The sequence below is a fragment of the Mytilus galloprovincialis genome, chromosome 1, assembly GCF_965363235.1.
Source record: "Mytilus galloprovincialis chromosome 1, xbMytGall1.hap1.1, whole genome shotgun sequence".
Classification (NCBI taxonomy): Eukaryota; Metazoa; Mollusca; class Bivalvia; order Mytilida; family Mytilidae; genus Mytilus; species Mytilus galloprovincialis.
Window position 1 is genome coordinate 27,026,653 of NC_134838.1, and position 61,685 is coordinate 27,088,337.

A 61,685-nucleotide genomic window follows, 5' to 3' on the forward strand; every position below is an offset into this window, starting at 1 on the left:
ACATTTAAAAAAATATGACTTGTCGGTCCCAAGCCAGTATAAAAGAGGAAGGAAGTCATAAAAACAAATATTGCAAAAGCGCAAATGTCCTATGTAAAAAGCACAAATGTACATTTTTAAAAAGTGCAAATGTCCTATGATTTGAAGCGCAAGTGTCCAAAATTAAAAGCGCAAATGTCCTATGAAAAAGCGCAAACGTCCCGCGCCGTATGGTATATGGCCGTTTTCTAAGCGATACGTACATGCAGGTCATACATTAAATTAATTTGTTTAGTAAAAACAAATCTTTAACTACTAATAGGTGCCGTAGGAGGTCCACAGAATTTTTAGCAAGGATTTCTTGGCTAGATCAGACAATTTAAGAACAGAAAGCATTGCACTGATGTTTGTCCATTATTAATTTTTCAGTAGTCAAAATTCAATGTTAAGTGATGTATATTGAATAATGATATATAGTTTGTATTTCTGTTTTCAAGATAAAAAGTGAAGGTTCAATGTATGGACAACCTGAAAACCAAGACATATATATGATTCGGCGCGGGACGTTTGCGCTTTTTCATAGGACATTTGCGCTTATTTTGTTGGACACTTGCGCTTCAAATCATAGGACATTTGCGTTTTTTAAAAAAGGACATTTGTGCGCTGTTAACATAGGACATTTGCCCTTTTGCAATATTTGATTTTTATGACTATCATATCTTCCTCTTTAATACTGGCAGAATAATATTTTTTCTTTATGGTTAAAGGTTTTAAAAAATCATTTAATAGCACATTTCATAGCACATTCATTTCATAGCACATTGATATGTGTTTAAAAGTCTATATACACTGAGCTAAAGGTAAACATTCTAAAGACCTAAAAACACGTACAGTCATCACAGGTCAGTTTTCGCTTGATATATGAAGACCAAGGATTGGACAAATTTAGCTCTGTTTATCTGTCCAGACTGGCATTTCGCACACATTTCAAATATATATTCAATATTCTCTTTCCCAATTCTTGACAGGGGTGCCTGTTCATCAATATAACGAATCTAATGTGATTCACATACTGTTGTTCAATGATGCTCTTTAAAAAGATAAAACTATCAGGATGAGTCGAGTAGAACTGTTCATTATAATGTACAGGGAATTATTCTGGACCATTTGTCGTACTAATGCCAAATATAAGTTAAATTTATTTACGCAATAATTACTTCTCTTTAAAATTTCAGATAGACGACAATAGGTGCAAAAGCGCAAATGTCCGGTCAATTTAATACTGGTGAATCAAAATTTAAAGCGCAAATGTCCATAGTATTTGAAGCGCAAATGTCGTATCGTTTTACAGGTGAAAAAGCGTAAACGTCCTGTGCCCATATAATTAAGGTTATTTTTATTTATGTATTTGCTGTTATTTATCCCCTGATTATAAAACATGTCGATTGAGCCACAATGATTACTACATTGGTTACGGAGGACCTAAATACCAAAAACACGCAAGACAAGGAAGAAATGCCCAATTTTGATTATAATGGAATGGATATTTTAAGTAATGGAATGGATATTTCAAGTAATGGAATGGATATTTTAAGTAATGGAATGGACTACAACGACCCTTCAGTCACTAATTACAGATATACTTTATACCTTATTCGAAAGTTTATTTATTGAGGAACAAAAGGTACATAGTTAATGTGTTCCACAACGCATATTAGAGGAGTAACAATACCTACATATCGAAATACGCGTGAACATTAAGAAATAGCTTATTTTAAATGATGAAATGAACTGCTGCGACATTTCATCCCTTAATTCAGGAAAACTTTATGTACCATTTGAGAGTTCATTGCTGTCGCAATGACCATTAGAAGGATTACGGAGGATCTAAATGACAAAAATACGCGTGAAAAGAAAGAATTTTGAATGATAGCATGGATATTTTGAATAATGACATGATCTGTTGTGACCCTTAATCCCCTAATTTCAGAAATACCTTTAACCTCATTCGAAAGCTTATTTATAGAGGAACTAAAAGTATATAGCTAAAATGTAATGCGGGGAGTAACGAAAGACAAAAAATCGAAATACATGTGAGCATTAAGAAATACAATTGTAGCTTATTTTAAATAATGAAATGGATGAATGCGCCCCATCAGCCCATAATTAAGGAAAACGTTGTAACCATTTGAAAGTTCATTGATAGAGAAACAAAAATGGTTTAGATTATAAATAATATGTGCAGCAACGACCATTAAAGAGGTTGAGGACATAAATGCCAAGATAACAGTGAAGATTTAAAAATAGCCAATTTTGAATGATGGTATGGATTGCTGTGACCCTTCAACCCCTAATTACAGATATACATAATACCTCATTAGAAAGCCGATTAATAGCAGAACAAAATGTATGTAGTTAATATGTTCCGCAACGCATATTATAGGAGTAACGAAGGATCTTAATGTCAAAATATGCATAAACATTATGAAATATAGCTTTTTTAATAATATAATGGACTGCTGCGACTCGTCAGTAACAATATCGTTATTTAGAGGCAGTAACTCAGGCCCTAATTAGCGAAAACTTTATAGACAAAGTGAAAGCTTATTGATAGAGAAACCACAATGACGTTTAATAGGGTTACAGGGGACCAAAATGCCAAAATACGCGTGAAAATAAAATAAAAATAGCCAATTTTAGATAATGGAATTGATTGCTTCGATAATTCAGATCCTAATTACAAATAAACAAATTACCTCATTCGAAAGCCTATTAAAAGAGGAACAAAAGGTATATAGTTAATATGTTCCACAACGCATATTGGAGGAGAAATGAAGTACCAAAAAATCGAAATACGGGTGAACATTATAAAATAGCTTATTTTGAATCATGAAATGAACTTCTGCAACCCATAAGCCCTATAATTAAGGAAAACTTTATACACCATTTGCAAGGTTATGAATAGAGGAACAAAATTTTTATTGATAATATGTGCCCCAATGACAATTAGAAGGGTTACGGAGGACCTAAATACCAAAATACGCGTGAAAATTAAGAAATAGACAATTTTGAAAATTGGAATGGATATTTTGAATAATGCAATGGCCTGCTGTGAACCTTCAGCCCCTAATTACATATGAACCTTATATCTCATTCGAAAGCCTATTAATAGAGGAACAAAAGATATATAGTCAATATGTTCTGCAATGCAAATCTGAGGAGTAACGAAGGACTTAAAAATCGAAATGGGGGTGGACATTATGGAAAAGCTTACTTTGAATAATGGAATGGACTGATGCGACCTGTCAGCCCCTTATGAAGGACAACTTTATACACCACGTGAAAGCTCATTGATAGAGAAACAAAATTTATCAATAATACGTCCCTCAATGACCATAAAAGAGGTAACGGAGGACTTAAATGCGTGAAAAGAAAGAAATTGCCAATTTTGAATAATTGAATGAATATTTTGAAATAATGACATGAACTACTGTGACCCTTCAGCCCTATAATTACAGAAATAACTTCAAGCTCATTCGAAAGCTTAATCATAGAGGAACAAAAGGTATATAATATGTATATTGCTAATATGTTCCGCAACGCGGATGAGTAACGAAGTACCTAAAAATCGAAATACATGTGAACATTAAGAAGTACAAATGTAGCTTTTTTTAAATAATGAAATGGACTGCTGAGACTGTCGGCCCCTAATTAAGGAAAACGTTATAACCATTTGAAAGTTCATTGATCGAGAAACAAAATGGTTTAGGTTATAAATAATATGTGCCGCAATGACCATTAGAGAGCTCGAGATTACGGAGGACATAAATGCCAAAAATAACCGTGAAGATTAAGAAATAGCCAATTTTGAATGATGCAAGGGATTGCTGCGACCCTTCAACCCATACTTACATATTTACATGATACCTCATTCGAAAGCCTATCAATAGAAGAACAAAATATATGTAGTTAGTATGTTCCGCAACGCATATTAGAGGAGAAACGGAGGATCTAACATGTAGAAAAATACATAATGCATATTATGTGTCATTTAAAACTCTTATGGACCGTTGTCTCATTAGAAATCATACCACATCTTCTTTTTTATATAAAAATTAAGACATAGTTCTTTTTAAGAAAAGAATGAATTGCTGTGACTCGTCAGTAATAAAACTTTATTTAGAGGCAGTAACTCAGTCCCTAAATAAGAAAAACTTTAAATACACCATGTGAAAGCTATTGATAGAAAACCCACAATTACGTTCAAGACGGTTACATAGGACCAAAATACCAAAATACGCGTAAAAATTAAGAAATAGCCAATTTTGAACAATGGAATGGATATTTTGAATAATGGATTAGATTGCTGCAACACTTCTGCCCCAAATACAAATATACCTTTTACCTCATTCGAAAGCCTATTAAAAGATGATCAATAAATATGTTCCGCAACGCATATTAGAGGAGTAATGAAGTACCTAAAAATCGAAATACGGGTAAAAATTATAAAATAGCTTATTTTGAATCATGAAATGAACTTCATAATTATTTTTTTTTCTAAATGAAAACCAAATATTTGTTTAGCCCCAACATTCATTTTTTCAAGGGGGTATAGTTATATTTGCTCGGAACAAACATTTGTTTTCCAAATCGAAGGATAAAACGCCCTGGAACAAACTAACATATTCCCTTTTTTCAATATACATGGTTCCTTTTATAAATGAAAAGATGGTCGATGTTTAAAAATAGTTAAAAAAAAGACTGTTGCAATTTAAAGTATCATATTAATAATTTTTTGATTCTTTTTTATATCTAATCCTTTATCGGTGAAGCAAAATACTTTAGAATGATGTCGAGCACTGTCAGATTAATTATAAATTGCAGCGGAAACTAGAGGATGGAATGTGTACTTGTGGTAGAGATGATAAAACAACGACCTTCCCTGTATCAAATATCCGTGAGAAATGCGTAATCAGCATGTTATGTATAATAGCTTACAGTTATATTTCCCGCTTCATTCGCCCTATCATCATTTAACAATTTTGGACACTATCTAAATAAACATGTTAGTCGGGTTAACACATGCTGATTTATAATGTATAGCTTACAGTTACATTTCCCGCTCCTTCTTAGTCTCAAAACAAACCAAAGTGTTTGTACATGTATCTGAGTATTAATTTGGAGAACAATTTCGTTTTGGTGTTAAATATATGGTTTTAATAAAAGACTTTGAAATATCATTATATAGAAAGATCTTCTGATCTGCACAATTATAATATAATTAAAACAAATAGATGCATGCATTTCTTATTTCTTTTAATATTTAGACATTTGTTTTAAGGTGACTTCTAACACACATGACCTTTTAGCATATTTATATCTCTTAGATCTGAATAATAGGTGGTGTGAGTATACATCGACGAGACAGCAATCTAACAACACAAAACTTTTGGGTTTTAACTATTTGTTTATTAACAAATGGTGTGATGAGTGAAAATGGTTTAAACTTGGACTATAGATTTTATATAACTACTTACTGTAGATTCAGAAATCATTGCGTGCATTTATTATTGCGATTTTGTCATTTTAGACTTAAATGCGATTTTTAACTTTTACGAATCTTATTATTGCGTTTACAACTCTGTCGCAATTTTCGCAATAATTAAAAACCTCGCAATAATTTAAGAATTTACAGTAATATACCTGGCAGTCTTTAAAGAAATAAAGTAAAATACCACATATATAAGATCTTTAAACTTCATTATTTGCATTTGAAAAACTCAACTCTGTGTGTGTTTACGGCGCTTCACTATATATATATATATCTCGATAAGAGTGCGGGCCCGGGCCTGAAAAACCCTTCAAATCCGTGAAAATTAAGAAATAGCCAATTTTGAATAATGAAATGGATATTTTGAATAATAAAATGGACTGCTGTGACCCTTTAGTCTCTAATTATTAATATACCTTATACCTCATTCGAAAGCTTATTAAGAGAGGAACTAAAGTTATCAAGTCAATTTGATCCGCAACGCATATTAAGGGATGACATAGGAACTAAACATCGAAATACGCTTGAACATTAAGAAATAGTTATTTTGAATAAAGGAATGGACTGCTGCAAGCCTTTAGTGCCTAATCAAGGCAAAATTAATACACGACGTTAAAGCTTATTGATAGAGGAATAAATTCATAAAATTTAGAAAGGAAATGGGGAATGTGTCAAAGCGACAACAATCCGACCATAGAGCAGACAACAGCCGAAGTCCACCAATGAATCTTCAATGTAGCGAAAAACTCCCGTACCCGTAGGCGTCCTTCAGCTGGCCCCTTAAAAATATGTATACTAGTACAGTGATAATGGACGTCAAACTAAACTCCGAATTATACACAAGAAACTAAAATTAAAAAGCATATACAAGACTAATAAAGGCCAGATACTCCTGACTTGAGACAGGCGCAAAATTGATGCGGGATTAAACATGTTTGTGAGATCTCAACCCTCCCCCTATACCTCTAGCCAATGTAAAAAAGTTAACGCATAACAATACGCACATTAAAATTCAGTTCAAGAGAAGTCCGAATCCAATGTCAGAACATGAAACAAAAGAAAATAGATAAAATGACAATTATGATACATAAATAACAGCAGACTACTAGCAGTTAACTGACATGCCAGCTCCGGACCTCAATCAAACTGATTAAAAGATTATGTTTTCATCATATGAATATCAGGCATTAATGATATGTGCCGTAATGACCATTAGAGGGGTTACGGAGGACCTAATGTCCAAAATACGCGTGAAAATTAAGAAATAGCCAATCTTGAATAATGAAATGGATATTTTGAAAAATGGAATGGACTGGTGCGACCCTTTAATCCCTAATTATAGATATACATTATACTTCATTCAAAAGCTTATGAAGAGATGAACAAAAGGTATATAGTCGATATTTTCAGCAACGCATATTAGAGGAGTAACGAAGGGACTAAACATCGGAATACGCTTGAACATTAAGAAATAGCTTATTTTGAATAACGGAATGGACTGCTGCAAGCCGTTAGCCCCTTTTCAAGGAAAAATTAATACAACAAATTAAAGCTTATTGATAGAGGAATAAAATGAGTATTAATGATATGTGCCGTAATGACCATTAGAGGAGTTACGGAGGACCTAATGTCCAAAATACGCGTGCAAATTAGGAAATAGCCAATCTTGAATTATGAAATGGATATTTTGAATAATGGAATGGACTTTACGAGACTTTAGTCCCTAATCATAAATATACATTATACTACATTCGAAAGCTTATTTAGAGATGAACAAAAGGTATCTAGTCGATATGTTCAGCAACGCATATAAGAGGAGTAACGAAGGAATTAAACATCAAAATACGCTTGAACATTAAGAAATAGCTTATTTCGAATAACGGAATGGACTGCTGTAAGCCGTTAGCACCTTATTTTGGCAAAATTAATACACGGAATTGAAGCCTATAGATAGAGGAATAAATTTAGTTTAAACGATATGTGCCGTACTGACCATTAGAGTGGTACGGAGTACCTAAATGCCAAAATACGCGTGAAAATGTAGAAATCGCCAATTTTGAATAATGAAATGGATATTTTGAATAATGGAATGGACTGTTGCGAGACTTTAGCCCCTAATTATAGAAATACCTTCAACCACAATTGAAAGCTTATTAAGAGAGAAACAAAATATATATAGTTGATAAGTTCCGCAACGCATATTAGAAGAGTAACGAAGGACCTAAACATCGAAATACGCTTGAACATAAAAAAATAGTTTATTTTGAATAATGGAAAGGACTGCTGCAAGTAATAAGCCCTTAATCAAGGCAAAATTAATACACGAAATTAAAGCTTATTGAAAGAGGAATCAATTGATCAAATTTAGAAGGGAAATGGGAAATGTGTCAAAGCGACAACAACCCGACCATAGAGCAGACAACAGCCGAAATCCACCAATGGGTCTTCATTGGAGTGAGAAACTCCCTTACCCGTAGGCGTCCTCCAGCTGGCCCCTTTAAACATATGTATACTAGTACAGTGATAATGGACGTCATACAAAACTCCGAATTATACACAAGAAACTAAAATAAAAAAATCATACAAGACTAACAAAGGCCAGAGGCTCCTGACTTGAGACGGGCGCAAAATTGCGGCGGGGTTAAACATGTTTATGAGATCTCAACCCTCCCCCTATACCTCTAGCCAATGTAGAAAAGTTTACTCATAAAAATACGCACATTAAAATTCAGTTCAAGAGAAGTCCGAGTCCGATGTCAGAAGATGAAACAAAAGAAAATAAATAAAATGACAATAATACATAAATAACAGCAGACTACTAGCAGTTAACTGACATGCCAGCTCCGCACCTCAATTAAACTGATAAAAAATTAAGATTATGTTTTCATCATATAAATATCAGGCATTAATGATATGTGTCGTAATGACCATTAGAGGGGTTACGGAGGACCTAATGTCCAAAATACTCGTGAAAATTAAGAAATAGCCAATCTTGAATAATGAAATGGATATTTTGAATAATGGAATGGACTGGTGCGACCATTTAGTCCCTTCTTATAGATATACATTATACTTCATTCGAAAGCTTATTAAGAGATGAACAAAAGGTATATAGTCGATATTTTCAGCAACGCATATTAGAGGAGTAACGAAGGAACTAAACATCGGAATACGCTTGAACATTAAGAAATAGCTTATTTTGAATAACGGTATGGACTGCTGAAAGCCGTTAGCCCCTAATCTTGGCAAAATTAATACACGGAATTAAAGCTTATTGATAGAGGAATTAATTTAGTTTAAAGATAGATAGATAGATAGTTTTTTCTCATAAAACCATGCAAGTACAAAGGTTACAGAGAAGTTAAAAAAATAGTATACATAAAAATAAAAAATGCATTAAAAATGCATAAAATTCAAAATTTCGGATGAGATAACATATAAAAGAATATATATATAGACTTGTATATATATAACGATATGTGCCGTACTGACCATTAGAGTGGTTACGGAGTACCTAAATGCCAAAATACGCGTGAAAATGTAGAAATCGCCAATTTTGAATAATGAAATGGATATTTTGAATAATGGAATGGACTGTTGCGAGACTTTGGCCCTTTATTATAGAAATACCTTCAACCACAATCGAAAGCTTATTAAGAGAGAAACAAAATATATATAGTTGATAAGTTCCGCAACGCATATTAGAAGAGTAACGAAGGACCTAAACATCGAAATACGCTTGAACATAAAAAAAATAGTTTATTTTGAATAATGGAAAGGACTGCTGCAAGTCATTAGCCCTTAATCAAGGCAAAATTAATACACGAAATTAAAGCTTATTGATAGAGGAATCAATTGATAAAATTTAGAAGGGAAATGGGAAATGTGTCAAAGCGACAACAACCCGACCATAGAGCAGACAACAGCCGAAATCCACCAATGCGTCTTCATTGGAGCGAGAAACTCCCTTACCCGTAGGCGTCCTCCAGCTAGTCCCTTAAAACATATGTATACTAGTACAGTGATAATGGACGTCATACAAAACTCCGAATTATACACAAGAAACTAAAACAAAAATCATACAAGACTAACAAAGGCCAGAGGCTCCTGACTTGAGACAGGAGCAAAATTGCGGCGGGGTTAAACATGTTTATGAGATCTCAACCCTCCCCCTATACCTCTAGCCAATGTAGAAAAGTTAACGCATAAAAATACGCACACTAAAATTCAGTTCAAGAGAAGTCCGAGTCCGATGTCAGAAGATGAAACAAAAGAAAATAAATAAAATGACAATAATACATAAATAACAGCAGACTACTAGCAGTTAACTGACATGCCAGCTCCGCACCTCAATTAAACTGCTAAAAAGATTATGTTTTCATCATATAAATATTAGGCATTAATGATATTTGTCGTAATGACCATTAGAGGGGTTACGGAGGACCTAATGTCCAAAATACTCGTGAAAATTAAGAAATAGCCAATCTTGAATAATGAAATGGATATTTTGAATAATGGAATGGACTGGTGCGACCATTTAGTCCCTTCTTATAGATATACATTATACTTCATTCGAAAGCTTATTAAGAGATGAACAAAAGGTATATAGTCGATATTTTCAGCAAAGCATATTAGAGGAGTAACGAAGGAACTAAACATCGAAATACGCTTGAACATGAAGAAATAGCTTATTTTGAATAACGGTATGGACTGCTGAAAACCGTTAGCACCTAATCTTGGCAAAATTAATACACGGAATTAAAACTTATTGATAGAGGAATTAATTTAGTTTAAACGATATGTGCCGTACTGACCATTAGAGTGGTTACGGAGTACCTAAATGCCAAAATACGCGTGAAAATGTAGAAATCGCCAATTTTGAATAATGAAATGGATATTTTGAATAATGGAATAAATGGACTGTTGCAAGACTTTAGCCCCTAATTATAGAAATACCTTCAACCACAATCGAAAGCTTATTAAGAGAGAAACAAAATATATATAGTTGATAAGTTCCGCAACGCATATTAGAAGAGTAACGAAGGACCTAAACATCGAAATACGCTTGAACATAAAAAAATAGTTTATTTTGAATAGTGGAAAGGACTGCTGCAAGTCATTAGCCCTTAATCAAGGCAAAATTAATACACGAAATTAAAGCTTATTGATAGAGGAATCAATTGATCAAATTTAGAAGGGAAATGGGAAATGTGTCAAAGCGACAACAACCCGACCATAGAGCAGACAACAGCCGAAATCCACCAATGGGTCTTCATTGGAGTGAGAAACTCCCTTACCCATAGGCGTCCTCCAGCTGGCCCCTTTAAACATATGTATACTAGTACAGTGATAATGGACGTCATACAAAACTCCGAATTATACACAAGAAACTAAAATAAAAAATCATACAAGACTAACAAAGGACAGAGGCTCCTGACTTGAGACGGGCGCAAAATTGCGGCGGGGTTAAACATGTTTATGAGATCTCAACCCTCCCCCCATACCTCTAGCCAATGTAGAAAAGTTTACTCATAAAAATACGCACATCAAAATTCAGTTCAAGAGAAGTCCGAGTCCGATGTCAGAAGATGAAACAAAAGAAAATAAATAAAATGACAATAATACATAAATAACAGCAGACTACTAGCAGTTAACTGACATGCCAGCTCCGCACCTCAATTAAACTGCTAAAAAGATTATGTTTTCATCATATAAATATCAGGCATTAATGATATGTGTCGTAATGACCATTAGAGGGGTTACGGAGGACCTAATGTCCAAAATACTCGTGAAAATTAAGAAATAGCCAATCTTGAATAATGAAATGGATATTTTGAATAATGGAATGGACTGGTGCGACCATTTAGTCCCTTCTTATAGATATACATTATACTTCATTCGAAAGCTTATTAAGAGATGAACAAAAGGTATATAGTCGATATTTTCAGCAACGCATATTAGAGGAGTAACGAAGGAACTAAACATCGGAATACGCTTGAACATTAAGAAATAGCTTATTTTGAATAACGGTATGGACTGCTGAAAGCCGTTAGTCCCTAATCTTGGCAAAATTAATACACGGAATTAAAGCTTATTGATAGAGGAATTAATTTAGTTTAAAGATAGATAGATAGATAGATAGTTTATTCTCATAAAACCATGCAAGTACAAAGGTTACAGAGAAGTTAAAAAAATAGTATACATAAGAATAAAAAATGCATTAAAAATGCATAAAATTCAAAATTTCGGATGAGATAACATATAAAAGAATATATATATAGACTTGTATATATATAACGATATGTGCCGTACTGACCATTAGAGTGGTTACGGAGTACCTAAATGCCAAAATACGCGTGAAAATGTAGAAATCGCCAATTTTGAATAATGAAATGGATATTTTGAATAATGGAATGGACTGTTGCGAGACTTTGGCCCTTTATTATAGAAATACCTTCAACCACAATCGAAAGCTTATTAAGAGAGAAACAAAATATATATAGTTGATAAGTTCCGCAACGCATATTAGAAGAGTAACGAAGGACCTAAACATCGAAATACGCTTGAACATAAAAAAAATAGTTTATTTTGAATAATGGAAAGGACTGCTGCAAGTCATTAGCCCTTAATCAAGGCAAAATTAATACACGAAATTAAAGCTTATTGATAGAGGAATCAATTGATAAAATTTAGAAGGGAAATTGGAAATGTGTCAAAGCGACAACAACCCGACCATAGAGCAGACAACAGCCGAAATCCACCAATGCGTCTTCATTGGAGCGAGAAACTCCCTTACCCGTAGGCGTCCTCCAGCTAGTCCCTTTAAACATATGTATACTAGTACAGTGATAATGGACGTCATACAAAACTCCGAATTATACACAAGAAACTAAAACAAAAATCATACAAGACTAACAAAGGCCAGAGGCTCCCGACTTGAGACAGGAGCAAAATTGCGGCGGGGTTAAACATGTTTATGAGATCTCAACCCTCCCCCTATACCTCTAGCCAATGTAGAAAAGTTAACGCATAAAAATACGCACATTAAAATTCAGTTTAAGAGAAGTCCGAGTCCGATGTCAGAAGATGAAACAAAAGAAAATAAATAAAATGACAATAATACATAAATAACAGCAGACTACTAGCAGTTAACTGACATGCCAGCTCCGCACCTCAATTAAACTGCTAAAAAGATTATGTTTTCATCATATAAATATTAGGCATTAATGATATTTGTTGTAATGACCATTAGAGGGGTTACGGAGGACCTAATGTCCAAAATACGCGTGAAAATTAAGAAATAGCCAATCTTGAATAATGAAATGGATATTTTGAATAATGGAATGGACTGGTGCGACCATTTAGTCCCTTCTTATAGATATACATTATACTTCATTCGAAAGCTTATTAAGAGATGAACAAAAGGTATATAGTCGATATTTTCAGCAATGCATATTAGAGGAGTAACGAAGGAACTAAACATCGAAATACGCTTGAACATGAAGAAATAGCTTATTTTGAATAACGGTATGGACTGCTGAAAACCGTTAGCCCCTAATCTTGGCAAAATTAATACACGGAATTAAAACTTATTGATAGAGGAATTAATTTAGTTTAAACGATATGTGCCGTACTGACCATTAGAGTGGTTACGGAGTACCTAAATGCCAAAATACGCGTGAAAATGTAGAAATCGCCAATTTTGAATAATGAAATGGATATTTTGAATAATGGAATGAATGGACTGTTGCAAGACTTTAGCCCCTAATTATAGAAATACCTTCAACCACAATCGAAAGCTTATTAAGAGAGAAACAAAATATATATAGTTGATAAGTTCCGCAACGCATATTAGAAGAGTAACGAAGGACCTAAACATCGAAATACGCTTGAACATAAAAAAATAGTTTATTTTGAATAATGGAAAGGACTGCTGCAAGTCATTAGCCCTTAATCAAGGCAAAATTAATACACGAAATTAAAGCTTATTGATAGAGGAATCAATTGATAAAATTTAGAAGGGAAATGGGAAATGTGTCAAAGCGACAACAACCCGACCATAGAGCAGACAACAGCCGAAATCCACCAATGGGTCTTCATTGGAGCGAGAAACTCCCGTACCCGTAGGCATCCTCCAGCTGGCCCTTTTAAACATATGTATACTAGTACAGTGATAATGGACGTCATACAAAACTCCGAATTATACACAAGAAACTAAAATAAAAAATCATACAAGACTAACAAAGGCCAGAGGCTCCTGACTTGAGACAGGCGCAAAATTGCGGCGGGGTTAAACATGTTTATGAGATCTCAACCCTCCCCCTATACCTCTAGCCAATGTAGAAAAGTTAACTCATAAAAATACGCACATTAAAATTCAGTTCAAGAGAAGTCCGAGTCCGATGTCAGAAGATGAAACAAAAGAAAATAAATAAAATGACAATAATACATAAATAACAGCAGACTACTAGCAGTTAACTGACATGCCAGCTCCGCACCTCAATTAAACTGATAAAAAGATTATACTTTCATCATATAAATATCAGGCATTAATGATATGTGTCGTAATGACCATAAGAGGGGTTACGGAGGACCTAATGTCCAAAATACGCGTGAAAATTAAGAAATAGCCAATCTTGAATAATGAAATGGATATTTTGAATAATGGAATGGACTGGTGCGACCATTTAGTCCCTACTTATAGATGTACATTATACTTCATTCGAAAGCTTATTAAGAGATGAACAAAAGGTATATATATTCGATATTTTCAGCAACGCATATTAGAGGAGTAACGAAGGAACTAAACATCGGAATACGCTTGAACATGAAGAAATAGCTTATTTTGAATAACGGTATGGACTGCTGAAAACCGTTAGCCCCTAATCTTGGCAAAATTAATACACGGAATTAAAACTTATTGATAGTGGAATTAATTTAGTTTAAAATATATGTTCCGTACTGACAATTAGAGTGGTTTCGGAGTACCTAAATGCCAAAATACGCGTGAAAATGTAGAAATCGCCAATTTTGAAAAATGAAATGGATTTTTTGAATAATGAAATGGACTGTTGCGAGACTTTAGCCCCTAATTATAGAAATACCTTCAACCACAATCGAAAGCGTATTAAGAGAGAAACAAAATATATATAGTTGATAAGTTCCGCAACGCATATTAGAAGAGTAACGAAGGACCTAAACATCGAAATACGCTTGAACATGAAAAAATAGTTTATTTTGAAAAATGGAAAGGACTGGTGCAAGCCATTAGCCCTTAATCAAGTCAAAATTTATACACCAAATTAAAGCTTATTGGTAGAGAAATAAACGGAGTATAAACGATATGTGCGACAATGGCCATAAAAAAATCAAGAAATAGCCAATTTTGAATACGAAATGGATATTGATTTATGCAATGGACTGCTGCCACCCTTTAGCCCTTAATTATAGATATACCTTATACCTCATTCGAAAGCTTATTAAGAGAGGAAAGAAAAATATATAGTCGATATGTTTTGCAACACATATTAGAGGAGTAACGAAGGATCTCAACACCGAAATACGCTTGAACATTAAGAAATAGCTTATTTTGAATAATGAAATGGATAGCTGCAAGCCCTCAGTCTGTAATCAATGCAACAAGTATACACCAAATTAAAGCTTATTGATAGAATAATTAACTGAGTATAAACGATATGTTCTGCAACGCATATTAGAGTAGTAACGAAGGAACTAAACATCGAAATACGTTTGAACATTAAGAAATAGCTTATTTTAGATAAAGGAATTGACTGCTGCAAGCCTTTAGCCCCTTATCAAGGCAAAAATAATACACGAAATTAAAGCTTATTGATAGAGGAATCAATTGATAAAATTAAGAAAGGAAATGGGGAATGTGTCAAAGCGACAACAACCCGACCATAGAGCAGACAACAGCCGAAATCCACCAATGGGTCTTCATTGGAGCGAGAAACTCCCGTACCCGTAGGCGTCCTTCAGCTGGCCCCTTAAAACATATGTATACTGGTACAGTGATAATGGGCGTCATACTAAACTCCGAATTGTACACAAGAAACTAAAATAAAAAATCATACAAGACTAACAAAGGCAAGAGGCTCCTGACTTGAGACAGGCGCAAAATTGCGGCGGGGTTAAACATGTTTATGAGATCTCAACCCTTCCCCTATACCTCTAGCCAATGTAGAAAAGTAAACGCATAAAAATGCGCACATTAAAATTCAGTTCAAGAGAAGTCCGAGTCCGATGTCAGAAGATGAAACAAAAGAAAATAAATAAAATGACAATAATACATAAATAACAGCAGACGACTAGCAGTTAACTGACATGCCAGCTCCGGATCTCAATTAAACTGATAAAAAGATTATGTTTTCATCATATGAATATCAGGCATTAATGATATGTGTCGTAATGACCATTAGAGGGGTTACGGAGGACCTAATGTCCAAAATACGCGTGAAAATTAAGAAATAGCTAATCTTGAATAAGGAAATGGATATTTTGAATAATGGAATGGACTGGTGCGACCATTTAGTCCCTACTTATAGATATACATTATACTTCATTCGAAAGCTTATTAAGAGATGAACAAAAGGTATATAGTCGATGTTTTCAGCAACGCATATTAGAGGAGTAACGAAGGAACTAAACATCGGAATACGCTTGAACATTAAGAAATAGCTTATTTTGAATAACGGAATGGAATGTTGCAAGCCGTTAGCCCCTTATCAAGGAATAATTAATACAACAAATTAAAGCTTATTGATAGAGGAATAAAATGAGTATTAATGATATGTGCCGTAATGACCATTAGACGAGTTACGGAGGACCTAATGTCAAAAATACGCGTGCAAATTAGGAAATTGCCAATCTTGAATTATGAAATGGATATTTTGAATAATGGAATGGACTTTGCGAGACTTTAGTCCCTAATCATAAATATACATTATAATATATTCGAAAGCTTATTTAGAGATGAACAAAAGGTATATAGTCGATATGTTCAGCAACGCATATTAGAGGAGTAACGAAGGAATTAAACATCAAAATACGTTTGAACATTAAGAAATAGCTTATTTTGAATAACGGAATGGACTGCTGTAAGCCGTTAGCCCCTTATTTTGGCTAAATTAATACACGGAATTGAAGCCTATTGATAGAGGAATAAATTTAGTTTAAATAATATGTGCCGTACTGACCATTAGAGTGGTTACGGAGTACCTAAATGCCAAAATAGTCGTGAAAATGTAGAAATCGCCAATTTTGAATAATGAAATGGATATTTTGAATAATGGAATGGACTGTTGCGAGACTTTAGCCCCTAATTATAGAAATACCTTCAACCACAATCGAAACCTTATTAAGAGAGAAACAAAATATATATAATTGATAAGTTTCGCAACGCATATTAGAAGAGTAACGAAGGACCTAAACATCGAAATACGCTTGAACATAAAAAAATAGTTTATTTTGATATAATGGAAAGGATTGCTGCAAGTCATTAGCCCTTAATCAAGGCAAAATTTATACACCAAATGAAAGCTTATTGGTAGAAGAATAAGCGGAGTATAAACGATATGTGCGACAATGGCCATAAGAAAATCAAGAAATAGCCAATCTTGAATATGAAATGGATATTGCTTTATGGGATGGACTGCTGCCACCAATTAGCCTGAAGTATAGATATACCTTATACCTCATTCGAAAGCTTATTAAGAGAGGAAAGAAAGATATATAGTCGATATGTTCTGCAACACATATTAGAGGTGTAACGAAGGATCTCAACATCGAAATACGCTTGAACATTAAGAAATAGATTATTTTGAATAATGAAATGGATTGCTGCAAGCCCTCAGACTGTAATCAATGCAGCAAGTATACACCAAATTAAAGCTTATTGATAAAACAATTAACTGATTATAAACGATATGTTCTGCAACGCATATTAGAGGAGTAACGAAGGAACTAAACATCGGAATACGCTTGAACATGAAGAAATAGCTTATTTTGAATAACGGAATGGACTGCTGCAAGCCGTTAGCCCCTTATCAAGGAAAAATTAATGCAACAAATTAAAGCTTTTTGATAGAGGAATAACATGAGTATCAATGATATGTGCCGTAATGACCATTAGAGGGGTTACGGAGGACCTAATGTCCAAAATACGCGTGAAAATTAAGAAATAGCCAATCTTGAATTATGAAATGGATATTTTGAATAATGGAATGGACTGTTGCTAGACTTTGGTCCCTAATCATAGATATACATTATACTCCATTCGAAAACCTATTAAGAGATGAACAAAAGGTATATAGTCGATATTTTCAGCAACGCATATTAGAGGAGTAACGAAGGAATTAAACAGCGAAATACGCTTGAACATTAAAAAATAGCTTATTTTGAATAACGGAATGGACTGCTGAAAGCCGTTTGCCCCTAATTTCGGCAAAATTGATACACGGAATTAAAGCTTATTGATAGAGGAATTAATTTAGTTTAAACTGTATGTGCCGTACTGACAATTAGAGCGGTTACGGAGTACCTAAATGACAAAATACGCGTGAAAATGTAGAAATCGCCAATTTGAATAATGAAATGGATATCTTGAATTATGGAATGGACTGTTGCAAGACTTTAGTCCCTAATTATAGAAATACCTTCAACCACATTCGAAAGCTTATAAAGAGAGAAACAAAATATATACAGTTGATGAGTTCCGCAACGCATATTAGAAGAGTAACGAAGGACCTAAACATCGAAATACGCTTGAACATACAAAAAATTAGCTTTTTTTGAATAACGGAATGGACTGTTGCAAGTCGTTAGCCTATAATCAAGGCAAAACAAATACACCAAATGAGAACTTATTGGTAATGGAATAAACTGAGTATAAACTATATGTGCAGCATTGACTATTAAAGGGGTTGTGGGGGACCTAAATGCTAAAATACGCCTGAAAATTAAGACAAATAAGAAATTTTAAATAACAAAATGAATGATTGCAATAATGGAACGGACTGGTGCGATCTTTTAGCTCTAATTATAGATATACATTATATCTCATTCGAAAGCTTTAGAATATTTTAGAATAACGGAATAGATTGCTATAAGCAGTCAGAGCCTATTCAAGGCAAAAAAAAAAATACCCCAAATTAAAGATAATTGATAATTGAATAAACTGAGGATAAATGATATGTGCAGCAATGACCATTACAGGGGTTATGGAGGACCTAAATGCCAAAATATGCTTGAAAACTAAGAATTAGCGAATTTTGTATAATGAATGGATATTTTAAATAATGAAATACACTGCTGCGACTATTTAGTACCTTATGATAGATATACCTTATTTCTCATTCGAAAGCTTATTAAGAGAGGAAAAAAAATATATAGTGGATATGTTCTGCAACGTATATAAGAGGAATAACGAAGAACCTTAAAACGGCAAAATACGTTTGAACATTAAGAAATAGCTTATTTTGAATAATGGAATGGACTGCTGCAAGCCGTTAGCCCCTTATCAAGGCAAAGTTAATACACCAAATTAAAGCTTATTGATAGAGGAATAAATTCAGTTTAAACAATATGTGCTGTAATGACCATTAGAGAGGTTACGGAGGACCTAATTTCAAAAATACGCGTGAAAATTAAGAAATAGCCAATCTTGATTAACGAAATGGATATTTTGAATAATGGAATGGACTGGTGCAACCCTTTAGTCCCTTATTATAGATATACATTATACTTCATTCAAAAGCTTATGAAGAGATGAAAAAAATATATAGTAGATATGTTCAGTAACGCATATTAGAGGAGTAACGAAGGAATTAAACATCGAAATACGCTTGAACATTAAGAAATAGCTTATTTTGAATAACGGAATGAACTGCTGCAAGCCGTTAGTCCCTAATGTAGGCAAAACTAATACACTAAATTAAAGCTTATTGATAGATGAATAATTTTAGTTGAAACGATATGTGCCGTATTGACCATAAGGGGTTACGGAGTACCTAAATGCCAAAATACGCGTGAAAATTTAGAAATAGCCAATTTTGAATAATAAAATGAATATTTTGAATAATGGAATGGACTATTGCGAGACTTTAGCCCCTAATTATAGATATACCTTCAACCTCATTCGAAAGCTTATTAAGAGAGAAACAAAATATATATAGTTGATAAGTTCCGCAACGCATTTTAGAAGAGTAACGAAGGACCTAAACATCGAAATACACTTGATTTATGGAATGGACTGCTGCCACCATTTAGCCCCTAATTATTGATATACCTTATACCTCATTTGAAAGCTTATTAAGAGAGGAAAACAAGATAAATAGTCGATATGTTCAGCAACACATATTAGAGGTATAATGAAGGATCTAAACATCGAAATACGCTCGAACATTAAGAAATAGCTTATTTCAAATAATGAAATGGACTGATGCAAGGCCTAGGCCTTTAATCAAGGCAAACTGTATACAGATTAAAGCTTATTGATAGAGGAATAAACTGAGGATAAACGATATGTTCTGCAACGCATATTAGAGGAGTACAGAAGGAACAAAACATCGAAATACGTTTGAACATTAAGAAATAGCTTATTTTGAATAACGGAATGGATTGTTGCAAGCCGTTTGCCCCTAATCAAGACAAAATTAATACACCAAATGAGAGCTTATTGGTAATGGAATAAACTGAGTATAAACGATATGTGCAGCATTGACTATTAGAGGGGTTACGGAGGACCTAAATGCCAAAATACGCGTGAAAATTAAGAAAAATAAGAAATTTTGAATAATGAAATGAATAATTTGAAAAATGGAATGAACTGCTGCGACCTTTTAGCTCTAATTATAGATATACCCTATATCTCATTCGAAAGCTTTTTAACAGAGGAACAAAAGGTATACAGTCGATATAGTCCGCAACGCATATAAGAGGAATCCTGAAATTACTCCCAACACTTGAAACTTTAGTTATAAAATCAAAATCATTGTCTCTAATTTCACAAAATCGACATCGTTGAAACACGGACCGCGAAGAGGACCCCAAAATGAACTGGTTTGGAAACAGAAATGTTCATATTACTGCTTGCTCAACGTGGAATTGGGGTAACAGGACAAGTACAAAAAAGCAAACATTTATTTGTATGTACCTGTTATTTATACAATAGTTGGCTAATTGCAGGATTCATTTTTATACCCCACGCAACGAAGTTGCGGATGGTATAATGTTTTTGACCCGTCCGTCCGTCCGTCAGTCCTGTTTCTTGTCATCGCAACTCCTCTCAAACCAAACAACAGAATGTCATGAAACCTTTTTAGATGAAAAGGGCATATTATGCAGTTGTGCATATCGTCAACAAATTACGATTCAACTTTTTTCTAGGAGTTACGCCCCTTTGAACTTATTTGCTTCAATGTACTACTGCAACAGTTTGTCATCGCAACTCCTCTAAAACTACACTACAGAATTTCATGAAACCTTTTTAGATAATAAGGACATACTATTAGATGTGCATATCGTCAGGAAATTACGATTCAATTTTTTTTCTAGGAGTTACGCCCCTTTGAACTTATTTACTTAAATGTACTACTGCAACAGTTTGTCATCGCAATTCCTCTGAAACTACAAAACAGAATTTCATGAAACCTTTTTAGATAATAAGTACATACTATGTAGATGTGCATATCGACAGGAAATTGTGATTCAATTTTTTTTTATAGGAGTTAGGCCTCTTTGAATTTTTTTGCTTTAAGGTACTACTTCAACAATTTGTCATCTCAACTCCTCTGAAACCACACAACAAAATTTCATGAAACTTTGTAGATAATAAGGACATACTACGTAGATGTGCATATTGACAGGAAATTACGATTCATTTTTTTTTCTAGGAGTTAGGCCCCTTTGAACTTATTTGTTTCAATGTACTTCTGCAACAGTTTGTCATCTCAACTCCTCTGAAACCACACAACAGTATTTCATGAAATTTTGTAGATAATAAGGACATACTACATTGTGACACAACAGCCGACAGTTTATTTTTGTGTTGATTTAGATGTAAATGTGAAAATAAAAGAAGATAAAAGATAGACGTTTTGCTATATAATATTTTGATATGAGCGTCACTGATGAGTCTTATGTAGACGAAACGCGCGTCTGGCGTACAAAATTATAATCCTGGTACCTTTGGTAACTATTGCTACATTTTTGTTGATAAACAAACGCCACTCCGTCAATCACGCTCGTCGTTGGGAGATGTCCGACGTGGAGCGATTTTGCTTTTTATAATAATTTTCTCATCCGTTAATTCACTGACCAATTCAGATTCACTGTCATATGACGATTCCGTAGTTGAATCGGGAATGTCATTGTACACACGAGTTATCGGACTAAACTGGTCACCCGCTGATTGATACTTCGGCACACGATAACAGTGAAACAACAGCAGGGGTCCAGTTTATTCTCGGACTTTATCGTTGCTAAATAACTAACGGAAGTCTTCGGGAGCATTCGAATCAAATATATAGGGCCTCTAATGGGAATCCAGCAATCGAAATCCATTGACCTTGTTGTGTTGCACGACTTCTTAATCCGGTGAAAGGCTTTCAAACTATTATTTAATTAAACAGTTTAGCTACAGAATGGCAGTTTCGATTTTGTGGCCGTAATTATTTGAGTAAGGTTCATTTAATTGATCTGAGGGAAAGTTCCTTTCTTGTCATTATCGGCGATGGGGGTAACTGACCAGTTTAACGTTTCTTTACGAAAAAATCACTTTATACATGCACACAGACATGCTAATTAGTTTGTAATAACAACTCACAAGTTCATTAAACCTCAAATACCTTCGGGGATACTCTGCCACCCTGTGTTTGTTTAATTAAATCATGCAAATAACTAATTATATTTTATTGTTTTGATTGGTATTGATCGATTTTGACAGGTAATTTTTAGATACAAATTTACTAACGAGCCTTCAAAAAGCGTTCGGAATTCGGTGTTGACAGGGTTCGGTTTTCTCAGGTTAGATTAACGTTAATTAATAGGGAAATTGTGTGGGACTTTGAAAATTGTTCGGTTTAAACTGAAATTCGGTTTTATCAGGGTTCGGTTTACCCAGGTTTCACTGTATGTAGATGTGCATATTGACAGGAAATTATTAGTCATTATTTTTTCTTATACAATTTTTTTTTCTTACACTTATTCAATTTCTCCAGTGACAATGTGGGGACGTGGGGTATGTGAGCGTGCTCACTAAGGTTCTTTAATTTTATATGCTAAGACTTCATAAAGTTATCCTTAAAGTGAAAATGTCCTTAAGACCTTAGTAGTACTCCTAAAGTTGGGACCACCATTAGGACATCTCTTAAAATAAGATCGTTTCAATAACATGGCTAAGAGCAAAAGAATCTCCTACGATGGTCTTGGGACATGTCTTAGTCCTAAGACACCTTCGATGACACGACCCCAGGTCACTACAATTTAATTTATTTATCTACAATGTATGCTTGCGTTAAACAATGGAAATTAACACTGTATATTATAATTCTGTTGACTGGTAAAGAAGAATTTTGCAAGCATGTCGAAAGAAATTGTACAAGCCAATTCCGTAGAAATTATTGTATAGCGTGAAGATTGTATGTTTTTCTTGTATATGTTTCGACATTTTACAGATCGTTTTCAAAACTCCATTTCATTACTCTGTAATATTTTCCACTGAACATACACAAAACACTTTTAAGGATAATTATATAAAAACCGCGCCCAATAGTCAATAGTGTCCTGGTTTTGATTCCAAAATATGTAGTCATACTTGAATGCAAATGTTTTAGCTCACCTGACACCAGGGCTAGGTGAATAATTCTCATCATTTGTCGTGCGTTAACTTTTACAAACATAAAAAAGAAAATGTGGTATGATTGCCATGCAATGAGACAACTCTCCACAAGAAACCAAAATGACACTGAAATTAACAACTTTAGGTCACCGTACGGCCTTCAACAATTAGCAAAGCCCATAACGCATAGTCAGCTAAGAAAGGCACCAAAATGACAATGTAAAACAATGAAACACTTAAACAAAAGACACCGGTACATCTAAACACCGCTCAGGACGTCCTGAGTGCACGCAGGACATACAAACTGCACTCAGGACATGAAATATATGTTTTAGTGTGTTGTGAAGGTATGCATTCGATAGATAATATAACTCTTCATCTAATAATTTTTGTTTTGATAAAATCATTTTAACATTTTAACATTTAAGGAGTTATGGAAGTTTTCATCGGCCGTTTTGTGAAATATGTCAGGCATGACCTAGGATTATATATATTGAATACCAATTATCAGGTTTATTTTGCCTAGCCAGTCAAGGTCGTTAAAAACTTCCATTTGTTGTTGTTTATTAGGTCATTTGGTCTTTAATAGTTAGGAGTTATTAGTGATGGTACTATCCGCATACAAGTAAGCTTGGCAAACAAACAAAATAAGATGTCTTTTGAAATATCAAAAAACAATGAAGATATATTGTTTTAGAAAAAACCCGCTAAATAAACATTTTTCTTTTTGTTTGTAATAATTGAAGACAGTCGAGAAATATGAGAAATCTACATATATAGTTTGGAAATTTTAATTCAATAGACCACTTTCGAGTTCATCCGTCACCGGAAAAAAACTCGTCAATTATACGCGCCTTTATGACGTCATTTACCAGATAGAGGGGATCGCCTGTATCCCTGCACTATTAACGTTCATCAAGCGTCTTAGTGATCGTCATTATGCAGGATAAACTAGAAATAATGCTTGTTATATAGGTACTTAATGACAATTCCGAATGACAGTAGTGCTGATTGTCAATTTTGAGAATTCAATTTGCCGAATAATTCGTACAATATAGAAGTATAGTTTTCCAACCACTCGTTCAATATTGGAATGGAAGTGACGACGCCCCTAAACGCACAAATGACGTTCACTAAAACTAGAGTTTTGGACGGAAATGCATCGAACTCGAAAGTTGTCTATTCATTTAATTTCATTAACTTAATAGAAACAAAACATATCGTTATCTAATATTTTATTTGTTTGTTTCGTACACTATATTTTATTTCAATTTCGTGCGATGGAAATTTTAGTTTTATTCTTGCTTCAAAATTAGGAATTTTTATTATTAGATGTATTAACGACTAACTTCTTTCGATGACAGAAACCAACCCGCGTCAGCATACACTCCAAAATTCATTTTTGATGGGGGAGTGTTATGACGACAAACGCTCGAGAGCTGTAACCGAGGTGTTGAATAATGGACATTCATTTAACTGTCTCACGACTTTGGTACTGATTATGCTACCTGTCATCGTTATTACTACGTCAGAAACTCGTAGACTAGTACGCCATCATCGTTGTTAGCGGGCTATCAAGCTAACCAACCTGGGCCTGAAAGTAGCCGTTGTGAAGTACAAAAGAAACATCAAAAGAGTAAACAAACCAAAAATAACTCAGCATAACCAAGATGGCCGCGCACCAAAATAGCGGCCTTCAACCTGTTGCTGATTACCAAGGATTTGTATAGTAAGTCTTACTATACAAATCCTTGTGATACCAACTGCAGAAAATATCTAAAGCTCACCAATTGCCCGCGGGATGTATATCCAGTCAATGTCGTTAAACACTTCCATCATCATCATGTTAAAGCACGTACAACAAGATCAAAGCCACAAACATGATAAGCAGAAAAAAAGCATTATTATAGTCCATTTGCCAATTCCCGACCCTGTAATTAGATACCTTTTTTTTTAGTTGTCTCCATTATGAGGGACATTCATTTTTTTTATTACAATGGAGAGCTAGCAGGAACAGCAAATTTACCTGTGCGTAATCTTAGATTTTGAAATCTTTTAATTACATTAATTTGTTGTTTAGATACATACTTACGACATCAGAAATTATTGTTAAAAACTTCCAAGTGCTCAACGAAACCTCTTTCTAAATTATTAACATCTACTTTATCAGCAATCAAAGATGGGCTTCAAAGTTATTGTGAAACTGCCTATTCTAGAGGTGGCGTGAATCAGATGTGGATACTTAAAAATTCCAAAGATCTTTTAGAGTACATACAATCTAACTCTCTTTCATCTTGTAACAGTGTTAAAACATTTGACTTTTCTACTCTTTACACAAGTATTCCACATTCCAAACTAAAAGACGAAAGAGTTGGTATTACTTTGCTTCATAAAAAAGAATGGCCAACGTAGATACAAGTATCTTGTCTTAGGGAGGGATAAATCATACTTTGTAAAGAATCACTCTGATTCAGACAAAAAATTCTCTGAAACCGATATTATCAAGATGCTTGATTTCTTGATTGACAACATATTTGTAACGTTTGGAGGACGTGTTTTTCAACAGACTGTCGGCATCCCAATGGGAACAAACTGTGTCCCTCTACTTGCCGACTTGTTTCTTTATTATTATGAAGCTGACTTCATGCAGGAACTTCTTAGGAAGAAAGATAAGAAGTTAGCAATATCCTTAAACTCTACTTTCCGCTTTATAGATGACGTTCTTTCACTAAACAATTCAAAATTTGGTGACTATGTGGAACGCATCTATCCCATCAAATTGGAGATAAAGGATACTACAGATACAGTTAAGTCGGCTTCATATCTTGACTTACATCTAGAAATTGACAATGAGGGTCGGTTGAAAACAAAACTTTACGACAAAAGAGATGATTTCAGCTTTCCAATTGTGAACTTTCCATTTCTAAGTAGCAACATTCCAGCAGCACCTGCATACGGGGTATATATCTCCCAATTGAAACGATATTCCCGTGCTTGCATTTCCTATCATGATTTTCTTGATAGAGGGTTACTGCTCACAAGGAAGCTATTAAACCAAGAGTTCCAAATGGTGAAGTTGAAATCACCCCTTCGTAAATTTTACGGACGCCATCACGAGTTGGTTGACCGTTATGGAATAACCCTTTCATGAATGTGACCTACCGAATTAGACTATTTACCGGATTTGTAATCACATAAGCAACACAACGGGTGCCACATGTGGAGCAGGATCTGCTTACCCTTCCGGAGCACCTGAGATCACCCCTAGTTTTTGGTGGGGTTCGTGTTGTTTATTCTTTAGTTTTCTATGTTGTGTCATGTGTACTATTGTTTTTCTGTTTGTCTTTTTCATTTTTAGCCATGGCGTTGTCAGTTTGTTTTAGATTTATGAGTTTGACTGTCCCTTTGGTATCTTTCGTCCCTCTTGTTGTTTAGATAAATACTTACGACATCAGAAATTATTTTTCATACAAAATTAGTTTAACCGCCGATACATCATTTCCAATCCATCATACTTTGCATTGGCAAAAGCCAAATTGTCCGGTATGGAACCAGTCTCAGATTAACAAAGGGAAGTAATTTGTTTAAAAAGTTTGTAATAACAGAATCAAATCGGACCAAACATTTTGCCTTATTTTGCATTAGAAATGCACAGAAGACTAAGTTGATGATATACATGCATTGGTTTAAGAATTGGATAAACATTACTTTTAACGAGTGACTCACTTTAAATATTGGTTTTATCGTGCAAAAAACCAAAAAAGAAGACAATTTTCATTCCAAATGTAATTAAGATTAATTGTATCGATGTATACCACCAGGACCAGTGCATCTATCCATTTTCAATGATTTTAATCTGAGGAATCTGCTCTAATTTCTGCATGATGACATTTTCAACCTTTCAAGCAACTGTGAAGTGCTGCAATATATTTTTAAGCAGCACATAAACAGTTATTAGAGAGGTACTTTCAGCTGAAACGAGAAAATATATTAGTTTTGAAAAAACACTTTATACACTAAATAAAACATTTCAGTATCTCTTTTTATAAATCTTTTTTAGTGTTATAATATTTTTTTTGAATTTTACATTTGTTAGAGATACATGAAGTACCGATACCTTATCCCGGCCTCGTGTTTCTTGTTTGTACACCTGATTTCTCTCACAGTCTATTAAAAAATAAACAGGGACTAAATTTAAAGTCAGTCCGGAGATTTTAAAAAAAAATATGTGTTCCAGGGTTCACGTTCCCCTTTTCTTGCCCACTCTTCATGTTCTTTGTATGTACTTCATGTCCAGGTAAATGAAATGTGAGGTGAATATCAACTAAGGTGTGATCAAATATAGATAAGTATAAAAAATCAAATGACACTCCCTCTAAAAGAACAGATATTATGAAACCATATAACATTTTAGTTCCAGGAAAATATCTTAAGAAGGTGGAAATAAAATTATGTTATGTTTGTTCCAAAGAACTTATTACCATTCAAAGACTTGTTCCAGGGGGAACAAGTATTATGGGAACAACAATCATGTTCACACCACTATGAGAATAAAAAGTTTTCTGGCTTTTGGCTTCAGTTGGAAAAGTTTTAAGATCTGTCATACACTAGATGTGTAAAAGTTAAATGCATTTTGTGTTTCAGAAAGATAATTTCTACAGAGGCTGATTCAGCCATATACATTATTAGATAAAGAACTTGTGTTATGATGAATCTTGAAAAATAAGTGATGAAAACTGCATTAATATGACCTCAATTGGAGATATAACCCAGAGCCCAGAGGTGGATTTAAGGGGGAGCAGGGTGTTATTTCTGAACAATTGGTGGAATATAAAGGGAACACAGACGGATCAACCCATTTTAAAAAGGGGTTCCTAACCCGGGACAAAAAGGGGGGATTATATAGGGAACACAAAATCTTACCGCTTTTGAATCCGCCACTGTGGAATCACTGAAGAATGACTAGAGAGGGCCCCTACTTTATGAAAATTTCTAGATCCAACCGGGTCTGTGATAAATTTAAATCTAAATAAGCTATTGTTATTTATTACATTAAGTAGGTCAACAGCTCATCTAGCTAATAAATATATTGTTGTGCCTTTTTATGTATATGGCTCGTTGTAGATTAACATCTAAGAAATAGTTAAATTCATGTTTATGATTTGTGTCATTATTGTTTCATTATTGTAACAATTATAAAAATCATTGTAATAACGTATTTAAGCACGTGAGATTCATTGCTATAAAAAAAAAATAGCTTACGCCCGACGTCTTGTGTGGAAGTTTTATGCAATAATCATAAATAGTTTCTGAGGAAGTTTTAAGCAATAACCATTTATTGTTTTTGAGACACGGCGGGACATGTGAACCCCCCTTCCCACCCTGTTTTATTTTACAAATATCACTAAAATAAAATTTTGAATCAAACCAAAAAGTATACAGATCTTTAGATTAATATAACAAAGAAGTGTGTAAAGTTTTAAGCAATAATCATAAATCGTTTTTGAGATACGGCGCGACATGTAAAAAAACCCTCCCCCTTTTAACAAAATACTCAAAAACTCAAAAAGGAAATTTTGAATCATCACCAAAAAATATACAGATATTAAGATTAATATAACTAAGAAGTGTGTAAAGTTTTAAGCAATAATCAAGAAACGTTTTTGAGATACGGTGCGACATGTGAAAAAAAAGCACACCCCTGTTTTAGTTACAAAGTGCCGTAACTCAAAAAGTTTAAATCTGATTTTCACCAAAAAGTATACAGATCATTTGACCATCATAAGAAACAACTATATTAAGTTTCATGAAATTTGGATAAGTCGTTCTCAAGTTACGGTGCGACATGTTTACGCCGGACAGACGGACAGACGGACGAACAGACGGACGGACACCAGACATTTGTATACCATAATACGTCCCGTCAAAATTTTGACGGGCGTATAAAAAAACCTTTTAACGAGGCGTATATCGGTTTATTAAATATATCTTTTTAAACTAAGAAAGTTGGTTTTACTTAATTTAAACAAAACATTAAGGTATCTTACACTTTATCTATTTCATAAATAAAAAGCAATATATATATAATTATATATCGTTACAGTTTATGTATAGAGGGGAAATGCATACTTAAACCCCGTGCCTACTTTGGTGTTTGTACACCTGATTTCTCTAATATGACCTCAATTGGAGATATAACCCAGAGCCCAGAGGTAGATTTAAGGGGGTGCAGGGAACTATTTCTGAAAAATTGGTTGAATATAAAGGGAACACAGGCGGATCAAGCCATTTTAAAAAGGGGTTCCTAACCCAGGACAAAAAAGGGGGGATTATATAGGGAACACACAATCTTACCGCTTTTGAATCCGCCACTGTGGAATCACTGAATAATGACTAGAGAGGGCCCCTACTTTATGAAAATTTCTAGATCCGCCAGGGTCTGTGATAAATTTAAATCTAAATAAGCTATTGTTATTTATTACGTTAAGTAGGTCAACAGCTCATCTAGCTAATAAATATATTGTTTTGCCTTTTTATGTATATGGCTCTGATCTGGTTGTAGATTAACATCTAAGAAATAGTTAAATTCATGTTTATGATTTGTGTCATTATTGTTTCATTATTGTAACAACTATAAAAATCATTGTAATAACGTATTTAATCACGTGAGATTCATTGCTATAAAAAAAACCTTTTAACGAGGCGTATATCGATTTATTAAATATATCTTTTTAAACTAAGAAAGTTGGTTTTACTTAATTTAAACAAAACATTAAGGTATCTTACACTTTATCTATTTCATAAATAAAAAGCAATACATATATAAAAATATATCGTTACAGGTTATGTATAGAGGGAAATGCATACTTAAACCCCGTGCCTACTTTGGTGTTTGTACACCTGATTTCTCTAATATGACCTCAATTGGAGATATAACCCAGAGCCCAGAGGTAGATTTAAGGGGGCGCAGGGTTCTATTTCTGAAAAGTGGTTAAATATTAAGAGAACACAGGCGGATCAAACCATTTTTAAAAGGGGTTCCCAACTCAGGACAAAAAAGGGGGGATTATATAGGGAACACAAAATCTTACAGCTTTTGAATCCGCCACTGTGGAATCATTGAAAGTTGACTAGAGAGGGCCCCTACTTTATGAAAATTTCTAGATCCGCCAGGGTCTGTGATAAATTTAAATGTAAATAAGCTATTGTTATTTATTACGTTAAGTAGGTCAAGAGCTCATCTAGCCAAAAATAACAACTAAATGCATTTAATACCTATCTATTATATCTATTATACTGACAATAAACAAATAATACAAATAAAATCCTATTTGGAATTTTCATACCTTGATAAACTCGTAATATAGTGTAAATCTCAAAATATATAACTTCCATTTTCTACAGACTGTACATGATATCAAATGTCCTTCACATAACATGTGACGTATTTAATCACGTGAGATTCATTGCTAGAAAAGAAAACCCTTTTAACGAGGCGTATATATCGGTTTATTAAATATATCTTTTTAACTAAGAAAGTTGGCTTTATATAATTTAACCAAAAATTAAGGTATTTTACACTTTATCTATTTCATAAATAAAAAGCAATATATATATCAGTTTAAATGAGAAATATATGATTAAAGACCGTGCACTCTTAAGTTATATGTTTGAAGCAAGCGCATAGGTCATCATATATACGACTTGAAATTTCGAAGTGTCGGCATTTCACGAAAATAAACGCAATTGAGCTAATTTTTGGTGCATGTGGAAGATAATGTAAAAGCCTTTAAAAATAATACCGTAATTCAATGAACAAATAAGTTTTTCATAGAGAAATATATCGCTACAGTTTAAGTATGCAGGGAAATGCATAGTTAAACCCCGTGCCTACTTTGGTGGTCATTTTTACGCACGAAATGCTGACTTTTACGCCAATAATTGATATATATATATATATATATATATATATATATATATATATATATATATATAATTTATATAATAGGTTGATGTATTTAAATAGATGACAATTATTTGTACCTGCATGCATTCTGGTTTAACCATATACAACGTATTATAGTTAGGTTGAATTTCCTGTCATTTAATTTCATTTATTCTTCATCCACGCACGAACTTGTTTCAGAAAATAATATATCTCTGTACATATAGTACATTAACCTCACTTATAAGTTATCATGCTTATAGGTTTATATATATGTGATTTATTTTCTGAGACAAGAACTTGCAGTAATCCGATGTTCAGTACTGCATTACTTTTATAAAACTATTTTTTAGAATACGTTTAAGATTTTTACGTTTTTAAATTAAAAAAACAAAAAATATTTTCACAAAGGGTTCACAACGTGTTAAGGTTAAATGTATGGCAAACATTTGTGTTTGTATATAATTAGCATACGTTCTTGCATTTGATATTTTATATAAATAAATAAACTAACATTTATTAAAAAATAAGCAACATATATAGATGAATAATTCATTAGTTCCTCAACAAAACAACAACAGAAATAAACTATCAACTGAGGATTTAGTCTTCAATTACTTTTTTTTATTATTATGTATTCGAGAGATTTTATACTTTTACTTCTAATAAATATAAAATTAATCTAAAATGGACGAATCGAGCAGAAGGGGTGTTACTTGTAGTATCATGGTCTGACAATTTTGAACGTTAATTTTGAGATGTTATCTGTTTTGGTCTGACACCGTTTTAACGGTTCTAAAAAGTTCGCTAGACGATTCAGTCGTGTGTATCTTGGCATGCCTTAACGGACTGATGTACCTAATAAGACTATCGATCGGAACAGCGTCTTAACGGTCGTAAGAGTCTGTAGGTTTTTCTCTGGTGGTAAATCCAGTCGATTAAGATATGACCAGATCAAAATGACCGTTTCAGACTGAAATCGTGCTACTTTTGAAAGTTACAAAAATGTTGCTTTTATTAGTTAAAATTACCAATTTTTTTTTCTGTTAATCCAAAATTATGCAATTTATTTGTAATAGGTTATTGTTTAGTTTAAACGCAGCTATTTATAGTGGATTTGGAAACAAGTTCTGAGACTTATATAAATCACTTTCCACTTGCCTGCTCTTTTTCGAAATTTACCAGGTATCTACAAGGATGTCTTTAACGTGCAAGAGATATGACTCTCTCTTCACACGGGTCAGCCATTTTTCGTCCCCTTCCGATAGTCTATCATCTTTTCCTAGAGATTATACTCGCAAATGGTGTCAAGGGAGAGCCGAAAATTCAGTCCCTGAAATGTTCATCTCCGAAAGGGATCGAACCAGGAACCTTTGTATTAGTAGTCCGATGCACTAACCACTACACCACGGATTTCCTGTTGTTTAAGCCGCAATATTTAACGTCCTCCGTATTGGTTCAATTCTTCACACTTACCAAGCAAACACGTTTTGTGTATCTTTATAGAAATTAAGAAATGAAATCAATGTAAGTTTAATTGTAAGAAAACAGACGTCGACAAAATATACTTGGAGAGTTTTACATGTAAATCACTACATTCAATTGGATAAAGTTTAAAAAGGACTGTATATTAAAAACAAATGATAGTGAATTATATTTTCTAGTTGATATTGAAATTTAAATAAAGATGATTGAATTCTAACATTGTAAAAACTATTTATCGGTGACACATGTGACAGAAAGTTAAAAAAATGTTTTATTTTATTTAATTTTTCCTGGGACGAATTGTTAAATACTCTTTTAACAGTGAAGTACACGGAACTAGTAAGGGTTGGTATACTGTCAACCATACCACACCTTTCTGTTTTTTTTCTTTCTGTAAGTGGATTATGTGTATTTGCGCCCTGTATCCACTGTGTTGCATTTTTGTCGAAAATAAAAAAAACAACTATCATTAAGGATTTGTAGGCCAAACCATTGTATAAATTAACACTACAGTTTTACGAAATAAAATCCTTGATATTATACATTTGATTCGTGCGATACATCAGCATCATAAATCAACAGACCAAAGAAATAATGTAAATGTTTCTATTGTCATTGCTTATACTTTTATTTTCAATTATTATTTATCACTTGGGGTAAGTATACATATTAGTTCATCAGTTATAAATAATGTGCAGTTCAGACATTGACTTCGACATCAAATCTGCTGGCAAACTAAATGGTTAAACCTTAAAGACGACTACATAGATGCCACAATCAATTAAATTTTTGGGGATTAAACTTTCTAAACACTGTAGTGAACTAATGAGTGTTTTGATGTCCTTTATATTTAGCTATCAGTTTATCATTCCTAAGTCAATGTCATTTTAACTTACTCACATATGCATCACATTGAACTGAATTTTAAAAATATTTATATTATATTTATAAGTACTTCATGGGGAAGGGATTGCATACATTGTTCAAATTTGAATATTTTAAAGAACCGTCAAGTGAAGTGAGAATAACCGTTTGATTCCATTGAAAATGAAGAGCGGGGATATCCGAAATGGATTTGAAAATGTTTCATAATGCTTTTGAATAAAAAAAGAAGTCTATGTTTATCAAATCAAATTGCTGTCCCCGAAGATGTATGATCGGCAACTTGAGGAAATCGCTACATTCATTTATATTAGAACAATTGCTATTCTGAAAATGGCAGGATGAGACAAGCTAAAACAGATTCATAATTAGATCATAGCGAAGAAAGAGTTTAAGAAATAATGTTTATATGGACAGTTTATTGGTCACCTCTGTCCTTTTCATTAGTTTCGAGGAAAACTAGCGATATCAAATAAAGTTCAAGTCGCTGGAAAGTTTACATATTTATTTTGAATTCAGATATTTCAATCATTAAAACATAACTGCATGACAACATAAAAGCAAATATAAAATACAAATTCGTTAGACTGATTGACATGTGGAGAATGAACCAATTAAAATTATCTTTTAATCAAATAATATAAATTCGCGTTTGCCCAAAGAGACAATAAGGTTATCAATTATTCTTATATATTCTTGACTATTTATAAACTGCAATTAAATCATTGAATATTTTTTTTTACTATCAATATTGATTCTGTTTTGAGAAAATTCAAATCATAATAAAAAAATATTTTTTTTTTTTCACATGTGTATTTTAACTGAACTACTATCTGTCGATACCTATATTTTAGAATTGCACAAGGCCATATGTTATATTTCGGGACATTGTATAGCTGAGTATGCTGTATGCATTTTTTCTCATTGTTGAAGACCGTATCATTATCTACAATTGTTCACATCCACTGCATTTAAACATTGGTTGAAATTTGTCTCATTGGAAATCCTACAGAATCTTGGTATTCTTTATACGGTTAGATAACTCTCACAGGAACAGTGTATGGTAACACAGGGTCAACTGCAAAAGGTCTTTCCTGTCCAAATTTACTTGTCAAAAATATTGTCAATATATTGCGAAACAAAAGCAATCTCAATATAAAAAAATTCCGATGGAAGTTACAAATACCTGATAATCAGCACACACACAACTGGTCTTTCCAAAGAAAATTAAACAGGCAAGATTCCTCTTTTTTCCGTGAAATTTAATCTAAAAATAGATCTACGTCAGTTAATTGTAAGAAGAATATGAATAGGAAGATGAATACAATTTCAAATTCTCATTAAAATCAGTGTGCCAGGAAATCCCAATGTTAACGTTTTAGACATTGCTATTTTCAAATTGCAAATTAGATATTCCATCAATATTTTTCGTATCATTACAGAATAAAATAAAAACCGACAAAACAAAATTTAAGTTTAAGCGACGGCACTTTGACAGACGTGCTTGATGATTAACTCCATGTGATACTTTTACGTGTAGAGCATTACAAAGTTATATGGGAGTGTGTTGCATTGGTATTATCACTATGTTGATCTATTATACATATTGATACAAAAAAGAAAAAAAAATTAATGTTCATGGTGTTTATGAAAGTAAATTGTAGTTAGCAAGGTACATATATATATTGCTTTTTCAACAACAAAATGAAAGTTAAGTTGATTGATGTAATTACTTTAGACATGTCCTGCTATTTTTTTCTATCTTTTGCAGGATAACTGTACAAGTTTACAAGATTTTACTTAAAGGATCATGTCATTACTCCAAAGTTTTTTTCCGTTTAATCGAAATTATAAACGTCTGTTAATTACAGTATTTGCTTTGTCATGTGTTTTATACTTTACAGTATGGTCGCGCAGGCTACAATCATTTCATACTAGTTGCGTTCATTGTTCAACTCCAAATAACAACACACACGATTTGTTTCACAAAATTAACACAAATAAAACAAATTCCAAACAACATGTCAACCCTACGAATATCGAATATATTCATAAACCGTTAAATGTGTGTGATCTGCACAACGGACCAGAATTTTTATTAGTGCTAGTAAAATCTGATGCTTCGAATATCGCTCATCGAATGTCCATTAGACGAACATGGGGAAATATATCAAATCCTCATATAAAGGTAATATATCTTCTAGGATATAATAATATTCTTCACGATATGATTGTTCTGGAATCTAAAATATACAACGATGTTCTGCAGGGCGAATTTGTTGACATCTACCATAACAATATGAACAAAACAGCTATGGCATTCCAATATGCTGTAGACAATTGTCTCAATACTAAGTTTCTGTTTTTTGTAGATGATGACTTTGTCATCAACATTTTAAACATACAGGAGTATTTGAAAACACTAACTTATCCTTCCCAAACGAAACTGTTTACTGGATTAATCATAAAAGGAGGTAGGCCGTACAGAGATAAATCCTCTAAATGGTACATATCTCGAGAGGAATATCCGCAAAATGTTTATCCGACCTATCCAGCAGGCGGAGCTATTATTATGTCGATGCATATAGCTAAGTTATTAAAAGCGGAATTCCAATATGTGCGTTACATTCATATAGACGATGTTTATCTTGGAATTGTGGCTAAGAGATTGAAGCTTCAATTGCAAAATGATAAACGGTTTACTAATTCGTATACACCACCTCAAAAATTGCCAAATATTTTTGCATCACATGGCTACAGTGGCGCTAAAAACCTTTTAATAAAATGGGATGTCTTTCTACATACAATGTCATTTAACTCGTCAACTGATATCAATAAACAGCTATACAAATAATGAAAACGACGGCTTAAAGAATAACTGGATAATCCTACTAAATCGCCTGCACTGTAACCGGTGCGCTAGACCACACGACCACAACAGAATTATCCATCGGATCAACAGCAGTGCAGACGATTTGATGTAACGATATCTCAGTAGCATGAGTTCGAATCCTGGCGAGGGAAAAATAAAAAATTTGCAAAAGCAAATTTGCAGATCTAACATTGTTGGGTTGATGTTTAGACGAGTTGTTTATACAGAATGTACATAGCCATGTATCATCATCAGTCCCGGTGATCCGATGGATGAATCTGATGTACAAATGTCACGGGTTCATACTCACTTATAAATATATTTATTTTTGTGACTGTATTTTACATTAATTTGTAGGACACTTCCTATAGATAATTTAGCTGATCTGTAAAAATAACATCTGCATGCCTTATATATCATGTACTTTAGAACGACGCTAGATTAAAACTGACATGGAAAAGTAACACCCAGCCACCGAAAGCTTCATTTTTTTGTAGCCCAGGTGGTCGTGTGGTCTAGAGCACCGATTACAGTGCAGCCAATATAGTGTCACGATATCTCAGTAGCATCTCAGAGTTCGAATCCCGGCGAGGGAAGAAAAAAAAAATTGCGAAAGCAAATTTGCAGTTCTAACATTGTTGGGTTGATATTTAGACGAGTTGTATATACAGAATGTACACAGTTATGCATCACCATCACTGCTGGTGATCCGATGGATAAATCTGATATAGAGATGTTACGGGTTCAGACTCACTTATACATGTAATTATTTCTGTCTCTGTATTTTACATTAATTTGTAGGATCCTTTACTATAGATAATTTAGCTGATCTGTAAAAATAACTTCTTCATGCCTTATATATACTATAGTACGACGCTAGATTAAAACTGGCGTGGAAAGGTAATACCCGGTAACCAACAGCATCATTTTTATGAAGCCCAGGTGGTCGTGTGGCCTAGCGCACCGGTAACAGTGCAGAGGATTTGGTGTCAGAATATCTCAGTAGCATGAGTTCGAATCCCGGAGAGGGAAGAATAAAACATTTGCGAAAGCAAATTTGCCGATCTAACATTGTTGGGTTGATGTTTAGACGAGTTGTATATGTAGTGTAGAAGTTGTCGTTTTGTACAGATTATAATTTGTACAAAAATATTGTACAAATTATAATTTGTATTTTGACTTTGTACAAAGAGTGCTTGACTGTACAAGTGACAATTTGAACAAAAATGGACAAACATTCACTTATAACTTGTACAATAATTTTTATATGGATTTTTGTGAAAACAGCCTTGATACACATCATTGAACAACTATTAATTGACCACACAGTACACTTAAGTTTCAAAATTCAAAAGTAGTTCTTTTTCATAGGTTTGAGCAGGTGATCTAGTTATTTATGGAAGCGGGTTTTGACCAACATTATTTTACTCTCAAATCGATGACGACCTGTTTTACATATAGCGAACATTAAAGTTCAGGAACCGTTGCTGTGAATAAACATGTATTAGACTTTTAGACAAATAAATATCACAGAAAGAAAGCGAGATTAAACCCACCATTTGGTTAGGAATATGACTATGCTAAAGTCAGGAGTATGTTAGTTGTTTTTCTGTCGAAAATTATACAAATAATAGATGTTTAAAATGGGTGTAATTTACATTGAGAGTTTATGATGTTAAAAAAAGCAGCTTGGGCTAACTTATTAGATCAATTTGAATTTGGCAACTTGTTAAAATATCAAAATAATAGTCAATGCTTAAAATCTAAAACATATCTTTCATTTCATCTAGATATGCTATCTGACTTTGCTCAGTATGATAAAAAATTGTATTTCAATTATATATTGAATTTGAAATAATTATTTTGTGCCATATTTTAAGATATTTGTACTATTTTAAATTACAATGGATTACACTATAAAAAATTCATAGCCTGTTTACCATAAACATAGGATATTAAAATGAATAAAAAAGAAAAGTGACTAAAAGAAAAATTAATATCTGAGATGATGATATTAAAAGTTAAGACTTTATCTGATTCACTTTTAGTTTTACGATTACTTTTCACAATAGCATGATCAGTATATTTTGTTGTTGTGCTTGTATACGGGTGATTTTCACCTTCATGTTGATATTATAACCAGAATATATCATTCAATATCCTTTTTCACTTTTTCATGAATGTAATTTATAAGCGTTTGTTTCAAAACTATACATTAATATAACTGTCACTATTTATATATTCATTGCCACATATTATCTGTTGTCTAGTGCATCCAGTACTTCTATTCTCTTTGCATGCAGTTGGAATACTAGATATCTACCTTTTCCCTCTATATTGGTTATGAGTTCACTGCTTATGCTCAGTGTTTCTTTGAAATTATTACAATCCAGTATCAGTTGTGTTATTTCCCTCTTGTTGCAGCAGAAGACAGTATTCCATTTAATTGGATCAATGCTATCCAGTATTTCCTTTTTCATCTCTTACAGTACTTAACACTGGACAAGGGGTAACCATATGAACAATTCCTTCATTTTCTGTATTGCACAATTGACATAACAGTTCTGCTATAAAGTGTGTGAATTTGTGTGTGTCTGACTGTAAGATATATGATCCCGTCATCATTTTGGCTTTTGTAATTGTTTTCTTAGCTCAAGTCTTGTTTGATTTTGTAGATTCCATACTTGAGCTGTTTTCCAATTTCCAAGTTTTCTATATTCAGATTTTTTAGACTGTTTTTATCAAGAGCTTTAGATTTAAATTGAGCATTCCAATATTGGTTTACTTTTTTCTTAGGTTCTTCTTTCCATATATCTCTTTTTGGAAGGTTTTTCTGTTAATAGTTGATGGAAGTAAGATCATACATCTTAAGTATATTCAGTATCCTGCTGAAAAAAAATACTTTTCTTGTTGTCATGTTTTGTCTATTCATAACATCTTTAATTTTTCTGTTGTCACATGCTACTGTGGAGTATAAAAGTGATAATTGTCTTTTATGTATTTCAGCGTATATAGGTAATCTCCTAGTAATAGCAGGACAACGGCTTTTGAAGTTCTTTCTGGTAGTGTCTACAGGTGCCTCAAGTTTTTGCTGTGGAATATCTCTAGTTCCTCTATATTTGATTTTGATAAAGGTAGTACTTCAAGACCATATGTCAGTCTTGGTATTACATAGGTTTTATATATTTGGTATGAGATTGAAGGGTTAGTTCGTTTGTACTGTGCACACCAGACCCCATAATTGCATACTTTGTTCTTCTAGCTGTTTGTATCTTTTTATCTTAAAGTTATGTTCTTTTCCATCGGTTCTCTTTATTGCAAAATGATCACTACAATCAGTTGTTTTTACTACATTGCCTCCCATCGTTCAGTTGTAGCTAGATTTATGCTTTGAGCAGTCGATTATTTCTGTTTTGGTAGGATGTATTTTATAATGATGTTCTTTTGCGTATCTGTTTATTACATTCAACATTATTTGTAGCTCATATTCGTTGTTTGAGATAAAGGCTATATCATCTGCACAAGTTGGTGCTCCTACATATATGTCTCCCAAACGATAACCCAATGAGTTCTGCTCCAACTCTATTAATTAATATTGTACAAATATTTTGTATAAGTGGGTTGAGAGTACACCGCCTCGTCTTACTCCTTGCTTAATTTTGAATTGTTCACTTTATCCATCCATCCATTTTACTTTGGTACTAAGCCTTTCATATAGCTCCGTTGGGAATTTCCAATAAGTTGGATGTATATTTTGGTCAAGAGCCTTATCAATTTAGATGATATGCTGTACGATATCAAATGCTGATTGTACGTCAAAAACAGATAAAAAGAAGTTTTCAGTTGATTTTTTTATTGCATATCGAGCTTCTGATATGAGCAAACTTAACATGATTGATGACAGTCCTTCTGTAAATCCAAACTGTAGCAGTGTTTTTGATTTTAGATTAACCGTTTTCCAGAAAGGCATATTTAAAAGTGTTTCCAATAGTAGGTGTAACTGATATAATCCGGTAATTGCTCATAACAGTTGGATCTTTTTGTTTTTTCGTTACTGGAGTCAATATGCAAAATAGAAATAATACTGGTACTGTTCTTAATTTATTATGTTGTTAAATATTGAGGTTAGCACAGGAGAGACGGTTGATTTTCAGTTTTGTAAATTCTCAGCTGTTATTCCAGATTCATCTGCACTTTTTTAGTATTGAGCTTGCCAATTGCCTTCATTACTTCAGTCTCTGTAAGCTGTTCTGGGTCTTCAGCTTCTTTGTCTGTGGCTTGTTCGTACAGTTGTTGCCTGATTTTGCAGGAATTAAGATAGCCATTTTCATATATATTCTCTTTTGGTACACTTAGATCTTCATAGTATTTGGCAAAACGTTTCCTTTGTTCTTCTGGTACAAAATTATAAGTTTCATCAATTTTCAAACAATTTGTTGAGTTTTGTTGATTGCTGCGATTCTTTTTTTATGAGTCTGTAGAAAAGTTGAGAATTTGGGTTGTCCATTATCTGTTGGTAGATATTTTGCCGAGTAACAGCTTGTTCCATTCTGTTTTTACTACGCAGTTTTTTTTTCTTTCTCATTTCTTAGCGTAGTAGCCATAGTGATCTTTCTGTTGACCAACTTATTGCCATTGCTTATATAAATCTCTGCATGGTCTCAGCAGTATTTTTACTTCTGGCGATGCTTTCCATTTTGGTCCCTTCAGCTGCAGTAGTTATTTTGGAATTGTAATATTCCCTGCTCTTATAAGGCTGTTTTTGACCAAATTCATCTGAGAATTGACAATGTTTTCTACAATAATTGGTATAGAATCCTGCTGAATGAGGTTATTGTATTATCATTTATCCATTTTATCCCATTGAAGTTTGATCTTTGCTTTTTTGTTCCTTTTTGCAGGTTTTGTATTTGCTGGTATCTCAACTGTAGTTTTCGCTGTCACTGAAGTATGTGCTGATAGATTAATACTTGATTTTCATCTTTATTATATTTTGAGATAAGTGTTTTGTCATTAACCAGTATATAGTCAATCTGTGATGAAGATGACCAAGCATGGTGAAAAAAGGTATGTCTTTCATCTTTATCTACTCCTGTAGATAGTCCCATTTCGGACACAAAACTTTTAAGTATCTTAGCATGCTAATTGTTCCTTGAATCTAGTAGTGTTCCATTAGATCTCAACAGAGTATGATTTGATGAGTTTCTTGATATTTTTGTATAATATCGATAATCATATCTAGACATTCTCTATATTCATATTGAGAGTCTGTGTAACATGTTGGCATGTATGCCTTAATAATACAAATATATTGGGATGTTGTCATTATAATTGCTATTACTCTTTCATTGCCATCCTTTAGTTTTTTAACATTGTTAGTCCATGAATTTAGCCACAATATGGAACCCCCACCCCTTTTCCTTTTAGAAGCATTTGGGTCATTTGTGTCTGAACATCTCGTGTGATTTTCCATTGAAGGTACCAAGTTTTTTATTTCTCTAATTTGAAAGTCCCGTAAAAAGTGTTCATGAAGACATACTATTGTTTTTGCTTACATTTGTAATCTAATGAATGTAGGAATGCAATATTTGTTTTCAATCCTTCGATATTGCTTGTAACAATTTCTATTCTGGTTCATCACCATTACTTTTCTGCTTGTTTGTGTTTGATCTGATGGGCGGTTTTCGTGGGCTAGCATCCGAAAATGTTGCATTTTAGAGTTGTTTTCTTTGTTGCTGCCGTTTGTTGGTATGTTTGAAAATCTCTCTCTATTTGTTTTCTCAGCTATAGTCTTCTCTCGTCCACTTGTGATTATTTATACCTTTTCAATATTGGTGTAGGATTCAGACCTCCTAGTTGTTTTCTTTCCTCTCGTGACTAGCATTTTGACTATATCTACTTTGTTGTTCTTTTAAGCTCTGTATTTCTGTATTTGTGAAACTTTGGAGAGATTGACTTGTTACTATTGGAATGTAATCTGCATGATTTATTTTCATCTTTAGATTTCGACAGCTACTCTTTGGATGAGGTAGAAGCCCTGGTCTGTTATGTTGTTGGATAGTCTGGGTATTCAACATCTGGCCTGACTCGTTATGTCTTTGAACCTTTGACTGATTTATATGAACTTTATAATTATAGTCATTAGGCAAACCTTTAGGACGTGTTCCTTGACGTACATGCTGATTTAATACTGGTGTTAAGTGAGTATTAAATCCTGGCATCTGCTAATGATTCACATTTGTTGGTGTTCTATGATGGAGATTCATATATGCAGGCATTCCATGGTGCTGATTCATATATGTTGGTGTTCCATACGGTTGATTTGTATATGCTGATGCTCTATCCTGTTGATTTATATATGCTGGTATTCCATTATAATGATTTGCATATTCTGGTGTTCCATACTATTGATTCATATAGGTTGGTGCTCCATTATGTTGATTCATATACATTGGTATTCCGTAATGCTGTTTCATATAGGTTTGTGCATCATATGTTCTATTCATACCTGTAGGTATATTTGGCATTGAAGTATGCTGATTCATGTATGCTGTATGCATATCACTTGGTGTTCCCCTTTGTGCAATGTCTTGGTGTATTGGCACCTGTCTTGTTTTGTTTAAGGAATCAGTCTAAGGTATCAAAACTACTGAAATTTTGTTACGTATCAATTTTGCAATATTGCTGTTCATTGTATTATACATTAAATCCTGACATAAAAAAGGGGCTGACTTACTATGCGGGTATATAGATTTACAAATTAAAGTGCACATATGGTCAGTTTTTTTGTTGATGCGGTCATAAAGTATTGGTTGTACAAGTCAGCATAAGGTATCAAAACTACTGAAATTTTGTTACGTATCAATATTTTGAATAAAAGGACGAAATGCTGGCACCCTAAATTTATGCGGACACAAAATTGTTTATATTGTATTGCAATATTACTGTCCATTGTATTATACATTAAATCCTGACATGAAAATATGGCTGATTCACTATGCGGGTATATAGATTTACAAATTAAAGTGCACATATGGTCAGTTTTGGGTGATGCGGTCAAATAATTTTGTAGTACAAGTCTGCATAAGGTATCAAAACTACTGAAATGTTGTTACTTATCAATATTTTGAATAAAAGGAGGACATGCTGGCAACCTAAATTTATGCGGACAAAAATGTGTTGTTATTGTATTGCAATATTTCTGTCCATTGTAATATGCATTAAATCCTGACATAAAAAAGGGGCTGATTTACTATGCGGGTATATAGATTTACAAATCAAAGTGCACAAGACATATGGTCAGTTTTGGTTGGTTCGGTCAAAAATGATGTTGTACAAGTCAGCATAAGGTATCAATCTACTGACAATGTGTTACATATCAAGATTTTGAATTAAAGGAGGACATGCTAGCACCCTAAATTTATGCCAACAATATTTTGATGTTATTGTACTGCAATATTGCTGTCATTTGTATTATACTTTGAATCCTGACATAAAAAAATGTGGCTGATTTACTATGAGGGTATTTAGATTTACGAATTAAAGTGCACATATATGATCAGTTTTGGTTGATGCGGTCAAATAATGTTGTTGTACAAAAGGAGGAAATGCTGGGACTCTTACTTTGTAGAGACAAAATTTTGTATTCATGTGTTTTAATGATGTTTTCATTTTGTATAATAAATTCTATCCTGAAATCAAAATACTGCAGATTGTGGCTACATAGATCAAGGACGTATAAATAACATCTAATATATTTCCTTGCACAGATATACATAATAAAGTGCAAATATTGTTGAATTTATAGGTATTGGAATATATATTCAGTGCCCGTTATCATTGTAACCAATACCGTTTTTTGTTATTTTTATAGATTGTCAGGTCACAGATAAATTTGTGTAACAAGCAATGTTTAATGCGTACTTTATTTTCAAATATTTGTATCTAATCCTGTTTACATAAAGGAAGTATTAATTTTACTTTATTTTCGATATTTATACTACGAACAAAGATATTAAAAAATATTTTCAAAAAATCGATGTAGAGCGGTCCCGGTTTCAAGTTAACTTAATTAGTGTTGAGCAGACTAGTCAAAAGTTAACTTGGGAATAGATCTGGTTTCTATCGGATTTGTCAAAGCAAAAATTAACTTATGTTAACTTTGTGGCAGGACTGGTTCCGAAGTTAACTTCTGTTAATTTATGACAGGACTGGTTCGAAGTTAACTTATATCAATAGCGGACCTGTTTCCAAGTTTACTTTTTGGCAAACAAAAATTCAGTCCTAGGACCAAGTCCGCTTTTTATGATAACTATATTTTGGTCCTGGGACTGGTCAGAGCAGTCATAAATCCGGTCACAAATTAATGTTGAACAGTCAACCTGACTAGTTATCAAGTTAACTTGATGTACAGGTTAGGACTGCATCCATCTGTACATCAACTTGTGTGACGCAAGTTTGATTAGGTTAACATTTTGTTTTCGACAGATGCAAAAACCTTCAAAATTTCAGGATACTATTATCTCATGTGACGTTCAATTTGTTTTTAAATACGCCTTCGTCTTTAAATGTTGTATTTCTGTAAATATTGACAATGCATTTTCTCATAGGAACTCCCTTTATGGCTAAAACTGTACCATTTTTACTATGAAGTTTTGAAAAAAATCATATCCTAGTATGGAAAGTATATATGCACTTCTATATTTTTCAAAGATCGAAAAACAGGGCTGTGCGGTATATTTTCAACATTTATATGCCCCAAACTTCGAATTTTAAACAAACACTAAATTTCTTAACTACCCCTACCTCAACTGTAGTATTACCACATATTTCAATATAAACAATACTAAACATGTATATTAACTGGTAACATTCCCAAGATTTGTCACTATGAGATGCAACCTACAGATCAGAACTTGGAACCAGTATGTACACACGTTAATTACCTGTATGAATATTATCAATCTCATCAAAAGAGGCACGATTTGAGAAACAGCTGTATTTACAAAGTGCAACCTTTACAAACATTTGTTCAAACACTTTTTCTCACATACAGAGGGACGAAAGATTCCAGAGGGACAGTCAAACTTATAAATTGAAAATAAACTGACAACGCCTGGCTAAAAATCAAAGAAGAAAAACACACAAACAAAAGAACACATGACACAACATAGAAAACTAAAGAATAAGTAACACGACCTCACAAAATGTGCTCCGGAAGGGTAAGCAGATTCTGCTCCACATGTGGTATCCGTCGTGTTGCCTTTTTTTATAACAAAAGATTTAAATAGTCTAATTCGGTAGGTCACATTCATCAAAGGTAAATGTATTATAGTTACGCCGTAAGGAACATATCCGATATCATTTGTGAAGCGGTTATTCCATAATGCTCAACCAACTCATGATGTCCGTAAAATTAACGTAGGAATAATTTCAACTTCACCATTTGGAACTCTTGGTTTAATAGCTTCCTTGTGAGCAGCAACCCTCCACCAAAACAATTATTTTAGAAAATGCAAGCACGGGAATATCGTATCAATTGGGAGATACATACCCCTTATGCAGGTGCTGAAGGAATGTTTCTACTTATAAATGGAAAGTTCACAATTGGAAAGCTGACAGCTTCTCTGTTGTCGTAAAGTTTTGTTTTGAACCGACCCTCGTTGTCAATTTCTAGAGTAGGTCAAGATTTGAGGCCGACTTGATTGTATCTGTTGTATCCTTTATCTCTAGTTCAGTGGGATAGATGCGTTCAAAAAAGTCACCAAATTTTGAATTATTTACGTAGGGAACATCATCTTTATAGCGGGAAGTTGAGTTAAAGGATATTGCTAACTTCTTATCTTCTTAAGAAGTTCCTGTATTAAGTCAACCTCATAATAATAAAGAAACAAGTCACAACTCATAACATGTGACATGTAATGGACAGTTGAGGCTTTTAGTCGAGAGACTAAACTATGATCTTATAAGTGAAATATGCCAAAAAGAAGAAGTACAGAAACAACGTAAGTAACAGAAGTGACAATAGTGCTAGAAATGATCCCGAGGAAAAGAAACCAAAGAAAAAGAAGGCGAAACCAAAAAAAAAAAGTAAAACTCAATTAACATGTACTAAGGAAGGCGATAAAACAGGTGACATTATAAATGTAAACAAACAGTGAATCAGTACTCACTTGGATAACGGCGATCCAAAAAGTGTATTGCAAGAAAATATGATGAACAATATGAATCAATCTAGCTTTTCACAAGACACTAACTGTTACTGCCCTAATCCAAATAATATGTTTCCAAGTCATAGTCAACAGATGTGTTCAACGCCAAACATTGGAATAGGTCCTATGCTTATGCAGCACGTCTCGCCCCAAATGCTTTCCACTATGCAACAAAGACCACAATGGGTAGACGAACTATTTAGTAGAATAGACAGTATTGAAAATAAGATAGACCATTTGAATCAAAAAAATAACAAAATTAGAAAACACAACAAAGGCATTAGACGACCGTTTTTGTCAGAATCAAGTATACAGTATATCAGTAACGCAAAAAAACTCTCTATCAAATATTGAAATTGAAGTTGGCAAATTAGAAAAGCAGTTAAAAAACAACCATGTGAATGATGAAAAGTTGAGCAAAACAATAGACCAAGTAAAAAAGGAAAATGACAGGTTTCAAGATGAGTTAACTAATGTCCATATGAGTTCTATGAGAAATAATCTTATATTTTACAATATTCCGGAAAATAAACCAGACCTGTTTTCGGATGTGGTTTTGGAATTTTGTGGTAAATATTTAAAAAATGAAAACCTTGCAGATAAAATTACAATACTTGATTCGTTCAGATTGTGAAAGAAAGCTGAAAAAGAGAGACCAATCCTGATAAAGTTTGCAAATTTTCAGATGCGGTATATTGTAAAAAAAAAGTTCAAAGAATTTGAAAGATTCGCCCTTTGGAATTTCTGAACAATTACCATTAGAAATACAAAAACGTAGAAAAGAAAAATTACAATTACTGACGGAACTGCGCTCCAGGGATATCAAGGCATATTTTGTGAAGGACAAAATTTTTGTGGGTGGTAAAGAGTATGTCCCATAGGGGCAGCACATGGAACAATTGAGCAATTTAAAATATTTAAGTTGGAATGGAAATAGCGAATGTGTCAAAGAGACAACAACCCGATCATAGAAAAAACAACAGCAGAAGGTCAACAACAGGTCTTCAATGTAGCGAGAAATTCCCGCACCCAGAGGAGTCCTTCGGCTGGCCCCTAAGCAAATATATACTAGTTCAGTGATAATAAACGCCATACTAAACTCCAAATTGTACACAAGAAACTAAAATTGAAATAACACAAGACTAACAAAGGCCAGAGGCTCATGACTAGGGACAGGCGAAACATATGGGCGGGGTTAAACATGTTTATGAGATATAAACCCTCCCCCTATACATCTAACCAATGTAGAAAAGTAAACGCATTACAATACGTACATTAAAATTCAGTTCAAGAAAATTTCGAGTCTGATGTCAGAGGATGTAACCAAAGAAAATAAAACAAATGACAATAATACATAAATAACAACAGACTACTTGCAGTTAACTGACATGCCAGCTCCAGACTTCAATTTAACTTATTGAAAGATTATTATTCTATCATTTGAATATCAGGCACAATCCTTCCCGTTAGGGGTTTAGTATCATACCATCATACCATATATGAGAATAACATAACCCGTGTCATGCCAACAACTGTTAAATGTGTTTAGTTCCGATGCACAGACCCTATACGTGAATTAATATTAACGCTAAAATATGCAATCTTTAATGACCTGACAACTTTATCGTAACTATATCCCTTCTTAATAAGTTTAATTAAAGGATTTGTTAGTTTCTGAGGTGAATACTGACATTTTTGTGCTTTATACAGAATATTTCCATAAATATTGGATGTGAAATACCTGAACGTATAAGAAGTCTGCATGTTGAGCAATATTTACGAATGATGTCCTTATACCGATGATAACATTTAGTAAATATTTTGACTAGTTTGTGATATCAAAAAACCTGGTGTAAAAGTTTTTCAGTAATACATAAATTTCTCTCGTTATAATCTAAAACATTGTTACATACACGAGCGAATCGTACAAGTTGGGATATATAAACACCGTAAGATGGTGAAAAGCGAACTTCACCATCTAAAAATGAATAATTAACGATAGGAAATAAAAAATCATATCTTTTATCATAAATTTTAGTATTAAGCTTTCCGTTACTGATATAGATATCAAGATCGAGGAAAGGGCGGTAGTAATTGTTAGTATTAGCTTTATTTAAAGTAAGTTCAACAGGATAAATTTCTTTAGTATACATACTGAAGTCGTCATTATTGAGCGCCAAAATATCATCCAAATATCTAAAAGTATTATTAAATTTGTTTATCAGATGTTGTTTCGAAGGGTCTTTGATGATTTTTTTTCATAAATTGTAACTCATAGCAATACAAAACCAGGTCCGCAATAAGTGGTGCACAGTTGGTTCCCATTGGAATTCCGATAACCTGACGATATACGGAATCTCCAAAGCGAACAAAAATATTATCTAGTAAAAAATGGAATGTACATGGTTTACATTTTTGCTATGAAGACAATGGTTTTATGAATTCTGTAAATACATACGAAATTCTGTTTTATGTGAAACTGGGTTGCAAGAAAAAAATATTATAGAAATAGAAGGTTTTGTGAAACTTATATGTTTGAATAGAAATGTTACAAGAGGTACTCGAAGTGAAGGTTGATTATTTTTTGTAAATTAAAGTTATCAGATGGTATTTCTATATATAGAGAGATATACTGTGGTATTATTATAATTAAACTAAATCATGAATTTTTTAATACTGCAAATGATATCTACATGTGTTTTTCCTATATTCCAAATGAAAAATCAAACTTTTATAACAAATGTGATGTTGAATTTTATGATATTATAGAACGTATTTGTTTAGAGTATAAATAAAAAGGTTCATTTTTAGTGTGTGGCGACCTTAATAGTCGTATTGGTGAAATTGCTAATTTTTTATCAAATGATAACTTAGATCTGTATTTAGATAGTGTAGACCACGTTGAAACCCCGATTGATCCGAAGAGGCACTCCGTAGACAAAACCGTTAACGCATGTGGTCGAAAACGTTTACAGTTATGTCATAATACTGAACTACTATTGCTAATGGAAGACTCGGAAATCGTGTTGGAAAATTCACATTCTGTACAATGAATAACAGGAGTTTCAACGACTACCTACTTGTTTCCCCTAGCGATTATAAACTTATTAAGCATTTTGATGTGCGGAATTTCAGCGAATTTTCTGATCACACACCATTATTATTTGAACTTGAATTCCTAAATTTTAGACAAGAGTTGTCGTTTCCAAAGATTCGCAATTACATAAAGTGGGATATAAAAAGATTTAATGAATATATAGATATTAAACAACAAGAACAAAAAAAAATATTGTCTATAGTGAATAACATATTTACCAATACAAATAACTTAAATCAAGCTGTTAAGGAATTTACAAACATCTTATTTGATAGTGCTAATTAAGATTTTGGTAGATTCTTGTTAATACGCCAAGATGAAAGTAAAGTTAGGCCGAACAACGAGTGGTTCGATAACAATTGTGCGATTGCACGTAAAGATTTTCAAGTGGCTAGAGATCTTTTCCAACATCACCCGTCAGACTTCAACCGAAAGGCATACTTTATTTCACGAAACAACTAAAATGAAATGAAACGAAAAGCACAATATAAACGTGAAAATGGTATCGAACTCTGCGACTTAGCTAGTACCGAACCGCGAAAGTTCTGGTCGTCATTAAAACGAAAAATGAACAACAAGTGCAAAATTGATAACGAAACCATGATGAAACATTTAAAGTCAATACTAGGAGATAATTCGCAGGATCTATGTGAAGAAGTTCGTAATCTCATAGACAATACGGTATTTGGCGGTATAAATGTTACACAGTTAAACTCTGATATAACTGTAGACGAAGTAGTAGCATTAATAAAAAAAATGAAGTCCGGTAAAAGTTCAGGTAACGATGGACTTATAAGTGAAATGTTTTCTGCTTGTCCTGACGTATTTGCGCCAATATTAAAGACTCTATATAACTACATGTCTAGTTCGGGAATATACCCCGATTCATGGTCAGAATGTCTAGTAGTTGCTGTCCCAAAGAGTGGTGATCTATCCGATCCTAATAATTATCGTCCGATTGTATTGATCAGTGTTTTATCGAAGCTTTATACTACTAATTTGACATATCGTTTACTCAGCAGGTCCGAAAAAGAAGACAAATTGATCGATAACCAATTTGAATTTAGACCCAGCAAGTCAACTTTTGACGCTATTTTTATGTTACTTGTAATAATTTTGCATACACTTCAAAATAAACAAAAACATTTTTTGTTCGTGGATTTCCGTAAAGCGTTCAACAAAATTAGCAGGAGGATTCTCATTTATAAACTATTATTGAGTGGTGTTAGCTCAAAGTTTGTAACTATTGTAAGATCATTATATGCATCTGTAAAAATGCGTGTCAAAACTACCGATTTACTCTCCGACTCATTCGAAAATTTTCTTGGTGTAAAACAAGGGGAACCCTTATTACCTCTACTGTTTTTATTTTGTTGTAATTGACTTGATTGAAGACATCAATGTTAGTCCTTCAGCTGACATGGTTAATATTAATGAAGTTCTGATATTCTTAATACTATTTGCAGACGATATTATATTATTTTGGAAATCTCCTGAAATTCTACAGGAACTAATTGAAAAACTACTTATTTATTGTAATAAATGGGATATAGAAAAAAATATTAACAAAACGAAAGTTGTTGTATTCAAAAAAGGCTGGCAACCCGTAACTGCAAAATTGTTCTACAACAACGAAGAACTTGAAATTATTGAGTCGTATATATATCTTGGTATGCTGATACACTGTAATGGAAAACATTTTAAAAACACAGAAGCGATTAGCCTTACAAGGTTCACGATCTTTGGCAGCTCTAAATAATTCTACAAATGGTTTATACTTGACGAAGAAAAAAAAATGTGATTTTTTCTGTAGTATGGTTGCGTCTGTGATAAATTATGCTTCAGAAATTTGGGGTTTCCATCGTGGAAATAATGTTGAAAATTATCTATCACCGTTTTTGTCGATCTATTTTGAAACTGGGTAAAAAAACGCCAAATGTATTTTTATATGGCGAACTAGGGCGTTTGCCAATGAATGCAATTAGAAAACATTTTTTGTTAGATACTGGTAACACATTGTAACTCATAAACCACTTATTGTGTATGATATCTATATATTGTTTCTCAGAGATGCAAATACTGGTAAAACTAATTGGGTTTCTTATGTTCGGGAACTTTTGTTTAGTATTGGTTTAAACTGTGTATGGTATCAGCAGTCTGGTATAAATATATCATTAATTGTAAGAAAAAATAGGTTAAAAGATCAATATATTCAAAGCTGGTTTGCATCTATACAGGATTGTGAGAAACTTACTATGTACAGAATTTTAAAATAAGATTTTTGTTTTGAAGATTATGTAGATTATAACTATAATTCACATTTTTTTTACAAAGCTACGTAGTGGTACTATGAAGTTTAATGTTGATGTGGGGCGTTATACAAATATACAAAGAGAAAACAGATTATGTATTTGCAGTTTTTACCAAATATTACTGTTCGTGGCTAAATGTGACAAAACGTATGTATTTGTATTAAACAAAATATAGATCTTTAGTAGGATAATTATGCAATTATTTGAAATCTGCCTTGCAGATTAGATCACATCTTTTAAATCGATCATTTGTCTATCGTAATATCTTATTATATTATTCTCTGTTGTTTATTGTATGTCACCATGTTACTATGTTTGTGTTGTTATAGCATGTAACTACTGCTTTGCAAATAAAGAATTTATAAATTTAAGTCGGCTAGACGAGGGGACAATTTGTTTCCATTGAACTGCCGACAGTTTGTTGAAAAACACGTCCCCCGAACGTAACACTTATGTACTGACTTTTCAGAATTATAGCTTAAAGGAAAACACTGCATATACTTTGAGTTTTCTTTTACCGTACATTGTATACGCCCTCCCCTGTTTGAATTTGAAAACAAGACTTTATTTATTGCCAGCTTACTCTATTTGCATGTTTTAAGATATAAAATGCCTAGAACTGGTTTAAAACTCTTCTGATAACATATTTGAAAGCATTTTAGAACACGGTAAGTGAAATGTTGATCAGTCAATCATTCCAACATTCAAGATTATGCACATTATCCAATCCTGTCCCTGTCTCTAGTCCACATCTTACTGTATGCCTATTTGTCAATAAAAGTTCATATTTTCTGTTTAGAATTCTTGGCACGACAGTGTCATATGTTACCATATATTTGACACAATTTAGTAAATATACGTACTAGAAGTGTTAAAACAAAGCCATATGCGCAATAGTTGTATGAATGCAGATACCAGTCTGATGTATAGAAATGCACCTAAAATGTTACAGACATTAGTTCTAACATCTGCGTTTTGCATAACCTCCATGCACAATTATTGTTTTTCTATATAAAGACCTTTAAAATCATAAAATCATAGCATTTACAAGTTAATTATTTGTTTTATGACCCAGTCGGTAGGGAATTTGTGTTTGTTTCCCCCTGGGACCTCAAATTTCATAAATTGTTCTGCTGTTTCTAGCAATACTCATGATATAATGCTGAGATATTTTTTTATATTTCAGGCTTGTATTTTTATGCCGCGGTGATAAAAAGCAGATTAAGTTGTTACGGCTTACTTTTATCGACAGACCAAAAACACACCACTTATATTATTCAGGATGTATCTATGAGTTCCAATGACTGCGAAGTGTATATATAAGCCCATCTAAATAATCAAACCTACAAATATGCATATATTATGAATTTATTTTGCAGTCAGACCTTTAAGTAAACTATGCACACTGATACTTCTGAATTCATGATGAGTCATCATTTGTAAGGCCCAGGATTTAATCAATCTTCATGAAATATTTATAAAACCTTATATTTGAGTTAATTTCATTAAAATCTGTGAGATAAACGAAATTTGGTTAAATTCTATATGTTCTCTTATTTCACCTTAGAAAGTAGCCATTATGCACAAAACTGCCTTGCTAGTATTAATAAATAAGCATTTTCAAAAATGAGCTGAATAATTATTACATATAGAAAAAGAACTGCAGGTGTATTTTGAAAAAAATGACTGATGATGAAGACTTGTAAAAGTATACATATCACATAAAAATTCAGAAATTAATTTTATAATAAATAGATAGATGTATACGTCTGTATTCACCCAAAATGCGAAGAAAATTCTAAGAATACATGTAGGATAAAAGCATGGTTACCATTACTTTTGAGTTAAAGACACAGCTATAATAAGCCGTCTATAAAAAAATACCAAAGCTCAATCAAGCAGAAAATGTATCTCTATAAATGTAACGTTAATACACTAATTTGTTGGTTTTGTGAGTCACCCTCAAACAAATTCATGTTACAACATACTTATTAGAACTTAACCAGGTAAGCACGCACTAACAAAACATATCAAAAGTAAATGACTTTACATTTGTCATACAAATATTGTTTCTTTTGTGGTTTTACAGATGTGTTCATATAATGGTGTATAACTATCCATACAGATTCAAAAGGGTGATTTCAAATAACAAATGGGTGTCTGTCTCCTTCAAAGTGTTATTGTAATTGGACAAAAGTGTCCGTTGTCCTCCTTTATTTTTGTTTTTTTCTGTTAAAAAAATGGCAATTAAATCAAGGATAAACAAGGAACTTAAAACTCAATGGAAAATCGTGCTAAATACAAAAACGTTTATTGGCAGAGGTGACTCAATTGTTTTTAAAGACACGCCATGATATAATTTAACATATAACATTATTAGGGAAGATTATTAGGGAACAGTAGTAAAGTCGAAATTTATTAAACTTACTTAGATATAGGAAGATGTGGTGTGAGTGCCAATGAGACAACTCTCCATCCAAATAACAATTTATAAAAGTAAACCATTATAGCATACATTGCATCCCGTATGATAATAACAAATGAAATAATGCAACAGTTCAACAATATAATATGTAATTCAACATGGAGTGTAAACACAGATACAGTAAAACGTAGTTAATTATGTTGAAGACTGATTACAAAGGATTGATTGATATTGCTACCAAAAATCATACAAATATGGTGGTTTTAAAAACTTTAATAGAATTTTAATAATAACAGGAAAATTATTTTAATATTTTACCTTCAATAATTTGTGAAATCTGAATGCATTTCACAATTGTTAACATGCTTTTCATATCTTTACCAGAATTCCAAAAACAAGTTATTAAAGCATGAGTAGGAGTTAACGGGATTCAAACATTCATACAAAAACACTTTCTGGAAGAAAACCACTTAAATTTGGAAATTATCTTATCAAAAAAAGTGGGAAAGTTCTATTCTTTTAAAACTTGTGTGAAAGTTTTATTTTGTACATTGATACTTTATTGGATGAAAACGGATACCGTCGTCAGAAATTGTACTTAAAACTTTCAAAAATAAACTAAACTGGTTTAGAGAATTTTCAAAATTAAAAAAGCCATATTAAAGCACTGGCAAAATTTTTTAAACAAGAATGCTCTAGCAAAACTCTTGTTAAATTTGTTTTCGGAAAAGATAAATATCCACATAAAACATGAAATTACAACAGGTATAAACAACACAGAAGTATTTACTTACTAGCAATGTCAACTACAAACTAAAAACCGATAGGACTTTAAAACAGAAAAGAATACTTCATACTACAATGGCTACAAAATTTGAGTCGACATCTTTTCTTATAAAAATAGATAATTACTTGTTTGAAATGTAAAAATTGAAATTAATACACTATTTAAGCAAGACTAACTTCCTAGCAGTGATTTAGTCGGTTTGCATTTTATCTATGATTTGGAATGTCCATCTTGTGTCTTTCGCCCCTCTTTCATAATGGAAATAAAACCCAATAGTTCGTGCTTCCATTGTACAGTTGGGTGCATACCAATCATAACATTAAGGAAACGCATGTTCACTTTACGTTAATAAAACTTGCTTCAACATATGAAAATACAAGAAAATATATATCCATTAAATTTTCAAGTTTCGGAAAACCTTTCTTAAAATACAATACACATCATCTTCTATTAAACATTTACATGTTACCCAGGAACTAATGATTTCAAATGAAAGGCACCCCAAGCTATTCTAACTTGTTATATGCCAAATGCTCATATATTTTATAGTCTGAAACAATGTTTTTTTTGTTTTGTTTGTACATAAAGATTTACTGTGCACTATAACGTACTGACCTAATCAATCAGAACGACAATTGGCGGAAACAAATCCCCAAATCTTTGTAAGAGGACGGTTTGTATGCAGCATTACAACCATTTATAAACAGTCTGAACACTATATCACAGACCCAGAAGCCTAGGCTTCTTACAATGTTGTCTGTCTCTTTATGTAATATGTTTACGTTTTATAGTTACATTTTTCAAACTACAATAATTCTACTAAATAGGCAATTGTTGGTTTACGAACATTTGGTGTATGTATGATTTGAAATCGTTTGTGTAGCCAAACTGTTTTTGTTTTTTAGATATACATAGAACCTTCTCGAAGCAAACGCAGACATCATGCTTAAAATTATGCACAAGAAGCGGGCAAATTTTCAGACGATAGTTGTACGTCTGCTTCCGTTTATTATTTCATTCGGAATTGCATTTCCAATGTTCTCTTACCTTTACACCAACGTCAGATCCCTAGCGTTGCATGTAAAACCATTTTTGAAATATGATGCTAAAGACAGCACAGAATTTTTTCTTCAAAATATTAAAACTTTCACAACTCTACAAAAATCATTCACTAGTACGCAAATAACTCTTGTATTAAATCAAACTGTGCATATAAATACCAAACCACCTGTTAAACGAATTGTTATGCAACATAACTGTACTGGGTGCTTTTCAGAAAGCATTCATTTAAATATCAATAATGAAGAAATTTGTAAACCTAGTAACGAGTCTATCGATATACTAATTATGATAACGTCTTCTCCTCAAAATAAGTTGAGTCGTGACGCTATCAGAGATACTTGGTTGAAGCATACAAAAATGAACAAAGGCAATATCAGATACGTATTTCTTCTAGGAGAATCACCAATGACTAAACAATTAGAGGAAGAGAACTTACAAACAATGGATATTATTTTGGGAAGCTTTCAGGACACATACAATAATCTAACTTATAAAACATTGATGAGTTTTCAATGGGCAACAAAACATTGCAGAAATGCAAAGTTCGTTATGAAAACGGATGATGATGTGTACGTGCATATTCCTGGACTAAAAAGAGTCATAAAGGAGAATATGAATGTATTAAGGAATGCCGTTGGAGGAAGATGTCAACGTGTTTCAAAACCTATAAGAGATAAAAGATCAAAATGGTATGCTTCATTTGAAAGCTTTCCAGAAAAAACATATCCGGGATTCTGTTCTGGTACTGGATACGTCACTAGCTTGAACGTTCTTTCACAAATTGTAAAAATATCAAAAGAAGTTCCGTTTTTTCATCTTGAAGATGTGTATGTTGCTTTGTGTATTAAAAAACTTGGATTAAGATTACATCCTTTAAGCGGTTTTATGCTAGCTTATGATTTTGGCAATTGTAAAAACAACGATAATATGTTAGTTACTATTCATCAAGTGCCAATCAGTATGTTGAGACGTATTTGGGAGATACGTTGTACTCCAAATAATGTATGACTAAATAAAGGCAACAGTAGTATACCGCTGTTCAAAACTCATAAATCCATGGACACATTAAAACAAAATCGGGATAACAAACTAAAACCGAGGGAAACGCATTAAATATAAGAGGAGAACAACGACATAACACTAAATTGTAACACACATAGACAAAATCCCACGAGAATAACAAATATAACATATATATATAACATCAAAACCAAATACATGAATTTGGGATAGACAAGTACCGTGACACGTCTTATCGCAATGTGATTTACACTCAAAAATAAGAGAAAACAAACGACACAACGTTATAATGTAATACACACAGAAACGAACTATAATAAACAATGACCATATTCCTGACTTGGTACAGGGTATTTTTAAAGGAAAAAATGGTGGGTTGAACCTGGTTTTGTGGCATGCCAAACCTCGCACTTTTATGGCCATGTGAAATATAACATCAAAATGACAACACAGGACTACAATATAAATAAATTGGAGAACACAATTGACAAAGAATCACACGAACAACAGCCAACAAAAGGCAACAAGTTCAAAATTTAAATACGCCAGAAGTGTATTTTGTCCACACAAGACCTATGTGTGACGCACAGATACAAAAGTTTGAAAGCCGAAACGAGTACAAAGTTGAACAGCATCGAGGACCAATAGATCAAAAAGGTTGTGCCAAAAACGGCAAGGAATTTCTGTTAAGTTACCAGAAAATCCCTATAATTTAGAGTAATTTATACTTTTGCAAACAGTAAATTTAATAAAATGAATATTCAAAAGATGTACATGATAAAGCTGAAGTATTAACTAATTACAGGAAACAACTGAAATACATTTACATAACCAGACATTTGAAACACAAAAGTAGACACATCCGAATACGTTTAAACCTCTACGCCAAGTGACGTCCTATTTGAAACTGAAAAATGACGAAAAAATGACGTCATTTGAATTAGTAAAACAGAGCATCAAAAAATGAAAAATGACGTCACATAAGAATGAATAAGATAGAATTAGGATTAATTAACTAAAACATGCATGAAGATTCAATATATATCAAGCTGAACAGAACGTCAAAATAAAAGACTTTCTAGTCAACAAATCTAAATGGGTACCGGATGCATTTCCTTACAAAATTATTTCACCTTAAGCTTTGCCTGATTTTGGTCTCCCTGTAATCAGGATAACTTATTTTACTGGAAAAGTGCTGCCACTTGTTTTTATTAGAGGTTTTGTAATAAAAAAACAATAAAACATATTTCGAGTTTTATCCATTTATTGACTTTTTGGCACTTTGGGTTGTGAAATTTCTTTTTCACGAACGCTATATAACTAGTAGCAGCACTTTTTGAAAAATTTGAAATGTGACCTTTTTTCCAAAACCAGAATGGAGTGGGTTGGTATAGCTCTTGTACCTTCACTTTTCAATTATTTTAACATGTAGTAGCATAATCGCCCTAAAATGCAAGAAAAAAACGTTTGAAAGACCTTGTAGTAGTATAATGATGGAAAATAGTGTGTTAGAAAAGGAAAATAAAATGAAGTAAACTTAGATAAATAAACTAATAAATAAATAAAATTGAATTAAGTTGCATTGCTAAAGCTCCAAGACAATGTAGGTGACGTAAGATTAAGTTATAAATAGTTCCGTCTTTTTGTGAGTAATATAGTTAATCTCATTTCTAGAGTTCTTTTGATCATAGCTATTAATTTGACGTTGGGAAATAAATTAAATAAAGTGTCATCTTTTAAAAGAATAAAAATGTTTGTAATTTGCCGTTGGAAAATAACCATAAAAGTGTTTCCATTGTCCCCTTAATAATGCTGTAAAGTAAGTAAAGATTTGTATAATCCTTTAATTGTTTTCACATATTACTAACTAAATAAAATATATGTCAATCATATAAATTCATAACATAAAAAGAGAATAGTTGACCAATAAAAAGTAACTTTAGAAAATTCAAAATTGACGCTAAAATTTCATAGGTGAATAAAATAATTCCAATCAGCACGTGATGTTTGGGTTAAAAAGGGAAGACCGCATCCTTCCAACATCACATATCACACTTCAATGTAGATTGCTGTTTGGAATAGATAATTAAAACATCATTGTATTTTATTCAACAGGTATGTAAATTGTTAAAGAATAAACTATTTTCAATTGAATTTTATTTTTATTTTCTGATTTAATAACTTTAATATTTAAAATTTTTATTTTAACTTGAAATAATAAAAGATTTTCATTAACATAAATAAGTTAAAACTAAGTTTACTGTATTGAAATCAATAGATCACATATCAGATATCACATTCCAATGTAGATTGCTGTTTGGAATAAATAATTAAAACATCATTGTATTTTATTCACCAGCGCCAGGCCTCGAAAGAACAAGTGTCCGAGATGAAGGACATGCTAGAAAAAGGTATAACCTAGACCACAGTGAGCTAGAGTATTCCCCAGATTCTCCGAAAAAAGCTAGAATCCCATATACATAATGGCGAGTCTGAATAGTCCCTATGTGAACGATGGCAGTCCCCCGATATATAGGTTTATTAACGTTTTAAAGGGAAACGGGAGACAACCTGACAGAGCAGCGATTCTGCCCCTTTTTCCGGCATTACAGAACTTTTCCCGCATTACAGGTGGTTGAGCAAGAGGAAAGTCTCAAGTGAACATTTTTAAATAAAATCTTTTTGAGGATTTTGACAAGAAAATGTGTTATGAACCGAAAAATTGTTGTTTTTTTTTAAGTTTGAACCTGGAACATTTTACCTGTTTAATTTGGATTAGCTTTTCGCAATTTACATGACTAATCGTTAATCAAATTTGAGTGGAAGACAGGAAAAAAAATCGGAACAATGCAGAAACTGGACTAAAAACGAAATTATTGGACCATTGTTATTATGTTTTCAAAATATTGTGTGAATTGATAATGTATAAATATGTAAATATTGTGTGTGTGATTTGTTTAAAAAAAAAGATTTGCTAAATTTAAAAATAATTCAAATTCTTTGAAAAAAGTAAGTAAGTAAAAACAAAGGAAAATGATTATATGATATGTGAGTTAACGTAATATAAGCGGAAATAGTTTTATAAATAGGCTTTACATATTCCTAAAAAACATCTGAATATAAGTGTACAGAAAAGTTTTAAAATTTTGTTTTAAATAATTAATAGTGTTGTAAGATAGGACAAACAAATGCTTTTAAACAACTTATGAGATTAGTTAAAGCAATAATAATTAACAAAGTAAAATAAATGAGTAAATGTTAAGGTGAGGTATAAATTTCCTTTTACTTAATGGGCAAATGTTGATTTGCGAAATCCTTTTGTATAAGTGAGGACTGAACAGTGGTTAAAAAAAACGCTATCAAAAATTAGCAATGATTGAAAATATAAGTAAATAAAAATAAAAGAAAATGAATAAATGTGTTGAGAAAACCATATTTGAAAGAAAACAAGGAAGGCAAATAATATAATGGTCGTTGATGAATAATGAAAGTACAAAGATTCGTTCATGAAAATATGAAATAGAGCATCAAAGAATGTAAAATGTAATATTATTTGGAAGTTAAAGTTCAGGCGGTTAGTATTCATTAAACTATGAAGGATTAAAGAAATGCCTCTGTGTATATGAGAACCATAAAATAATGCCTCAAATTTAAACTTACAAAAGATAAAAGTACATAAATTTAACATCTGTATAGAAAAGGAAAATAAATGTGATAGTTTGGCAATGTGTGCTACAGCTATTATTTTAATTCTAAGTCGACATTGATATGTAAATTTCCCTTTAAGAGAAATAAAGGTTGGTTGAGTTGTAAGAATTTTTGGGTATTCATGACACCCTTGAAATTAGTGCCATGTATGGAATCGCCATCCATGAAAAATCGTGACTGAAGTAACATAAATAGCCTCTTAAAGATTAATTTTGATATAAATTGAAAAACTTAATAGGTAACCAAATGTTGTAGAGTATACTTATACACTTTGTTTAAAACTTGTCCAAAATAAGAACTAAAGCAGTAAAGTAGTTATTGATAAAACATGTATTTAAGTCATGTACTCTGAGGGTATGACTCACGATAGATTTGGAGTTGGAGCAAACTACCAAACAAAACGGACTTACGCTGAACAATGGGTATGACGCCGTGGTAGATAGGAGTTCGAGCAAACTATCAGGAATGTGGGCTTATCACCTAGTAATTATA

The 61,685-nt window shown here is 32.8% G+C and overlaps 1 protein-coding gene and 1 long non-coding RNA gene across 2 annotated transcripts; one reads left to right on the plus strand and one right to left on the minus strand.

Annotated features, from left to right (window-relative positions):
- Window positions 1-27,158: 27,158 nt before the first annotated feature.
- Window positions 27,159-31,024, minus strand: LOC143073180 (uncharacterized). The gene is made up of 2 exons (XR_012977428.1): window positions 30,734-31,024; window positions 27,159-27,359 (listed from the first exon to the last, which is right to left on the minus strand). It is a non-coding gene; the product is annotated as an uncharacterized LOC143073180 (long non-coding RNA).
- A 10,601-nt stretch (window positions 31,025-41,625) lies between these two features.
- LOC143065327 (beta-1,3-galactosyltransferase 1-like) lies at window positions 41,626-59,969 on the plus strand. Its single transcript, XM_076238851.1, has 3 exons — window positions 41,626-41,638; window positions 56,680-57,423; window positions 59,845-59,969. The coding sequence occupies exons 1-3, from the start codon at window positions 41,626-41,628 to the stop codon at window positions 59,967-59,969; spliced, it is 882 nt and encodes a 293-aa protein (XP_076094966.1).
- The last annotated feature ends 1,716 nt before the right edge of the window (window positions 59,970-61,685 follow it).

Coding starts and splice junctions, on each gene's coding strand:
- LOC143065327 (XM_076238851.1), top strand. Junction 57,424..59,844: donor TATTCATCAAGTGCCAATCA/GTATGTTGAGAC, acceptor TTTATTCACCAG/CGCCAGGCCTCGAAAGAACA.